We start from the raw sequence: 50,970 nt of genomic DNA on the forward strand, positions 1-50,970 counted from the left end.
CTATTCTGATTCTTTGGACATCCAGAAGTATATATTCTAATTTTACCAGGATTCTCTTGGATAAGACAATTATGTAATTTGTGTAATATCTTAGTTTTTTTCCACGGAACTACTCGCAATTACTTCTCAGGGCTTTCCTATGCAGCATTATAATTTGAACACTACCATGATCAATGGATTTCCCAAAAAATCTAAACATTTCTTTATCCTAAAGAAGAAATGTGTTCGTTAATAAATTTGCAACCATCTATAATAGTGCATTTATTCCTTCCATATGACGTCCCAAATGCAATCAAATGTTGTGTGTGATTGCCAGTATTCAGGCGGCAAAACGGACTTTTTTGAACGACTGTAGCTCCTAAATGATGCACCAACGAGAAAAATGTTACTGAGAAAAGTTTTTTATATATATACGTTTCCTTGGTCCGTGGGCGCCATTAGAATGCACCCTGTATACAGAAGAGAAATAGAAGAGCTCGTGGATAAGACAATTATGTAATTTGTGTAATATCTTAGTTTTTTTCACGAAACTACTCGCAAGTCCTTTTCAGTGCTTTCCTATGCAGCATTATAATTTGAACACTACCATGATCAATGGATTTCCCAAAAATTCTAAACATTTCTTTATCCTAAAGAAGAAATGTGTTCGTTAATAAATTTGCAACCATCTATAATAGTGCATTTATTCCTTCCATACGACGTCACAAATGCAATCAAATGTTGTGTGTGGTTGCCAGCATTCAGGTGGCAAAACGGACTTTTTTGAACGACTGTAGCGCCGAAATGATGCACCAACGAGAAAAATGTTACCATAAACACAATTCCATTTCTTTTGGATAAGATCATGTGGGGATCACCTGTTTCCCAAACAGAATGACTACCAAGATTTTCGTAATGGATAAAGGCTTGAATATTGTTAGCCCCAGTAAGCCCCACCCCAAGTGGACGGACGAAACTACGCCTATGGAAGGGATACTAACAAAGAAAATCCATTCACAGGCAGGAATTCGAATCGGTAACCTATGGCGTGATAGTTCAGAAAACATTTTGTTTTTCAAGTTTCAAAACATGTATTTCAATTTTACTCATTACAATTATGATCTATATCAGAAATTACTTGAATTTATAGATATAAAAATAAGAAAAACTTCGGCTCTGTAATCAAAACTGATAGGCAACAATTAAAATTACGTCTTCTTAAGAAAAATGTAATGTCCTTTCGGAAGTTTTCAAATAATATAAAATAAGTTTTGAAAAAAATAAGTAAAAATTAACCTCATAGAAGAGAAAGAAAGAAAAATAAGTTAACTGACAACATTCAATGACACTTTTTCATACAAGAATCACACACAAAATCTGCAGGATCTTCATAGCCACAACACTCTGAATGAGCCCATATGCCACACACCCTTCACCGATACCACATTTCATTATTCCTTCCGAAATCTTCACAATAGAAACACGTCACATGCTCACCACCTGAACCGTCTTCAGGCAAATCATCATCGCTGTCGTCATCACAAAGTGCTACTACTCCCAGATCTTCATCCGACGATGACACAAGTGATTCTTCATGAATTTTCTGGCTACGCAGTTTTGTTCTCCTAACCTTCGTTTGAGTTTCTTTTTTTCTTTTCTGCACATGCTTGATACCTCCTTTCTTCTGAAGCCTCTTAATTTATTCTCCTTTTTTTCCTCTAATAACTTCTTGATAGGTGTTCTAGTGATGATTTCAGAATGTTGTTTCCTTGGTCTACTTTTTTTGCTTCTTCATGGACGATGGAGGTTGAAGGACTAGGTGAAATATTTTCGAATGGACAAGCTACATCTCCTGAACTTCGACCTGCTGGTGGTGTCGAGGGAGACTCCTTGTGTTGATTTGGTGAAAACTGGTAGGTTCACATATATCTTCAAGAGATCTTGCTACGTTGTCCTCCTGAACATTAGAAGTGCATGGCTGGGAGGGTTCAGCTTCGTTGTTCAGCATTGGATTCAGCGTGGAAGACAAAATCTTCATCTGAGAAGACATTCAGATCCAGAGGGTAAATTCCTGCCGTTAGGAAGCCAGACACCGTTTTTGAAACAGTTGCTACCCTGCCATATGCTTTGTTTAGAAGATATGAAAAGTTCTCTGATTTGATTATTTTCAACTTCTGTCTTTTCATGAATGAGTCACATTCTTGATTGTATGCTTTTTTTAGAAGCCCATACAAGGTGACATCTAATGGCTGGCTGTAGACGGTGGGACGTGTGGGAGGGGGGGGATGGAAACCATGATGATCCCATTGTTCTTGCATTAATTATAAGCTTCTAGATTTACATGCGAGAAATGGTTGTCTAAGACAAGGAGGCAAGGTCTTTCTGGTGTTGGTCGTACAATCGCAGTAAAGTGATCCAGCCACTTCAAGAAATATTCCTCAGTAGACCAACCGTTCGATGAGCAAGTGTATAAAGTTCCAGGAGGGCCATCCCTTTGCAGTACAGAGGGCATACGCTGACGAGGATAAATAATCATTGGAGGAATGTAGGTCCCTGCTGCACTCATTGCACATATTACGGTTATATTTTCCCCCCTTTCCCAGCTTGTGACTGACCCAGCCCGCTTCTGGTCCTTCGGTGCGATGATGTTTCCAGGTTCTTGGACTGTGTCCATACCAGTCTCGTTTACGTTGTATATCATTGTTGCAGGAATCTGGTACATTTGCATAACTTGTTCAATATTGTCGTAAAATCTACCAACCTCTTCTTTGTTGAAACTTTTTATCCTGCTCATACTGACCGCCTCGGGTATACTAATTGATAGTGACAGATTCCTCTTTAGGAAACCCTGAAATCAATATCTACCTGCCATTTTTGTATCCTTTGAAAAGTTGTGGTTGATGCTATTTTCTTCAGCGTCTCATAAGCTGCACAACGTACATCATGTGGTGTTAGCCCATAGAACATATTTGCCAACGTTTTGATGTAAGTAGCCATTCTCATTTCTTCTTCTCGTGTGAAGACTGGAATATTTCCCAATCGAGGAGCAGAAATCTAATTTTTTTTCAACCTCTGCTGAATTGTGCTGAAGGGAATTTTAAAAGATTTTGCCACTGACCTTATACTCTTGCCCCCATCAATTATTTGCTTGATAGCTGCTTCAAGATCTTCAGCGGTCCATGATGCTCTATCTGTCTTCCGTTTGCAGTTAAAGACCATCTGAAACAAAATAAAAAAATAATAAATAAAAGAAAGAGGTGGCAAAAATATCTAAGTTAAAAAAAAAACATATTGTTATTATATATTGTGGTTAATTTCTAACCTACAGTATTATCCTATTTTCAATAACTAAGGGGGTTAACATGATTTTCGAAAAATAATTCGATTTTGATTTTTCGTAGGCCTACTTGAAGACATTGCCTGTGTTAATAAAAATTGAATTATTTTGAAAATTAATTTTCTTTAAACAAAAATGTTTACACAGAGTTTTACATGATTCCTAAATATTTGGTCAAACCAGCTTAGAAACAGTAGACACTAGCCTACAGCCATCATACCAAATATTACACTTTCTGGTTGTTGCAGGGAATTACGGTCACATGCAGGGAATGCCGGTCAGTGTAATTGGGATTCCCTGCACTGACGCCATTACAAAACAAAAATCGAGGTCATGACAACTATTAATATTTTCTCAAACTAATACCTCCACATCGTAGAGCACTTAGTAGGTATTGACACCTAAAATAATTAGAACAAAGTAATAATAATAAGGTATGCTTACTGTTGTAAATGTGATGTCTAAAGTTTACAACAAAAATACTCGAAAACGAAAATCCCCTCTAACTGCGTCGAGCATTCGCATACAACTGAACCAATGGCGAGGGTGTTTCTCCAATCCCTCGAGAAGATAGCAGCACTAGTTGGGAGTCTCCACTGTCCTTTCCAGCTGAGAAAACAGGGTGACTGCGATTCCAAACTGACCGTGATTACCTGTCTTTCCCCTACGCATAATATTGTATGATTGTAGTAAGTACGGGGTCGGATTTTCTTGTAATTACATACTTTATCCTTTGTACGTAGACAAGTAAAAATGTCAAATATCAGTGAATTACGACATTAGGAACGATGCACGTAAATTTTATTTAACATATTTTGACATAGTTTGACGTATATTACATATTTTCCGTTTATAGTACATACCTTTACACAAAATACGGTATTTGTCCTATTTCTCTACATTTCCTGGGTTGTGTACATATATTTGTAGGAGAAATATTCAATGCAGTGGCGGCGAGTAGGAGGGAAGGGGGGTGGTTGCCCCCACCAGTTCTTGCCACTTTTGCCCCCGCACTATACTAAATCTAATCTACGAAGTGAAATGTACTGTCTTTGCCCCCCCCCCCATAGTTTTGGAACTTTGCTCCCCCCGGCTTTGGAACCCAATCGCCGCCACTGATTTAATGTATAATTTTTGTCCAAAATTTTGGTAGTTTTTATCTCATTGTGACACACTCGTCACCTTACTTACCCTTGATCTTCTGCGAGCCATGTAAATGACACCGGAAATCAATGGTCTGTGTCTGCGTACCTTGTGCTCCGCTAATCCATATTTATCGAATTCCGGATTCGATTATTTTGCGTCGCTCAATCTTGGACTTCAAGACTCAAACTCGTATCTTCAATCATTTGAATGTGGCATCAAGTGGTCTCCGGTTGTTTTAGCGAGCATTGTTGTGTTTATAGTTACATTAGAATGTTGTAACAAGGCATACACAAAAATGTTGATGTGGAAATGTAATGTGTGTTTAATTCATTTAAATATATACTGAGTTTTTTTTAATAACATGTTATTTTTTTCACTTTACAAAATATGGTAACCCTGACAAGAAAGCAAGAACAAACCAAACTCTTTTTGGATGGGGAACACTGTTCGCTCTCCTTTTTTTTAAAAAAAAAAGTAATAATATAAAATAAAATATTCGTAACTTCGGACCTAACTTTCGGGGCGGAATCGAACTTGGAGCTTAACTTTGGCGAGTCAGAATCAAAGAGTTTCCAAACCCATGAAAATAGATAGCCGCGGTAGATCAGTTCTTAGGGCGTCTGACTACCATGCAAGAGATCCGAGTTCGGGGCATAACCGGGATTTTTCTCACCTGTTCAAGCAGCTCCTGCGTTCACCCAGCGTCGTTTGAAGTGGGTACTTGGACGAAACTCTGGGGGTTAAAGGCGAGCAGAGGCGTGGTGCTGTTCACATCACCTCTACCTTCGACCGTGATTAAGAAAGTGTGTGGTCCTAAATCCACACACCCTATACGCCATCATGGCGTGCTGCAAAGCGCATAAAAAACCCATAAAAACCACAAATGACTGTTTTGATAAAAAATTGTTACATTTCGAAAATCATAAAAATTACTCGTAACTTTGCTCCTCAGGTTCCAGGAGGTTAACAAAAGCACCATTAACTTGTAAATTCTCATAAACCTGAATTTCTTGGTGGTGGGGAGGGATAGTGCCCTCCCTTGCTCCCTCCAAGTTACACCTATGATAACAGCACAACTCCAGAAACAATATAACGATAAATGGAGACCTCTGAAAGACATGAAGATTTTCTGTCATCGTGTAACGGACAATATGATTGGATTGGATGATTTTGCTAATTATTACAAGCTTTTACTCTCATGAGGATCATTGAAACAGAAAAGAGACTTTAATTGCTGTGAGCTACCATTGTTTTTCATGTGGAAAGATTGTCATTTTTCTAACCAGTACTTTGCTACTTCAAATTTTTCGATCCAGTATGCGTGTATCGCAGAAAGCTCATACACATTTCTGTAGTGATTGTTTTACTATGAACTATAGTGGCTGTTTTTCCAAAATGTCATTATTCGCAGAGATTTAACTCACATTGTAGGACAACACAGGTGAACTCACCAAAGGACGTATCTAAATATTTTCTCGCTTTTGAAACTTTTAGTTAATTATGTTCAACTAACATAAACACATTTATATTTTCAGTGGGTGTGGCGTTGAAAATACAGAATCCCAACCAATAGCCTGCAAGATCTTCAAAATTTTCATTTTCGCTCTCCTATAAAGTTAAGAAATCTGAAATATGCCTATTGGTTATTCCAGTGACGATATTCACATAATTCAAGGATCTTTTATACATGTTTCGCAGTCCAAGCTTTACTTAAACATCTTTTCGAAACTGGTACGACAACAGATAATACTGTTTTACGTTTTACAAGCATAATTTGCTGCGCTCATGTATGTTTCTGCTTACCACAATGCTTGTCGAATTGCCAATTTCAGTTGATAATTCACAACCATCAGCAGCGAGCTATTATTGTGCAACTCTTGAATGTCTAACTGGAAACTCAAGAAATTTCGTACATGTTTAGCTTCAATACGAACAAATAATTTGAATCTGAGGTTTATGGAAAGTGTGTGACCACCGAGGCTGAGAAAAAAAAAATCAGACGAGGTGTTTATACCTCGACAAGTTGTAAATTTCGATTCTGTGTAACGTTAATGTTCCAACAACAGAGAGTAACTAATTTGAACCTGCCGACATATAACATTGGGTTTTGAAATTCTTCTTCTCTTGGGACGAAGCAACGTGAGTCGATAGTTCGTTGAGAAGTCAAGTCAGTCATTGATCGTGTTAAATAGGTTAAGTGCATTTTATATAATATATTTTTTATTTTTATATATATTTTACCAAAAGGTACTTATAAAGTAATTAGATATTTATGAACATAAACATTTTGAGCCTGAGAAATCACTTAATGGAAATATTTCCTAATGTTTCTATTATTTTCTTCTAAACTTGAGATGATCTCAGTTTTCCCCCATCTTCCTTTTCCCTCACATCCGTAGAAGCTTCATAAATTACAATAGGCTTTTCGGTAATTTACATTTTTTTAAATTGCACCACTTTACCTCCCCTTTCTTCCCTCCGCAACTTGAAAAAGTTTTCTCTACTAGAAATACGAAATATGTATGTATTTGTAGTATCTAATTTAATAAATACAGAAATATTTGCTTGGAGAAACATGCTTGAAAATGGAACTACAGCCCTTTACATTGAAGTGGTACCACTCTGGCATTATACTTGATCTCAACTATATCTGAAAAGATATAATATGACATCTAATATTAAAACAAAGAACATAACCATTTTTATACTACTCATTAACATGAGTCCCCCGACCCCCTATACCCCCCCAGAAGGACTGTAAAAATTTTCTACAACTTGAAACATCTTCCTTGGAGCACTTTAAAGAATTTTACATGATTCCGTGCTAATACGTTTCTAATAGAATGTGAAAAAAATGTCAAAAACATCTCATCTCAAATTCTATAATTGAGCGTCCACCATTTTCATGACGTCACAAAATACAAAATCTACCAAAAATCAGATAAGTATCAACTTTAAGTTTGTACCCAATCAATGCAGAATCAAATGGCATAGGTGAAATTTAATGTTTCCGAACCGAACCGAAGCGCCCCCACCCCACACACACATGGGTCTAGGACTAATTCAGGAGTAATGAATTGCAACTAACCGCGGTTGATTGAAAATAAGTCTCCTACAAGCAGGGCTCCTCGAAATGGTCCGAAGCGAACAGGAACTCTTCAACCTTCACCTTCCTTCAAGAATAGCAACAGAACGTTCCTTTTCGTTTATCGGTTTAGATCTTTTCCTTTTCCCGCCTGAACTAAACTCTTCTTTAATATAAGCAGTCATATTAGCGTTCCCTCTACGTGAATATGTGTTGTTTTCGCATGAGGGCGTGGGGGGGGGGTCCCCGATGGCATAGTGGCATCGTCGTCGCTTGGTAATGAAGTGGTCCCGGGCTCGATACCCGGTTTAGGCACATAGTGGTTCGGATCACACTTTAAACTGTATGTCCAGTCCCGATTAGCCTTGCTGTGCATAAAGTGGACTTAAAAAACAAACGCAATCAATCAATCAATCGCATGGCGGCTTAGAGTATGATGGGGTCTATGTTTCCTTCCCGTCGTTGTTCTTGTTCTTACATTTTTATTTGTTAATTATTATTATTTGTCATGTCATTTGATGTGTATTATACAGTGTGTCATTTCGCTAGTCAGATTAAAAATATACAATACCACATTAAGCAAAGTAAAGTATTTCGTTTCGTGTAAATTTCCATTTCCAGCCCTGCCTACAAGGCCAGAAATCTACTTTTGACGAGCCCTCAGAACACCTTTTTTTATACACACACAACGACATCACAGATAGGCCATGAATCAAGAGATAGTATCGCCGTAACATTTGAAAATGTATGTTAAATAGATCGAAAACTGGCTTAGAGTGAAGGCAGTATGTGTAGATGAAGTGTCAAGACATACACTTGCCCATGAAATGCTGATATTGTGTTGTGATCCATAACCTACCACTGATGACGTCGTACGTGCCTACGCTAAGAGCGTTTATCTAGGCCATCTACTTCACTCTAGCGTCTCGTGCACATGTACAGTCAACGGCAATAATAATGGAAAACCTAGATCCTGAAATAGTGGCTTTGCTGCAAAGCGTTATGCTTGTTGCCCAATTGTACGGCGATCGGCCGACTTCAGTAGCAACTTTTTAGTAGGAAGTTTTGCTATCACCGTAGAGTTAGGCAGCACACATAACGCACTGAGAGGAAGCCACAATTTCTGGATCTAGGTGTCGCATTTTTAATGCTGTTGGCTGTACATGTCCGCTTAATGTAAGGAGTCTTCTGATACGGTGGAGTACTTAAAGGTGATGTTTTATTTCTAAATTAAATTTCTCATGTTGTACTAAAATACCTGAGGGTATTATGAACATCGTGTGCTTCAACTGCAATGCAATCGTGCACCTCTCCTAAATTAAATATTAAATACGCCACTAATTTGATAATTAATTTACTTAAGTCGATGACAGGAGAGAGAGAGAGAGAGAGAGAGAGAGAAAGAAAGAAAACTGTCCTCTATCTCTCTTCTTCTTCCAATATCTGACTTCCTCTATCTGTTCTCTTTCTTCTTGGCTCTTTTCTCCTCCTCTTTTTGTTCCGTCTCTCTTTTTCTTTCTACCCGATCTTTCCTTTCTTCTCTTATTTCATAAATTCCTCCCTCTCTCTCTTTCCCTCTTTCATACGGCAGGTATTGGTGGGTGTTTCTAGTTCCCCTTCATTATTCTCCTCTTTTCTTCATAACAAGAGAAGGAGAACATGTCCAGTGGCGCCACCTTATGTAGGAATGTGGCGCTCAAACCCACCCAAATTTGCTTGTTATTATATTTTATTTTAGAAATAGAGTCACCACGCTTAAGCAGACAAAATGTTACGTCACTATAAACTTAAAGAATTCTCACAACTTACTTACAGGCTGAGTGTTATCAAAATATTCCATAATAATTTGTTACATCTTCAATATGATACTTTTCAGCGCCCTACATTTTGCATCATTTTCCCGCACTAGGTATTCAAATAGCAATTATCTTCGAAATACGCACTTGTGACTACAATAAGCAAAAACAGTCACTATAAAATTCATATATTCCTTTCAGAAATGGGCTTAACATGTTTTAAAACATAAAAGCCTACATTTTCTGGCCCAAAGAACAGATTACATTTTAGTGCAAATCATCAGCCTACTAATAATGACATATCATTGCATGTGTCATACGCCCATCTAATATTTTTCTAATGTCGGCTTCACTGAGCAGGTCCTAGGCAAAATGAAGGAGAGGAAAATAGAGAAGTAGAAAATATAAAGACTACTTTATTCTATTCCAAAAAAAAAAAAAGAGTGCCAAAGTTAGAGGGGGGAAGAGAAAAGAGATACTGACAGAATGTCGCAAATAACACAATCTGCTATCAATCATCAACAGAAACAACATTTCAAAGTTCTAAAAGTAGTACTTTTTCAGATATCTACAGAATGAGCATCAACACTGTCATCATTGTTGCTCTAATTGCCGCTGTGATGTCCTGCCTGCATTTTAGCGAAGCAACTCCCGCCGGCCCCAAGCAACCCAGTGATGCCAACTGTGACGGCAAGCTTCATCCCCAAGAAGATTATGAGGTATCTATCTTAGTGGTATTATTATATGTATTAACATTATACAAACATGTAATTCACAAAAGCAATATCAACAGTAAAATAAAATACAAAAGCATGCTGTACTGTAGCCAATAAAATACTGGTGTAGCCTTTACGTTTAAATGTAATCATTAAAATACGCTTTTCATATGTTTTTTTTAATGTATATTTCAATTTCATATTATGTCTCTTTTATGCCAATGATGGGTATATCACTATAGTCTTCAGTATTTTGCTGCCAATGGCATTCTTTTGTAGAAGTTAAATGATTTCATCCATGCATTTAATAGCAACATAATCAATCCATACTTAATTGAAATATAGTCAGTCTCCTCCTAACGAAACAGCGTAGCCTATACGTTGTGACCATTTTAAAACTACAGTACTGGATACGGTTCCTCCCAAAATTTTGAAAAAAATCGAAATTTTCAAATGAAAAATGAAATTGGTAAATGCAAACTCCCTTCAAAATGACCTCCGATTATCATTTCTGTCTTTGAACAATTTTTAAAACAAAGGTTCAAAAAGTAATTGCAATATGTTTAATAGTTTATCTAGGAAGAAGATATGTGATGTTCACTTTTGCAATCCCGGCCATCTCCGAAATAAAATCCGACCTGCGCTAGTGATTGTGAACATCTTTCAGATTGTAAGCTTTTCTTCTAATGAATAATGATAACGATGATAGTAATACTGATGAAAAGCATTATTTCTCATTGACCCCAGAATCCTTCAATGGTTTTCATCCATCTAAAGTTACTAAATCTCAATATTGTCTTGACTTATTTATCTTCTGATAAATGTTTTCTTTCTTTTTATTTTGCTTACAGATTATGGATGATGCGATGTCCGACACCATTGGAGCTATGATTGCAGGAATACCTAACGGTTTGGGCGGATTGATAGAGGTATGATTTTAGTGTAGCCGCTGTGTTTTAGGCAGTAAGGTGCTATAGCTCTTTCTTTCTTGCTCTGGTTCGGATTTAAGATTATTTGTTTTTAATTGGGATTAAAAATACCCTTCCGTTTAACCGATGAAAGATAGCTATGAACCTGTATACTGGACCCCATAGGTACGTGGTACATCACGTATTTTAATTAATTACTAGAATATAAAATTCACTGGATAGGATTTGATGACAGTTTATTTAACAAAATTTAAATATGGTATTCGAACAATAATATTATACAAGGTAACCAAAAACTTTCTTGCCGTTCTAGAGCAGTGATAAACGAAGAGCAATACAGTAGACGGTACGTATCTTTAGGTTTCGAAGTAATCTTCATCAGCATCCAACACCTTATGCCAACGCTCCTGCAGCTGCACAATACCCTGGTGATAAAACTCGGCGGGCTTGGATGCAAAGAAGTCCGTGAGTGCGTTCCGCAAGTCTCCCTCATTTGCGAAGGATCTCCCACTTAGGTGGTTGTCGAGGGAATGAAACAGGTGGTAATCTGTTGGTGCAAGGTCCGGTGAATATGGTGGATGGCACAGTGTCTCCCTGCCAAGTTGCTGAAGGGTCTCCCGGGTCCTCTTTGCCACATATGGCTTGGCATTGTCGTTCAGCAACAGCACACCCTTGCGATTTATCAATGTCGGCTCCTTCTGCCGCAATGCACGGTGCACCCTTTGCAACTGCTGAGAGTAGATGTCAGCAGTGATGGTCTGATCAGGTGGAAGGAGCTCGTAATGCACCACTTGCCGACAATTCCACCATACAGAGATCATAACCTTTGGTGGGTGCAGAAGTGGTCTTGAGGTGTGAGGAACAGGGTCACGTGGCAACATCCAATATCTGGTACGCTTGGGAGTGTCATAGAGGACACACTTTTCGTCACCAGTGAGCAAGCAATCAAATATGGGAGTGTTCAGGTGCCGAGTAAGCAAGGACAAACAGGCTGTCACTCGTTGTTCCTTGTTGGCTGCCGACAATGTGTGGGGTACCCACTTGCTTAACTTGTATGACTTCCTTATCCCATGCAGGTGCAGTCTGACTGTTTCAGCGGAAACAAGGAACCTTTCTGCAAGTTCATCACACGATAGACCACTGTCCTCCTCGATGGCTGCTTTCAGGGCCTCGTCATCCAACACATGTGGTCGTCCACTGGGAGGTTCATCCGAAAGGCTCACATCTCCCGAACGGAATTTCTGGAACCAATGCCTGGCAGTGCGTTCGTTCACGGCATTCTCCCTAAATGCCTGGCAAATGCGGCGACTTGATGCATACCTCCATTTCTCTTCGACACTGGACGAGCTATGACAGCTGTGTGTGCGCAACGTGCCTGTATTACTGACAGACGATGGTCAGACTAACTCCCGATTGCTTGGCAGGCACGTGCGTCATTTCGTTTCATCTCTGTGAGAGCATGATTAATGGGACGTCAAAAATGGCAATAACTTTTTTGGTTACATTGTATTTATATAAACTGTCATTAATCATTATGACCTCAACGATAACATTAATACATATATAACAAGATAATTTCTAATAGTTATCCTTAACTAAAAATTGACTATCTCTCCTTTTGCTGACTATTTCATTGGTATCATTATTCATCCATGTTGTATCTGATTGTCTAAAAGAATATTTCTATGTTAAATTTCCCCCCTTTTTCCTACTTGTCTATAATGACGATCACTCGGTCAAGATCAACAAGCAAATTAATATAATACTACAAACAACTCTACAAAATTAAATTAAATAATATTAAACTAATTCTCTACGAAATAAAAGAAATTAAACAATCACCACTACATGCGTCTAAGTACCCTGTTGACCTATCCCATCACGTCGAGTGCCCTGTTGGATTATGATTTTGAACGTGTGCCAGCTGGAAGTGGAATGTCTTGGTTCAGGATTCTTACATCCAACCGGCAAACTGAATGACGTAACCTCTGATCAGTGCCATCTATTGGCTTTTACCTTAACCATACCTTTCTTTCATTCGGAGGGAGAGAAACCAAAATCTTACACAGGCCATAAACTGCCCTCCCCCATTACTTGAACATTACCTGTGGAGTATTTTGACATTATATATATATATATATATATATATATATACATATATATATATATATATATACAACAATATAGATCCTTACAATATGCAAAGTTACACAGTAAGATAATATAGTTGCTTCTCACAAGTATCCTTCAATTTCCTTAGGATTCTTTTTTCATTAGATGTTGATTGTCGACATTTTGTATCATTGAGGAATACCTGTTAATACAAAACAAGCAACAGTATCTCAACTCACATTTTACAACACATATTGAAGAATATATATATGATGATTATGAACATGAAATCACACTATTGTTTAAAAACTGACTCACATCCTGGACACTCTATACAGTTTTATCTGATCAATATGACAACGTTTTTCAATAGATGGATTTTCAACCTTCTCTAACAATACAGAAACTGGGGTTAAAAACTTCTTGATTGCATATGGACCTTGATTGCATATGGACCTTCATACAACATACTAAATGACCTTGTAATACCATCCAGCAATGTTGCTCTGGGATGAGTCCTTACAACTACATTGCTTTGATACGTCACATTACTGTATTTTTTCTTGTAATTTCTTTCACGTTTATGCCACTCACTTTTCATTTTTTCTAGTGCACGAGACCATTTTATTTGATTACCTTGGGTCAATCAGTCAATTGCCAATTTTGCAACAATGGATCAAAAAGTTTCCTTCCTAAGAAGAGTTCTGCAGGGGTACAATCTATTGATTGATGATTAGTATTATTGAAACAATACTGTAAATAATACAAATATTTTGACCAGGTCGATTGGTTGGTGTAACAAAAACATCTTATAGCTTGTTTCAGATTTCTAATCATTCTTTCACACAAGTTTGCTTTTGGATTCCATGGACTAATTGTAATATATTTGCAACCAATACCATACAGAAATTCACTGAATAACTCAGAAGTATAATAACTAGCGTTATCTGAACAAAATTGAGAAAAATGTCCAAAATTTGAACAATATCTTTGCAAATGTTGAATTATTATTTTCGACGAAACTTGTCGTAATGTTTGATACCAAACATATCTACTAGCATTATCTACTACTACTAATACATACTTGAAGCCATTTGAATTTGGCAAAGGTCCCAAAATACCCGCTCTCTGTAAGTGATGCTTAATGATTTCTTATAACAAAACACCCATTGGAGTTTTATTTCTTTCCTTAGCTAATTGACACAATTTACAACTTGTTACTCTATCATTTACAACATTGACCATATTTTCCCAAGTAAAATTTCATTGAAGTTTCCTCAAAGTTTTGGACCAATTTGAATGTCCTCCACCTATAGCATTGGTGTGATAATATTGAATTAACGGTTCAATTAAGTGTTTGGGAACTAGTACTTTGAATGGCTGTCCTTTATTTCTAGTTTTCTTGTAAACAATTCCAATACGCACACAATGATTAGGAACTTGTTCATTGGCCTTGATTTGTTCTTTATGACATTTATCTCATCATCATTATCTTGCCCAGACAAAATGGAATTTAACAATGTAGGAAAACCCCATAAATTTAAAAAAAACGAATCAATTTCAGATTTATCTAAAACATCTGTATCGTACTGAGAATTATCATACATTCTTGAAAGAAAATCTGCGATTAAATTACTGGATGATGGAATATGATGTAAATCAAAACTAAATGAAGAAATAAATTCAACCCACCTTGCAAATTTACTATATTTCTTCGCTCTCTTCAACATGTAAAATAAGGCCATATTATCTACTCTAATGGTAAATCTTTTACACTGCAAAAAATATTTGAACTTCTCTAATGCTTGAACTAGACTGGTTAATTCTAGTTCATATATTGTTTTATTACGTTCTGTTTCCTTTAATCTTCTTGAAAAGAAATATACTGGCTTTAGTTTACCTGAATCATCCTCTCGCATTAGACAAGCACCATAAGCCTTCAATGAACTGTCACATTGAAGAACGAATTTTTTTGAAAAATCAGGGAGAGCAAGGAATACATGCTCAAGAAATTTACCTTTTATTTCTTGAAAGGCATTTTCATGAAATTCAGTCCAAGGAAATTTATTCTTCGGACTCTTAAGTTCATTTAATGGTCCTATTATTTGAGCATATTCTGGGATAAATTAATTATAATAATTAAGTACGCCTAAAATTCGCATTAATGATCTACGACTTTTAGGTCAAGGAAGACATTGAATGGCTTTGATTCTTTCAGAATCAATGTGCATTTGCTTGTCTTCTTATAACCAAGAAATTTTATAACACAATACGTATGTGTTCAAGATGTTTATTTTCATTTTTTGAAACACTGACTATATCATCACAAAAATATTCAACAATTTTACCCCGTAAATCTCCTAACATTATTTGCATCATGCGCGCTAGACGAGCACTCCCAATTGAGATTCCAAAGGGTACGGATTTGAGTTTATAACTTGCTGTTGATGTTGAGAATGAAGTACAATCTCTAAAAGCTTCACTTAATCGTACCTGATGGTACACCTTTCTAACATCTATAACACAATACACTGACCCTTTGGAAAGGTTACTTAACGACTCTTGTATTAAATTTGCTGGGAAACAATCAAAAATTACCTTTTCATTTAGTTTTTGGTAATTAACAACAAGCCTTTTACTATTATTCTTCCCTCGTACGACGAAACATGGAGCTGAATAAGAAGATTGCGATTTCTCAATAAGATCAAGATCTAAAAGTTCTTTCACACAATCATCTACTTCTTTTCGTTTTTCGCGTGACTGTACATAAGGTTGTTCGCGCACTGGTATTTTGTCTTCCAGATGAATCGTGTATTCAAATTCATTAAATACACCAACTTTGTCAGAAAATACTTCAGCATATGAATTTAATAACATACCTAGTTCTTCCGTGTATTCATGCGATGTTCCTGGACATTGTTGCTGTTCTCGTTCATGTAGACAGACAGACGGATTAATCAGGAATCGACGTATCTTCTGCCGCAATCATGTTGTAGCTACCAGCTTTTGCTCTGGAACGCCAAGGTTGCCTTCGGATGTTACTTCCTTGCGAAACTCTGTTCCTGCCACCAGACCAGCTTTGCGGATTTCTCGATTGCCAATGTGACCTTGAACTTGAAACATCACAAACATTAGTTTCTTTACATTTACGTGTTTTTCTGAAATGAATGGCTCATATTAATAACACTGTCCGAAATCCACTTCATTTGCACCTTTTCACGAGAATACGGAAATGTAATAGTTTTGTCATGAAAATTTAATAGAAATTGTCTATCCTTAATGAACTGAACTCCTGTGATAAAGTCAATAGGTAAGTCTTCACACACAAAAGCACTAATGGGCCATGACATGTTACACAGTTTCAAACTCAAGTCAACTACTTTGTTCAATTTTAAGCTACGTCCTGCACCCAATGTTATTGTCACTTCTTGAAATCTCTCTTTTACATTACAGCCTTGTCGCAGTTCATTATACAAACGTTTGTTAATCAAATTGTAAGTACTTCCTGTATCTAAACATGCAGTGACGCGCTTATTATTGATTTCACTATCAGCAAACACTGCAATTACATCTTGATTATTGCCATCAGTTCTTTTCACTACTGGTAAAGCTGAGTTCAAAGTTTGATTGTAATTACGCCAAACATTTTCTTTCCTTGATTCATTGAGTCTTGACGAAACTGGTTTCGTGCAAAATGACACTTTACTGGGAAACTGAACATTTTGAACTTTCTTCTGTTTTTCTTGTCCAAAAAAATCACGTTTTACATACTGATGCCATTGCATCTTTTCTAATGTTAACTTAAGTTTACTTAACGAATCTGGAATTTCAGTAAACAAGAATTTTTCACTAACGTTAGGAACCAATATGTCTACTAATAATCTAACAAATTCCGGTTCACTCCAGTTGACGCGCAACAGTTGGGCAGCACATTTCCTGCCCTTCAAAAATTGAAGTGCATCCTCATCTTTTTTTTGTTTATAAAGTACGAATTCTTGGAGCAATTCATTCCTACCTAATGATGTTATATATCTATCTAACATGTACTCAACCATGTTACCCCACGTTTTTCCATCATTAATTAATTGTAACCAAATTTCTATCAATTAAATATTAACTTTCGGCATTACTGCAATCAGTACAAAGGCTGTCGCAGAGAAGGTGAGACAGATTTTTCCTGGCTTGGCAACACTGCCTATGGTTTCAGCACTAGTCGCGTCATGTAGGATGACTCATTCTGTTTCCGTAGCAAGTTGTCACATGTTGCGAAACCACGTTAGTGAGCAGCTGTGTTGATTTACGTGGAACGTGTTTCGTTTACCCCTCCAGGTTTTTGTGTATAACATTGCTTTTCGCGATGAGTATTCAAGATGAACAGCGAAATGCCATAAAATTTTGTTGGCGTTTAGGGAAAAGTGCTGCGGAAACATATGCAATGTTTCAACAGGCATATGCCGATCAAGACAGACTGAGTATAGCCACAGTGTACCGATGGCACAAGTTGTTCGAAGATGGGCGCGAATCAGGCACTTTGCTTCCGCATCCTGGACAAAGACCGTCCGTGATTAACGAGACGCTAGTGAATACTGTTGCAGCAATTATTCGTGATGATAGGCATATGTCTGTGAGAGAGCTAAGTGCATATAGCATACAGCATACAGCCCGGACCTTGCACCCTGCGATCTTTGGCTATTTCCACTTTTAAAGGCCGCTTTACGTGGTCCTCATTTCATGAAGAACAAAGAAGTGATCACCGCAGCGCAGGAGCGTATGGACGCTTGCTTAGCTGTAAATGGTGCCTATTTTGAAAAAGATGTTCGTCTACTCGATATGGCTGATTCTGAATAAAAATTTTGTGGTTTGTAATTTTTTGTTTCATTTTAATGATTCTTGGAGGAGTCCATGTACATGCTTGTCTATTAACTGCTACGCAGTCACGACTTTTTGACATATTGCGCTCATTTTGGTCTCAATCGGCAGCTAATAAACCAAATTTTCACCCTAGTACATTTGCTAGCCAATTTAGGTCGCTGTTTTCCTATACAGAAATTAGTCTCACCTTCTCTGCGACACCCTTTGTATATTACGCAATGGAAATAGATTCAAGTCAATGATTTGTTGTAATTTAAAGAGAAATTCAAAAATTGATCTGGCGTTTAGATTATGCATTAGTGGAAGATGTATTATCATATTATTGATTGTGTCATGAGCTATTTTATTTGACACCTTTTGCAATGCATTTCCTTCAAATACACATGGCATATTTCTTAATGCATTACTTTCACGATTAACATTCAAAAGCGTACTACTCACATTATCCTGCCCAAGATTATCCTTATTGTAACATTCTACTTGTTCTATTCTACCACTATCTAAACAAGTGAAATCTAATGGATCTTCCCCTATTGCAAATGGTCTTTGAAATGTGACGACGTTTGAGGTCGTATCCCGGGTTGCCAATCAGGAGTCCCTATCTGACTTAGCGTAACAAATGGATTACTTCTCTGAAATTTTGACATTAGCCCTATTCCAGTGCTACCAATTATAAGAATAAAAATTACTTGACATAGTTCTATCGAACCACGCTCTGTCTTTTATAGCCCTTTCTTTTTTGCTCTGGTTCGGATTTAAGATTATTTGTTTTTAATTGTGATTAAAAATACCCTTCCGTTTAACCGATGAAATATAGCTATGAACTTGCATACTAGACCCCCATAGGTACGTGGTATACCTTACATCAAGTATTTTAATTAATTACTAGAATATAAAATTCACTGGATAGGATTGGATGACAGTTTATTTAACAAAATTTAAGGTAAAAATTGACTATCCTTCGAACACCTAGAATTTCTTCGTTTCCTCAATTTTTGACATTCGTACTTACCTTTCTGCTTCGCGGAACATTCCTTAACATGTATTGACGTTTTTTTGATCAAAGTAATTTCAATTTTTCACATTACAAATACTTCTTTCTCGTAATCTTTTCGCTCGCCTCAGACACAATATGGCGTGTAAACCTTCCTACATAATAGCGCGTCGTGCTCGTCTTTTGTCGATTTTCATTCGTTATGCAGTGTTTCAACCTTCGGAACCCAAGAATTACCCGTGAACAAAGCTCAACTGATGCATTTTTTTTTTAAAAAAAAATCGCATTTTTTTACGAAGGAAGTTGTAATGTTTCGTGGCGCTACCCGTGAATGGTTTTTGGGGCTATCCATCCCGGAATCGGTGGGAAATTTAAAGTAAAAAATTATTTTAGTTTGAAATTTTTGAGTCCAAATTTCCCACCGATTCCGGGCTCCGCCCCTGGGGTAATTGACCTACCGCCCCCCACCGCTAACGCAGCCCCGCCTCCGCTCCGCTCCGGCTCCCCGGCTTTCTCTATAGAGTTCCTGTTAAAGGCATGTTCGAAATTGGCCGGAGTCTCACCACGCATCCACGACACGTCATGTTTCTAACTTTCGTTGCAAACACAGACGGATAGAAACACTGGATACCGAATGAACATGAACAAAACACAATCAAGACGCGTAATGATGTACGAAGGTGTAAGCGCCAAAGGCTATTCTCCGTCGGAGCATGAATTTTGAACAAAGAACATGAATTTCCGCTATGAAACATTCCCACATCACACAAAACACCTTCCCGATGTTAGACAATGCTACAGGAACTTATTACGGTAAGTAGTTTCTTCTGTAAAAATGAAGAAATCTGTATGAACTATAGTAAACTAGTACCAAATTTAAATATGGTATTCGAACAATAATATTATACAGTATTTATATAAACTGTCATTAATCATTATGACCTCAACGATAACATTAATATATATATATATATATATATATATATATATATAACAAGATAATTTTCAATAGTTATCCTTAAGGCTCCTTCATACCGCGACGAAAACGCGCAGTGTAGACGTTCCGTTTTGAACAGATTTTTCAGTTACGACCAAAGATATGACCTCGGGGTTTGTTTTCTATCCTTCAGAAAATATGGCTGCGTAATTCCTACAAAGCCGAAATTTTGAAAAAGACCCTGCTTAATAAGTAAATTGGACATAAAAATGGGGAAAACTGTAATTTTAACATGCAATTATCTCGTTAACCACACAAGCTTATGGAAAACTGTTTTGTTGGGGTCATGCAATGTTCATTGTACTTGACATTAACATCATCACTGTAGAAGTCAGTTTTCCTATTTTGAGACTGTTTGAGGAAAACGAAACCCTTGCAATACGTAAAAGTGTCCCTGCACTGTGGCGACACCTCGCGCAGATAGTTAGAAGCGTTCTAAACCCCACCCACAGTAGAACGCGGAGGGATACAACAAAATAGCTCGTGAAGACAAAACACGATCCCAAGAGACAGGGAAGTGTGCATGCGTCAACTGGACGTGTTCAATTGCAAAATATGGGTGACGGCAGCAAGTGTGTTTGGCGTAAGATGTGGGCTCCGAGAAAATCGTCTGCTGCAGAAACAACAATGAAGTTTCAAGCGCTACAAAATCGCCGGCAAAATAACTACACAGACGTTCACGTATTGTGGAAGGGTTCAGAATGAAATATAAATAATACCTATCCGTTTACTACATCATCAAATGGGGAAGTATTTATAGCTTTCCATTAGACGTTTACATTGTACGTACTTAAACCAGTAACGTTATTTTGAGTATTTCAATTAAATCTGTCTCCTTGGCAAATATTACGCTATAATACGTAGAACAAGTTTGCTGGGGGTCCGGACCCCCCCGAAAGGATTATGAAGTATTAAAATTAAATAATGTAAATATACTCCTTTAGCAATTTTTGCATATTCGATGGATAATTTCCTCTGATCGCGTATTGGAAGGGAAGGATTATAGCTATAAATATAATACGGCTTTGAAGTATAGCACCCGAAATACTTATCACGTACTACTATTATTACTCTGAATATATTGGAAGGCAGTGATTACGATTGAGATCATACGGCTTTGAAAGACAAAGTATTTATTTAGGGTGTCTGGACCCCCTCCCCCAAATTAAAAGATTACCAAGTAATAAAATAATAACAGTACTCGTTTAGCATTAGTGAATTTATTTGAAGGCAAGGATTATATTGGGATCGTACGGCTTTGAATGATATTACAAATAAGGTTTATGCATACTATAACTCATAACTATATGTATACAATATTAATCTGAAACTTCACTGTATCTAACATTTATTTCGTTATGCAATAGTATTCAATTCTTCTTCTATTTGACATTAATTTAATTGCCAGGCACTTGTTCTTATGTAAATGTTTCTACAGAATGAATATACACTATTTGCCTCTTTACCTACTCACTTAATAAAAATATATTAATTTATATATTGAAATTAGTATTACTTTAATTCAATTAAAATATTATTATTATTACTATTACTATTATTAATATTATTATTATTATTCGTAGACATTTCGTTCATATCCCCCCCGAAACATTTCTGGATACGCCACTGATTGTGCACAATTTTCTTAGTTCCACTTCGAAACGGTTTATTACGAGGTGTAAGAGCTATCACGAACACAACACAGCGAGGGGAAAAAACTACACAAACAAACGCACACAGATGAAATATCACAGCATTGTTTACAGCTTGTTTCTACCTGCTTCCCTTCTCGCGTTTGGAATAGTCCATCCAGATGGTTTTGTCTCCCGTGGCCAGACTGTAACTGCTACTGAAGTGTCGTGTGTGTTTCAACTTTTAGTGGAGTTTGCAACATGAAACCGAATATAATTGTGGAGGGCATTAAACGAAGTTTGGAGTTGTACGGTGTGAAGTTCGCTACTCTTGTGGCTGATGGATATTCAAGCATGTATGCAAAAAATCTAGAAGCCAGACCTTACACCGATGTCATAGTGGAAAAAATTGAGTGTACTAATCACTTACTGCGAAACTATTGTAAGAAACTGAGACTCATAAGCACTAATAGTAAACTGAAGTATGTTCACCTGAGAAATCGAATCGGATGCAGCATTCTGAGATTAGGAGGAGGAGTGACAAAGGCCGTGAAACATCGTATTAGTCAGGACGGTTTGACACCTGCTTGTCGACATACAGATTTGCATTGCTGTTCATGAATTTTTAAGAAGCTCATTGTTTGTGTCCGTGTATTATTTTTTGTAGCCCAGTAATTTTTTACCTGTTTGTCAGAATGTTTTTCTTTTCTTGTTATTTGTACTTCAAATAAGCAAAAATTGGAATAGTATACAGGGTGGGCCAGACTCAATTGGGCAGTTTTCGAACATTAGTAACCAATAAATCCAACAGCACACGGAAAAATTGGAAAGTACATTTTGTTGTCGATAGATGGCTGCATCATACGGTATGCTGTGAACGAGGTTGATCGCGGGATTGGCCGTCGAGGGTCTGTGGAGTGGCCAGCCCGATCACCCGACATAAAACCCAGCATACTTTTTCCTTTGGGGTTACCTCAAACACAAGTTGTACGCTAATCCCGTTGACAGTGAGCAACATATGCGTGAGGTGATTGGTCAGGAGTAAGGCGTGTGAAAATGTTGCTTTGCGTCTACAAGCCTGTGTTGACTTAGATGGTGCCCAGGTCGACCACTAACTTGAAAATCAATGACTTATGTGTGTGATTCCATTTTTGTAACAATTTTGTAGCCATTGGAAATGTTGACATTTGTCAATAAAAATAAAATAAAGAAAAAATAATAAAAAAATCTAATCAAAAACTGCATAATTGAGTCTGGCCCACCCGGTATATATACATAAGAAACTGTTACTTAAGCAAGAAAAATAAATGCACCTCGAGAAAAACCAGTCAACTCCGTTCCCTGCGGTGTAGATGGCAATGTCTGTTCTCATCATCCCATACATTACTCTTCACCACAAAATAAACTTTATGTGCAGAAAATAATACAGAAAGACTACTAATTCAGTAACGCACAACTTTGCTCTTCCAGTGTGAGCGTTGTTCGTTGTAAGAGCAAAGTTGTAAAACTACAATTTTAGCATACGTGTAGTTAATTGTACATGATCAGAATTATATGTGTATATCTTATGGAACACTGTCCATTCAATGAACCTGTTGTGATCACTGACTGGGCAAACTGAAGAAATGTAATTCGTGCTCTGTTTTAAACTAATTAGTGTCACATCCAGCGAAAATATAAACAGTTCATATTAGTAGATTACTATTGTTAATAAATGTTATAATAAAAACAATGTTTTGCCGGCCCCCGTGGCGGAGTGGTTAGCACATCACGCTACGACGCCAGGGGTCCCGGGTTGGAATCCTGGCCTGGGCATGGTTGTATGTGAGTGTTCATTCTTCAATTTCATCATATCATCACTCATCACCAAATTCGCAAATTAGCCAAACGTGGTACAAAAGGGGAAGTAAAATAAAGCAAATCAATCAATCAATCAAAAACAATGTATTGTTATTATTACTATAAATACTAAAATCTAAACACACTTGAAACACCTCGCGACAAAATTCTGCGTAAGCCAATTATAGTTACAAAAATTGTAATTTATATTTAGGAACTGTAGGTACAAAATAGGAACAGTTTTCGGTTTTCCTTTCATTGCTCTTTATGGAAGATTAAAAAGAGAAAGAGAGAGAGAGAAAGTACCTTTTCCCCTCCCTGCCTCTCCCACATAATGATATATCCAAGATTCAATACATGAAAGCGCGGCTGTGATTACTATCTTCCATTTCATAAATGTTTGAGAATCGTTTGTCATCAAATTACGGTTTTACTATCCATGAAAAATTCGTCACGTGTTAAAAGAACGATAATTCATGTTTGTTTTCTTCGCTCGCCTGCGTGCCAGATGGTCAACTGCTTCACAACAAACAAATTTTCGTCCTTCCTCCCTTGCAAGCGATTGTGTTTGTTTCCCCTCAGGTACCCACCCCACCCCAACTGCTCTCCCGTCAGCCGTGAACAGTAAACATCAAATGCCTAAGCCAAGCGTCAAGTCAACCTTGCAGCAGGGTTTCGCATATGTAGATCCAAACGTGCGCGCAAGAATATAGTTCCACTGAGACGGGTTCTATTCCGACACAACAGCATACTTGCAAGAAAACAGTTATTTAATTTGTAATATACAGACAAAATAGTACATCCATTAGCAGGTATGGACTTAATTGGTTGCAATCACTGTGCAGACGAACTTAGAACCACAGATTCGCCAACTGCAATGTGTATTGCGTTGAAGAGACACTGAAACTTTAGAGCGAGTCGAACGAGACTGAATGCGTTGCAGAGCGCGTGGAATTGGTGATACCAGTGTTGCACATCCCACTATTTAACCCTATGTTTATTGTAGAGCGGCGAGAATGGCTGAATCTCCTGTTCAGCGCGTGGTTTTACCCGAATGTTATTTTGGGCTTCATCCAAAGGGAAATGCTCTTCAAAGTCAAGCAAGTTGTTTTAAATGCATAATCCTCCTTGCGGCAACAAGATCAAAGTAAAACAGGGCGTGAGGTGATTTGCCGTCAATGTGCACACGAATTGTATCACGGGTGTTGAATGATTTGCAGTTTAAGTTTAGCAAGGGGAAACGATTGTTTGTTGTTTGATGACAAAAGAATCTCCGCGGTATTAAAATATATCGCAGTGAGAAGAAACATGTTTATTATTTGGACGAGAAGTCCTTCAACTCGGTGGGTGGGAGAAGGGGGAATAAAACATGGAAGGATACCACCATGCAAAACCACCGCCAGGGCTGAAGAAACCGACGATGAGGGGAAGGGGGAGGCTTATTGTTTCACCCACTGGCGGCAATGAAAGCTTTGTTGAAGGCGCATATTTACTGTTCCGCGCAAAGAAAGGGAAGGGTGACTATCAGCAAGAAATGGACAGACCAAGATTTGAATCCTGGTTTAGTGAAATGATTCATAAATTGAAACCAGAGTAATAGCGACAGATAATGCACCTGATTGTATATATCACCAATAACAAATCATGCTTTTTTGTTGGTATAACTTGAATTGCGTGTGTCTTACAGGAACGGATGTATTGCGGACGAAGCAACCACGTTTTTCATAAATGTATTTCTTTCTAAACCAAAAACAATAATTTGTCATTAAATTCAAGAGGGGCCTATTGTTGTTTACTTTTATCTCCGTTTATTTTTCGTTTTGCGTGCTCGAAATATACACACATGCTCTCATGTTTAGAAGTTATTTCGCTCTTATATTAATGACACATTTATTAAATTATATATAAGCAGAAAGTACTTTTAAAATTTTATGTTTCAGGAGGCAAAGAGAAGCAAAAATACATTCCGCTTGACATGCATGCGGGTTTTGATGTGTTGTGCGGTTGGCAACACTGTGGATTTTCTCAGTGTCTACGATGTAAGCAGCTCGGTGGTTGAGGCAAGACTGGCACGGAAGATTCTGAGCTCAGTTCTCGCGCGGATTGATACATAAAACCTGCTGCAAGGTTAGCCTGACGCGCGGCTTACCTTCAACGATCTCATATGAAGATCTGTTTCCATGTGTAGGTAATCTTTTATACTTTTTTAAAATCATTTCGCTGTTTCTTTAACATAACTTGTGTAGGTTCGTTAGGGACTATTTACTGTGTCGGAGCTCTACGAGGCAGTAGAAGCTGAGACCCAAGAAAACTGTGAAGACTGCCAATCTCGTGACGTACTCTGTTCCTTTTTTTCCTTCTTCCTCAGATTCGACTTTCGTCAAATGTATAAAGGAGCCTTAACTAATAATTTTCTCTTCTTTTGCTGACTATTTAATTGGTATCATTATTCATCCATGTTGTATCTCATTGTCTAAAAGAATATTTCTATGTTAAATTTCCCCCCTTTTTCCTACTTGTCTATAATGACGATCACTCGGTCAAGATCAACAAGCAAATTAATATAATACTACAAACAACTCTACAAAATTAAATAAAATAATATTAAACTAATTCTCTACGAAATAAAATAAATTAAACCATCACCACCACATGCGTCTAAGTACCCTGTTGACCTCTCCCATCACGTCGAGTGCCCTGTTGGATTATGATTTTGAACGTGTGCCAGCTAGACGTGTAGTGTCTCGGTTCAGGATTCTTACATCCAACCGGCAAACTGAATGACGTAACCTCTGATCAGTGCCATCTATTGGCTTTTACCTTAACCATACCTTTCTTTCATTCGGAGGGAGAGAAACCAAAATCTTACACAGGCCATAGTGCCTGACTGCAACACAGGAGATCTAGGTTCGAGGTTGGTGAATCTGAAGCGGGGAACAGAAGTAGACAACAAAGTTTGTTGATTTGCTGTTCTATCCTCCCCACTACGGGTCCCATTTTAAACTGTCGGTCCGTAGTATAAAAGATCTAAAATACGACCGTGATTGTTATAAGTTTGTTATTTTGTGAAGGCATCTGTAAGATACTCATAGCTGGGGCTGGCACGCCTGCCTCGCACACGGGACGCTGGGAGACAGTTACACAAGATGGCGCCACCCTTACAGGAGTGCTCCAAGATGGAGCAGCGAAGTGTCGGGAGATTTTTGTTGAGTGAGGGGTGAAACCGATAGAAATTCATCGCCGCATGACAGTTCAGTGCGGTGACAACTGTATGAGTCGATCACAAGTCCGACTGGGCTGAGAAGTTCAAACAGGGTTAACCAGTGCTGAAGATTCTCCGCGTCCAAGTCGCTCTGTCACTGCAGTCACGGAAAGCAACATTGCTCAAGTGGAGGACTTGATACGGGAGAACCGGCTTATTACTGTCAGTGAAATAAGTGTAGAATCAGCCCACCATATCAGTCATGACATACTGAGGTCCAGGGAAGTGTGTGCGAGGTGTGTTCCGAAACGTTTGACACCGGAAATGAGGGAAACGTGCTGATGTGTGCAGGAAGCTCTTGAACCATTATGAGGCTGACGGTGAGGCATTTCTTCATCGTATTGTCACTGAAGATGAAAGTTGGGTTTATTTCTATGAACCAGAACGTAAGAGGACAACAATAGAATGGCGACATCCTTCGTCTGCAGACCGAAGAAGATGCGTGCTCACGGAGTGCCGAAAAGGTCATGTTAACTTTGTTTTAGGACCACAAGGGGTCAATTCTTGAACATTACGTGCCCAGAGGTCATAATGTAAACACTACCACTTACTCCAACCTTTTGCGGGAAAAACTGCAACCAGCCATTCTGCAGAGACGACGTGGTCTGGTGTCCACTGATGTGCTTTTGCTCCATGAAAATGCGAGACCTCACACTGCCATCGAGGACCTAAAGTATGAGTACTTACCCCACCCTCCATATTCGCCCGATCTCGGACCTTCCGATTTCCACACCTTTGGCCCACTGAAAGATGCACTAAGCGAGGTTCCAGAATGACGACGAAGTCCAGTCAGCGGTGCGTGAGTGGTTACGCACGCGTCCAAAATATTATGTTCCTGTGGAATCAGTTTCCGTATCAAGCACTGGCTTAGGTGCATTGAAGTAAGGCGGGACTATGGTGAAACATAGTACTGTAGTTCTTTTCGTGCTTGTAATAAATATTTGTTACAACATATATCCTGTTATATATTGAATGAGCTTTGTGTATATATACGCCCGACCCTGTGGCCGAGTGGTTAGCACATCGCGCCGCGACGCCAAGGGTCCCGGGTTCGAATCCCGTTCGGGCTTGGTTGTTTGTGAATGTCCATTCATCAATTTCATCATTTCATCAATTATCCTCATCTTCGCAAATTAGCCAAGAGGCACAAAATAAACTTAATCAATCAATCAATCAAAAAAGCTTTGTATATAATTAAAAGGCGCCCCATAATTTTCGGGACTAGGACGAGAGAACAGGAACCGCACACGCAATGACACTCTTGCGTGTATATTCTTCAAAATGCAATCCTTGTGCTTCAATAAACTGTATGCAACGCTCATGCAGCTTGTGAAAACAATTCTGGAAGTCTTTGACGGGAATAGTATTGAGATACTCGGTCGAAGCTCTTTGAACGTCCGCAACAGCATCAAGCTGGACTGGATCCCTGTCAGCTGCAATTTCAATTTCGGGAAAAGGAAGTAGTCAGGAGGAGAGAGATCAGGAGAATAGGGAGGATGATGAAGCAGAAAATCCTCTTGGAGGCTAAAAATTGATGGACAACCAAAGACGGGTTACTTGGGGCATTGCCAATCAAACGTGACCATATGCCCTGTTGACGGCATTGTGGGCGTATCCGTCAAATTCGTGCCAACAAACTCTTCACAATCTCAAGGCAGAACTCCCTGGTGACCGTTTGTCCATCGGGAACAATTTCTCTACGAATGATACCCATGGAGTCGAAGAACATCTTAGCATCGTCTTCATACGGGACTTCTGCAGGCGAACTTTCTTGGGTTTTGGGGACCCTAGCCTCTTTCACACCGAACTTTAGTACTTTTTTAACGGCTCATATTAGAAAAACCAAGTTTCGTCACCGGCGATGCAGGGCTAGACTCATGGGGGCCCCGGGGCAGGCTACTTAAGTGGGTCCCCGAGTTACTAGTGGCTGGATCTACAAATACAAAAACTGCTTAATTTTAGCATATGGGGTTGTAAACTAATATAATTCTCTTGATTATGATTAAAGAGATGTTTATTTTGTTGGGAACCAATAAAATAGATAATGTCGAATACAATACATTCTTCACTCATTAACAAGTTAACATTGATTCATTACAATGTTTACAATAGTGATTAAATTAATTTTCATTTACAACTTTAGTCTTAAGACTTAAATGATTTCTATCTTAATTTCCTGTCTGCAATAGCATCGATTACTTTGTTAAGACTGATTCTTTTTGCTCTGTCATTTTCAATGAAATTAAAGCCAGACTGCTATGGCGTTTCCGACTCATAGTACTGTATAAATAGGTTGTTATAATTATTTTCAATTTAGAAAACGATGTCTCTGCCCTAGGCTCAACTTGACGGGGACAAGGGAAGGCATTTAACCGCAAAAAGTTTCAGATTTATAAAACTTATAGTTAATAGTACTTTTGTGAACCTCCTGGAACCTGAGGAGAAAGTTACGAGTAATTTTTATCGTTTTGCAAATGTAACAGTTAATTATCAAAATAGTGCTGGATGATATTTTTATGGACTTCAAAACTTTTTGATTATGGCACCCCCCACGAGTACGTACGTACACACGAGTGACCTAACACGCCACTATAATCTGCCTCCAGCGAATCAGTCTACCAAAATCCATTAGTCTTCCTGCCATTCGGGGGCCCGTTATCTCGACCCCGGGGCCTCTCCTCGGCTGCCCCAACCTAGTTACGCACCTGATGCGACGATACTTTTCAGGAAATTGGAATCCTTTTCCGCAGCTGTAATCAGGTCTCGTCAATGTTGAACCCTTTGGTTTTTTTTGCTCATTTCCGACTTGGTGATCTAGGGCGGTGTCGCATGTGTTACTGTAACTTTTAAGAGGATCGTTCCCCAACGTTCAAATTTACAAGTAAGAGAGAGAAAACATCAGGGTATTTGGAGAAGGGGTGTTTTCCCAAATCATGCAATATGTACTACATCAGTTCGGAAAATTATGGGGCACACTGTGTATATTCATATGCACATGTAAATTAATTAATATTGCATTATTAGTATGTACACGAATGGATAAAATACGGTATACGAATAGAGATAATATACAACACGAATTCATTATATCTCTCTTCTGTAGCTAAGATCGCCAAAATTTGTATAAAAAACAACTGTCTTGGCAAGGAAATTAATGTCAAGAAGAAAGAATTGAATATCTATTCAATTACAAAAAAGCATTTTAGTTTCAGATAACGAAAAGTTAATATTTGTGAATATTATTAGTACAAGTAGTAGTGCGTATTAATCTTGTTTGGTACTGTCATTCGAAGTTGTATGATACAAATCTAATCGTGGCCTTCGCCTAAGTTCGGTGGAAATAGAGCAAATGCTGAACAAGTATAATTTCATTATTTAATTTTAGTACTTGGTAAATCATCCGCGGGGGTTCAGATCCCCTGAATTTCCCATAAATAACCGACCTTCATTGAAAGGTTCAAGGAACAAGACATCTTCTATCTACCCGTCCAAAATAGCGAGAAATATTCAATTTCGGGTCTAAACTCTTGTCGCTAGGAGAATAATGCTTGCCAGTCTCTCATCAATGGACATCCTGGGAATAAAAGCTTCTGGAGCATTGTGCTGATCACATCTACACTATTGCTGAGATCGTAAATTTATAGAATTCTACTTCCACGTCCGCATATGTGCCTTCACGTTACGGTGTAATGCACATGAGAGCCTTAACCTTCGAAACAAAAGTAACAATGTAATTAGTGACACGTTAAAATGAATATTATCAGTGGGCTGCCCAGGGAGATTTAGGGAAATTACTAAAGAAGAAGTCAATCGTTACCAGTTACCATTTCTTCCAAAAGGTGTTCATTGTCATTACGGTTACTTTAGAACGAAACGTTATGTGTTCGTGCACTTTGAAATTAACGCGTTCATTTGTCTTACCACATAAACATATGAACTGTACATACAGGCAGGGGTAGAAAAATACAGGGTGCCCAGTAGTCGCCATGGCGCATGAAAGTTTTCATTTGCCGTCCGAATTTTCAAATTCAGTTCTATTTTTTTTAAATTTTGAGTTCCCATGTGGAAATCTCCATTACTTTTTTTTTAAATAACGAGTACATATATATGTTTTTAAAATTGTATATGTGTTTTCTGCAGCATTAAATCAGAATAAGAAAGATGCCATTATAAACTTGTGCACTGTTGTTAGCCGAATTTGAAAATATGCAGAGATATGGCGGAGACGACCATATATTAGAATGTATTGCATAACTATTCATGCTGTTACTGGTAGAACCTCCTTCAGGAGGGTACTTGGGTGCAAGAATTAATTACTTTTAATCAAATCTTGTATTAATTCATAAGTTATATGTTTTAAGATCACATTTTCGAATGTGTATCTTTATCTTAGATTTATGGCTTTCATAGCCCGTATTTGCAAATTCTGACTAATGAGAATAATGGACTGATCGGATACTCTCCCAATATCGGATACCCTCGTTTCTCGGATCTTGGGTGCTGCCATCTGTAGCAATTCACTGAACTATGTCCCTCGATTGCCGCCATTGCTCCATTGTGAGTGGGAACGCTGCACGAACGAGGAAAAAAGAAATTTTCGGTTTCTAAGTTTTTGGAAGCATTTCATCATCAAAGGTTTTCACATTGAAGGGAAGGAGAAACTATAGCTTACTTCTATTTCATAGAAAGATGGAACAATAGAGTATGTTGAAATGCTAGCCCTATTCGGGTAAATGTCTTTGTTTGATATTAAGGTTATATATCCTACGAGGTCGCGTTCGGCCTAATATCGGATAGGGAGGCCTGCTAAATATCAGATAATCGATATCCTTCAGTGGGCACATGAATTATGTGCTGCTAGTGACAATTGGGAGACATATGTATGTGATTTCTGTAAAGCATAACAAGTCATTCAATGTTCTTTTGTAGTAATCATACTTTTGTACTAAACATACTTTTGTACTAATCATACTTTTGTGATCCTTTTTATTTTTGAACATTTGCAAACCTCCAGCAAAATAAATAATAGGTTGCTTCTATCATGAGATGTAATTTTATATCACATATAATGTTAATATATATATTATACAGGGTGTCATTTTAATGGCGCCCACGGACCACAGATTCGTATAGAGGAGATCAAAACAAACAACTTTTCTCAGTAACATTTTTCTCGTTGGTGCGTCGATTCGACGCTATAGCCGTTCAAAAAATACCGTTTTGCCGCCTGGATGCTGGCAACCCAACCCAACATTTGATCGTATCTGTGACGTCATTTCCCGCGGCGAAACTGCGCACGGTAGGGTTGCAAGGAACACACAAATTACCTTAAAAAGGACAAACTACCAACCACATTATTAGCTGTAAAACGAAGCGAGAAACGCCTCCAGTAGACCGAACATCATAGCCTACCAGCCAGAAGATCAGCAGTCATCTCAGGGGAAGGGGGAAGTGAACCAAGTATATGAGAAATTGTAAAGAACTTATTCAAAATGAAGTGTCAATATCGGATTTTGTCTCAGCGTACATGTCAAATATCAACAACAATAAATTTTATTTGACTTACAACTTACATGTGGCTGTTTACGCCCATCTACATGTCAAATATTTGCAAATCTCGTTGCAAGGTTGATATTTACAGGTTTGAGTCCAGATCCCTTGAGGTACTTTTGTGCTGATAACGGAAGTATCCGAGGTTCACGATCTTACATTACGGCTAAAACACGTACAACCACAGTAACAATCTAATGATGAATCAGTAGCGAATATACTGTCCTGTTTACAGCTGCAAACTATTACATGTGTATCCGGTTCATAGATAAACACGGTCGTCGGAGAGCTTGTATTACTACTACTTATATCCCTGTATTTTCAACCATTCTTGCCGCTTGCCTCATAATGCCCTGAATATACATTATATTATGTGTTGCTTACCTTTGGAATTCTGAGTTCTTTCATTTCTATTTTGTCATCTGATCAGTGTGTCACAGACAACTAGTATCAGAAGGACGAAGTAGATAGACTAAGTTGTAGATGCCAACTTGGTAACTAGATTTGCAAATATTTGACATATAAGCTGAGACACTTGAATTCTATTTTCTTTCTACCATTTTTCGTATCGTTTGTTTACTTCCTGTTAGGTTACAGAACGTGTTTTCTCATTTTGTTGTACGGTACATAATGTGGCTGAATTAAGCTATGTCATTTTTCACAGAATATGCATATTCCTGACAACCCTGGAACGCATCGCTTCACGACGGGATATGACGTCACAAATGCAATCAAATGTTGTGTGTGGTTGCCAGCATTCAGGCGGCAAAACGGGCTTTTTTGAACGACTGTAGCGCCGAAACGATGCTGCAACGAGAAAAACGTTACTAAGAAAAGTGGTTTGTTTTGATGTCCTCTATACGTTTCCGTGGTCCGTGGGCGCCATTAAAATGACACCCTGTATAATGTTAAATTCCTATCCGATATTAGGCATACCCACTATCCGATATTCGGACGGCTTTTTTCCATTCCTCAAATTTGCATTGTTTTTAATTTTTGTACTGAACAACAAAGAATTGAACAATAAGGGAGATAAACACATAACAAGGCAAAAGGTAAGATTCCAATAGTTCATATTACCAAAAATTACGCATTTCTGTTCATTTTCGTGGGTTAATTATGGTGATTTAAAAAAGGATCCGATATTATGCAGGTTTACCCTACTAAGAAAAAAATACGTAGAAATTTTCAGCGAAAAATGCAGGACTAGAAGAACCCGGGTCTCTGGCATACATTGCCATTTCTAGTACCTATATCTCCTGTGTGTGCCTAATCTACAATAAGAAAAAGTTTTTTTCGCAAAATTGAGGATAACGGTTATTTGACAAATTTTAAAAACCTGAAAATTAAGAATTATGTTTTAAACCTTCCTGCCTGCACCATACTAAAATTTCATCACGCTCGGACAAGCCGTTTTTGATTTATAGAATTTGAAAATGAGCAAACTTTTGCAAATGTAAAATAAAAATTAAAATAAAAGGTCTTGTTATAATTGGTTAGCATAGATAAACGCAGAATTGAATAAGCTAAATTTTCATGTAAATTAGTAGGTCTACTGGTTAATTTGTAATTGGAGTCCAAATTCGAATATCTATAATTTTTTAATCCGACAGTAAGTCTTCTTGATTTGAGAGAGTTTGTCTGCAAAAAACATTTACTTTTAAATACAAATCTCTAATTTTGTTGGATTATTGTAATTCAAAAATGCGCTGGAACAAACAATTTTTCTGCATTTCTTGTGATAGAGCGTAGTGTTCCTTAGATAATCTGAATCGAAGCTTTACTATTTTCCGTTCCTTGTAAGAACGAAGTCACTGTAAACAACCCTATTGGTTGGTCGAATGACAGCTCTGCAAGAATCTTTGCGAGTTGGAATATAGTGCACGTGGAGAATCCATACCATTGAACGTAGCTGCCATGTTGAAATTATAGAGCCGTATATAATGTTTGATTGATTGATTTGCTTAATTTTACTTCGCTTTTTGGGCCAGTTTTGGCTAATTTGCGAAGAAAGGGATGAGTGATCACATGATGAAATTGATGAATGGACACTCACAAAGAGCACCCATGCCCAGGCCGGGATTCGAACCCGGGACCTCTGGCGTCGTAGCGCGATGTGCAAACCACTCCGACACGTAGGCCGGCCGCGCATTTTCTTTTTCCAGTCAACTTGTGAATGCGGTTTCATTTCTTGCTCTCTGATTGGCTGTTGGAAAGTTACGGTGCTGTGATTGTGAGAATATTTTGTTTGCGCTGTACGTTAGGTTAGGTTAGGTAAGGTAAGGTTAGATTAGATTACAAAGCAGCAAATTTGCGCTAAAATAGGAAATAACACATTCTCACAATCACAGCACCGTAACTTTCTAACTGCCAATCAGAGAGCAAGAAATGAAACCGCATTCATAGGTTGACTGGAAAAAGAAAATTCGCAGGCCGGCCCTTATATTATGAACTGTACAGCTAAGGTCTATATATATTCATGCGCAAAATAACAATACAACTAAAAATAAAATAACTATTTCTCAGAAGTTACGTGATGTTGTTTATATCAACTTCGTTCTTATAGTGAATCGAGAATAGTCAAATCTGCCATGAAGACAGTCTGGTTGATATGAACTAACGCCTTACACTATTTCAATTGAAGATGTATTTGATGTTTAAAGAAACACAATAGTAAATTTAGATTGAAAAGTTCTCTAACTTATAATTTGGCCCATAGATGGTAGCAGAGGATTATATTAAATATTTTTTCATCACAAAACTTTGTGAAAGTATGCAAACGTTCAAGTGCATGTAATAATCTTTTGTTTCTATTTGTGTAGTCTTAAGAAAATAATAAAATATAACCTAAGCATATTTTTTAAATGTAAATGTTTAGTACACTTTCAACTGCTCCAACTGTAAAAGTTGTTATTATATATGAAAGAGAAAGAACAGTAGCTTCCTTGTATGTACGTAGCTATTTCTTTCGGTTTCTGTAAGCCGAAGAACCATCAGGAATTTCAATAATTGTAAAGACATTTTATAAATACGAACTTGCGGTAAATATTCTGAAGAAAACAGTGCTAAAAATACACCACTATCAAATTTGCTTCCAATTTTGGTGAATTTTCCATTATGACCGCTTTGCATACCTATGCGCAACTTGCAATAACATTGTGGACAACATTCCTTGGTGTCACATGTAAAAAAAAATAGATTTTAGATTAATTATTACAGACAAAATTACCTTTCTTTAGAGATAAGTTTCATTGTTGTAGCACCAAACCTCAAAGGCTAATTTTCTCCATACAACTCTGAAAGGAGGTTCCTTTGGCGTCCTGTAGATGGTGCTATCCCGATTCTCATTTTGTGTTGTAAGTAGACAAAAGTCACGGATGAACTGTGTTATTTCATGGTTCAAGGTCATCTGGTCCCTCTTTCCTCTGGGCCCGGTTTGTTGGGCGATAAACCATTGCCTCCTATGATCCTTCCAGCCTCGGAGCTTTCGTCGTCACAAATACCTTTCTCTGTGCTGGCTGAAAAGTTTCGCCTTGCCTTGAATTTCGAATATACTAATTAAGAAAGAAGGATGCGCGGTGGTTCAGTCGTTGGGGCTTCAGACTACCACGCGGGAGACCCGGTTCGATTCCTTGAGTGGTCATATCGGGAAAAGTTTTCTATCGGTGTTCCTGCATAAGGGGTCTGTGACTCACCCACTTTCACATCAGGGGGTGCCTAAGGGAAGCCTTGGGTGAGTAAATTCGCCCGCTGATCACATCACTCCCATTATGTTCCGAGCTCGAGAATGACTGACGCCCTAACTGCATACTCTATGGTACGTACCTTCATGCAAACGAAACTATTTTTCCCCAGGGAGAATTATTTTCTAGCCGGACAAATAACATATTTTTTCTGACGATTACCCAGAGGGGGTAATAAATGTGTACTTCTATATTGTGCTTTATTTTGAGTTATTTGAAAAGGTAATAACATTTATTTTTACTTTTCACGTAAAAGCATAACGAACCAAGATACATTTTTCCCGACTCATTTTCCTCTCGTTGCCCTCGCTGGAGACATTAATGTGTCATTTTGTGTACAAATAAAATATTTTTGTTTTGTTATTTATCGCATAAATCAATCACTCTCTTACGTTTAAATTTTGTGTTATTTATTTATTTTTTGCTATTATGTGAGCTCCTCAGCATATCTATCTTCCCTTGTTTGTAGCTGGATTTGTAGCGAACAAAATTATAGAAATCATGCGTTGCTTCAAATGCAAGGCACAAATGTCTACCTTATCCTGTAGTTCGGCACGTATAGACCTAATTTATAAAAGTAAGAGAAAAATCGAATGATAATCTATCGTTCCGTTTTTTTGTTGATTCGTGGACCATTCGTCGAAAATGTTGTTCCTCTGTTACCCAGAGTGTTTTTAAAGCCAATCATGAAAGAACATTTTGTTCGCTACAAATCCAGCTAAAAGCAAGGAAAGATAGCTGCATTCCTACGAGCTCAAATAAAATCAGAAAATAAATATTACCGGTTTTCAGAAAGTGCAATGTCTTGTTTTGTTCCACGAAAAATGGTTATTTTGAAGGTGTAAGGGAACTTATCTTCAGATTCTTCATTCTAATTGCGTTGAAATTCATTGCTTCTTCAATGACAGTGTTTGAAGCACCGATATAATAAAGTCACAATCTTCTCAATCATGCTTTAAAAGCGTCTTGGTAGGAACAGACCGGTCGGATATCAACGCCATTTGGAGAGTAGCAGCAGAAATTGCAAGATCTTGCAATCACATACGAACTGACTGGTAACGTGGGGCTATGGAAATACACAGATGTTTCGTCAGAAGGCCACAAGATGGTGCTAAGTGTTTCTACTTCAAAAACGAAAGGACTGGGAAAAGAAAATGTTTGTTATTTTGAGGTAATAGGAAATAAATACAAAAAAAAAATCAAAGTAATAAATAGTATTTTGTAACTGTAATGCTATGGATCAGCACTGCTGGTCTTGCTGTCAGGAATGCACGTGCTTGTGATTCAATATTTTATTAACAGCTATAACATACAAAGCCTATCTAAAAAGAGTAAAAATAAGATTTTTAAGGTTTTCTAAGCTTCAGAATAAAATAAAACATAGCATAATATATATATAATTTTGAAGTGGGTCCAGAATAGGGATGATAGTTCATATCATATTCATAATTAATTATAATTTGTATGCGATTTCATTGCACAATGAATTTTTACTTTTGTAACATCTGAAGTTTCCTAAATATACGAGATAATTTTTTTTAACTTCTATCTTACAATTTTCTACCCCCCCCCCCCATATATCTACATTATGTGTTACGGATAGGTTGATAACAATGTAAATTGTTATAGACTCCTATCGACGGACGGGAACAGGAGCATATGGACACATGAGATGCACAAGTATTGCTGAGCAAATTGTCCATGAATATTTTCAATCATTTTTTCATACTATTTGTTTTTAAGAAATTGATTGTACGTAATAGAGGTTGTCATCAGCTTGTTGGCACATTGTTCTAAGGCTTGAAGCTCTCACTGCGTGAAACAAAGAGAATAAACATGGTAGTGGACAATTTGCTTCGTAATACTTATGCATCTTCTATATAAGGCTAGAATGAGAACGCGAGAGATGGTTAGATTGGTGGTACCCTCTAGTGGAGGAAGTCGTAAATTCACAATGGCTGTAGTGTTGCATAAGGTAAGTAATAAATTCGATATGCGTAGTAATTGAGTTTAAGAACCAAATACAGTGGGGTGCATAAGTATTTCCAAGCAAATTGTCGACTACCATGTTCATTCTCTTTCTTTTAAGCAACGAGAGCTTCAGAAGTTGAAACTACACGCCAAACCAACTGCGGACAACTTTCGCAGCCTAATACACGAGGGAAGCAAGAGAAAAATCAATTAATATAGTCGTGGACAAATTGTCAAGCAATACTTATGCCCCATTGTACAATATAGTGTGCCATTAAACACGCATGTTGTCATTAAGAATACAAAAAGGTACATTTAAGTGTTCAACATGAATATTTTTCTCCAAAGGAATTCTGAATTGGAACCTAGAACAAGCCTTACTATTTCACACAGTCCATCCCTAGATCATGGCGTTTCGATTTTCGTAATCTGATATTTACCAAAGTTGCACTTTGCTGATGTTACCAGTAGATTAATCACCTCAGGATCTGTAGACTGAGAGTACTTGAAACAGTGTTTAGTGAAGACATTGTACTTTTCAGGTACTATATATACTTCTTTCGCAGATGCCGATGGCTGTACTCAGAAGTCTTGTTGGATAAGATCTATCGATTCTGAGGACCTGGCAACTGTTGTCGCAACCCAATTTGGCATGGAGGCCTTCGATCGCATGCGCTTCTGTTTGGCATGTGTTCAAGAGGGCAACTTTGAGTTTTGATTAAATTGTTAATTCTTTCGTAATATATATATATATATATATATAAATTGTATTCTGACACATAACAATAAAGTTAATAGTTTATAATTTCAGACCTGGTGCTATAAATTAAATATTGATATGCGTACATGAGAACAGCGGTGGTGGAGTCGCTAGGGCGCCTGACTACACTACCCCCGCAACCCCTAAATGTGCTTTCATGGCACGGTGCTACATGCACAGGGAACTTTACATTTACCTTACTTTCGACGTGACCTTCGGCGGCATCTTGCGCTCTAGCTTGTGAGTTCCACACTTTTACCTATTGTAAATATATGTGTAATAAACCAATAAAGCACAGGTTCGTCACACTTGCATGCAAAACATTGAACAATATCCTCGTCATATTCGAGTCAACCTTTATGCCCAATGGATTCACATAACTACACTTCCTCAATAGCTATAAATTTAATTTGTTTTATCAACAAAGATTTATTTTAGAAAGGGAAAAAGAAGGAAATCATGTCTATTGTTCATGAAAACGCTCATAAAGCACCTGCCTGATGTAACATTTCATTTTTTTTGACTTGGGTGCTCACAACACCTTAGATATTTAATGTTTACTTGGCAGATTCAGCCCATAATTCTATCTCAATTGCATTAACACTGCACTGCAAAAATCTTTTAATTCTGTGCACGCAACAATTCCTATAGGTCTTTTCTACTCTTACGGCGAGCGGCCTATATGCTGGCAAGGGAAATGGCAGGGAACCGACCAATCCAGCGCGGTAAGAAACGAAGCAGCCTGCAGAACGAGGTGCGCGCTGCACCTCCCTTCCTCGACCTTGTAACACTCGGCGCCACCGCTGATGTCTGGTTGGTCTGCGGTGTATTCACCGCTCTCCACTGCTCTTGCCAGCATGAGGGCCGCCCGCCGTAAGAGTAGAAAATACCTAGAGCGTCTTCTAATCCACATGGCCCACTATCTCAATCTCACAGTTTTGTTTTCATATGGAATTATTCTTGTACAGGTCGCATACAAGCTACTGAAAATTACGTTCAATCCTGATTTGTACCTTTTGGGTGAAAATATTTATTTCTTGTTCGAATGCCAGGAGAAACTGTATGATCTGAAAAACCACGTAGGGTGACATGTTGGTGTTTCCAGCTGCATGCACTTCTATCCAGTGTTTCCATATGCGCCAACACGTATAAAGGAATGAAATAATTGGTTTGTGATAACCTCAAATAAAGCGATTTTTTTACGGCATCGTAAATTTCACGTATTTTCGTTGCAATCAACAACCCGTGGCGCAACAGCCCTTGAGGGCCAGGGCCTACCTACCGACTGCTGGTCTCATTTCCACCTACCGAGGCGCATCATACCCTTAGGGATGATTGATCTTAATGGAAATGTAGCTCACTCTATCATTCATCCTTGATGGTACAGCAACTAACTGCTCATTGTGAGCTCGATGGTAGGGAGCTAGAGGTACTAAAGGAATAAGATACAGTAACCAAGAACTAGAAATGGCAAACAGTTAACACTTGGATTTTAGAACCTTCGAACCTGAATCATACATGGTAAGGGTATGCTAATTACCTGTCTAAACTGAAGTCTGATGATGGAGTTCAGATGAAGTTATAGAACGAAGTGTAAGTCTGTACTACAGCGCCTTGAATAACATAGTGTGGAAAACGACCCAAGAAACTGGTTCCCCGAGACGATGACAAGTAGATGGCAGTGCGATCGACCCAGGTGCTAATTTTGTTATGAAAGTAATGTGGCTTAGTTAGTTTTTGGAATATATTGTGTAGATTTGTTTCTCTAGAAAGGCGGTAAGTGAATTGATGGAAACAGTTATATTTGTGGAGTGATTTGCAGTCACGAAACGACATTAATTTGGAAAGAAAAGTAAAATAAAATTAATAAATAAATAGCATGCGTAACACAAGAAGAAACATAGCAATGTGATTCCGGACGTCAGATCTTGGACTGTGTATTAGAGTTTATTTTTCTATGTTATTAGAATATAAATAGTATCCTGAGAGATATTTCATACCGAGGCGACAAACCACAAATGTCGCTTGGAAGCGAGCAGTCGGAAATCAATGCAGCCTTTCGAACTGTAGGGACAAAAGCTCTGACTGCACCGTTTCCTCAAGGAGATTTTACACCAAAGCGACACGCGACAAACGATACGAGGATTTCACACCAAAGCGACACGGGTCATTCGGTCCAAGGCAACTTTCACACCGAAGCGACACATGTTGCTTGGAAACGAGCAAATCAAGAGCAACATTTCACATCGTAGCGGCATGACGGGAAGCACAGGCCAGCGTTCGGTTGGTGAAATCCTTAAGCGATAAGTGTCGCGTGCCGCTTGTCGCTTTGGTGCGCAATCTCTCTAAAGCAAGACACTCATTGCATCGCGTATGCGCGAACAACAAACCACGGCAACATGTTGCAAGCTATTGAGGAAATGGCCCAGTTTGAGCGACGCAGAAGCGACACGTGTTGCTTATCGTGTCGCCTAGATCTGTAGTTGTAATGTGCGGTTTATCGTATCGCCTATCTGTTGTTCGCAAGCAACGCTTGCTAATAGACTGAAGGCACCATGTCGCTTGTCACTTAGTTGGGAACTCCCCCTGTAGCGCGTCTTTTCGGTCTCAGCACCCTTACTTTAAGGAGCTTTCCGACCGAAGTAACAAGTAGCACGCGAATACGCCATATGAACGTGTCGTTTGCTGTTTGGACCCTCATGTGGAATGAATGCTATTTTACAGTCTGGTAAGTGTGTGTCACTAGTGTGACAGTGTGAACATCCCGTGTCGCTTGTCCCATTGGTTTGAAAGTTGCCTTACAATTATGTCGATGGCACTAAGAAAGTTTTGTGGGGTTCCCCTTGTCGTTTCATGCAATCATCATTATCATCATCGCCGCGATTAGTTTAAAGCGGAAGAAAAGAGACAGTAAATATCAAAAATACAAATGCTTCAGTGTGTATATCTTTAAAAGAAATGATGATGATAATAATAACGAACCTAATTCATACACAAAAATTTAGTTGCCAAGAGCATTCCACGCGTATTTTTTCTCCCGTATTATTAACGAAAGTAAAGAGGACGTGGTTGACCGTCTAGAATGTTCGTTAATATCTTCGCGACCACTGTACCAAATATCATAGCAATTATCACATTCATAGAAATGCTTCATGTAAAAGAATCAGACGTTGCAGCGAAAACTCCATTTACTTCCATTATAAGCAGTCGAACACCAAGCACAGGGGTCAACACCAGCGCCTCTAGCGGATCATTTTGGAGTGGAACCATCCAGAGAGCGCAGAAGCATGCCGTTTTCCACACTACGTTATTCTAGGCGCTGTATCTGTACTGAAGGCTTGCTTCTCCAGCTAAGTCAGGAAGACTGAAGATCAAACCGAAGAGCGCTGTTCACAATTCCAAGCCAATCCAAAGAGTGTTCCTTCTACCCATTTTCCTCAATTCCTCTACAAGTGGAGACTTCCCCGGCACCGATTCGTCAGGTTTTGACTTCCTATATCTTAGCCAAATTACAAGCTGTTTACCTGTGAGCAGAACTCCAGGAAGTCTCTTTACACTTGATTCTGCATATTTGACATACCTAAGAAGAACAATTGGCTGGTAGAATAAGTGAACGACAGTTGTTCAGATTGTAGCTTTTAGAAAATGTACAGACTTACGCTTTGTTACGCAGGTGGAAGATCATTCAACGAGTTACGGGGTGACGTGTGGTCAGCACGACTAACCGCCCAGTCGTTGTTGTGAGTTTTTCCCCATGACTGGGATACTCTACGCATTCGTAGCTCCACAATTTCTTCACGATGGTGAGTTTCCACCGGTGCCATACACAGGCCGAAATCTCAGGAGAAAGGTTGTTACGCTTCCCCAAGAAGCCTCGAACCTGCCCGCGTCCCGTAGCCGGACCTCAAAGCATGACGCCCACTGAGACGCGGGAAACGCGGCAACAGAACGCAGCAGATCCGTTTCCGGCGTCTCAGTGCGCGACAACCTGTAAGATAACCTGCAGACTTCTGGAACGGAAATTCCTGTTTCTGTTCCGCGCTTTTCCCTGTAGCAGTAGTAGGTGTTACACCATTTGATTTCAACTGAAGCAGGCAACAGAAGTTCTGTTGCCGGATATTCCCGTGTTTCGCTACTGCGCCTCAGTGGGCGTCAAGTTTTAGATCGCACGGCCACGGTGCGGGCGGGTCTGATGTCATAGAGTAAATTCGGATATGAGTTGACAAGGTTGCGTGGGACACCCAAACCCCTGAAAACTGTGAGAAGTGAGTGATTTTTCAATTTTCTCGGTGTTTAGAGAAACTTTCATGGTGTGTGTGTGTGGGGGGGGGGGGGGGCGTAACGAAGTATTTTTGCCTCCGAGGCTTCCTTCAGGACGGGAATTTATGTCAGTGAATGCCATATGTCAGTGGGCATAGGGAGGGGCACAGAGTATAAACATATAAAATGTAACACTGGGATTATAATGTGTGGATTTTTTAGATATAAAAACGTAATATATATATTATTCAAATCAATACCATTAAAAGGGTTCGTTTTAGGTCCAATTTGGCCATTAAACTATGAGGGACTGGACTTTCAAGGTGGAATCCGAACCACTATGCAATGTACCTCACCAGGAATTGAACCCGAACCATTCGATTATAAGGTGATATCATTATTAGATATTTGTAAAATTGCGTCATTTCATTAACGATAATTACACAAAGGGATAAGTTTGAGAATCAATTTCCTCAGATGAGCCATGATTTGTTGTTTTTATTTTACTTCGCTTTTCTGTCACTTTTGGCTAATGTGGACTTCAGGCTAAACTGTCACAAACATTTTATCTAGAATGCTCCATCAGCTAAAGTTATTTACCTTGTAACCAACAAGTCCGGAATTTTAATTCTGGCGTCGACTTATTTGTCTAGTAAATCTAGTCCCAATTTGTATTAGACTTTGTTATGGAAGATTCTTGTTCGAGCATTTTGTGTTCGTTTTATGATGCTTAGTCATTCCTTTTGGGAGGGGTACGTGCCCCGTGCCAGCTTGAACCTCCAGATAAATCCGCCGATGTGACTTTGGATTAAATGCTAGAATATGAAAGCTTGAAATTCTAACGTGGTCCCTGCATTTTGCATAGAATATCAAGATATTTTTTCACGCCTTTTATCAAACCTTAAAACTAAAAGAAGTTAATTTCTCTTCTGGCTATCAAAATAATAAGTTTTGGCTTTTTCTAATTTGTTATGAACAATTCAATTTCCAAGGGTAGTTGTTGCAGACTCAGGGGGGAGGGGGTGGATTGATTGTCCGATTGCCTTATGATGTACCTTTCTTTGTTTATCTTGGAAGTACGAAACGTTTTCTTTTTACCAGTTAGTATTTAACATAACTCAAAAGAAATCACGCTTTTCCTTTGTTTATTATAATTATAATAATATTAACTATTTAGCCCAATATTAGGTTTACATGTTTGTCAACAGATGACGGGCTTGTTCCATTAAAGTATAATAATAATATTTTTGTAATACAAGTAATTAATTACGACTTATTATATTCTATTAATGCGACTGAATTCTTTTATTATTATTCATATATTGAAATTAAATTGATTTTCGGCTATAGTTTCTGAAATCTCTCAAACTTTCATGGATATCCGGTATTACAGAACTTTTGCCTTCAGTAAAAGTAGATTAAAATTCTTATACGTGTCAGGCCGTCAGTTTTTGAATGTACTAGTTCCATAGCTACCGTAACAAGCTTCAATAATGAACAATTACTGTTGAATGTTAAACATTGTTGTGCTTTAAATATAAAACTCTTATAGGTCACGTTAACGTACAAAATATCCTAGGATGTAAAATATGAATCTTCGAACTTAAAGAAAGTAAATATTGATATTAAACTTGATAAATCTATGGACTTATTATTTACTTTCATAATATAGCCATTTTCACTTTGTTGCTCATTACTTGTAACAGTTCATTTTGAATTACAGAACGTGGATAATAATTGTGAATCTCATTTTATTGTATACGTCTGAAATGTTCTTGTAGTAATTGGTCATATTTCGAAAGCACTTTTACAAAATCTGTGAAATTCCCTGATTTTTCTGTTGTTCTTTCTGTGGATAATGTTTCTCTATGTTCTCGAATCTCTCAGTTATGGGAAGCAAAAAATTGTGTTACGCTTATCAACCTTTCTAAGGGATCGAATCAGTGTTGTTGTTTGGTGTCCTGAATATCCCAAAATCAGACGGCTACCACCCGGTTTATTTAAAATACTAAATATTTGACGTTTTATTCAAATTATTACGTTTAACTAGAATTTAAAGCCAGAAAAAAGAGAATGTTTTAGTTTCGTCGCCCCTTCCATGTATTTTTTCACTTCTATTTATTACATTAAAACAAATAGCCTAAACACCGAAACCAAGGTCTCCTCCTGTAGTTGGGCCGAAATATTATTTATTATTTAAGAGTGGCTCTTTGTTATAAAAAGAGTTGAATTTGTGTAGACAAGAATTAATTGAAGTTACTGCTGCATAATATAATGAATATATTGGAAAATAATGTAGCAAATTTGAGCTAAGAAATTACTTCTGTTTTCATATCATTATGTAGGTATTAAATAAATGCATACCTACAATTAACGTATATTTTCAACAGTAATACTTAAAGTATTTAAAGATAGTAAATATTTAACATGGAAAATATTTTTATTGGGGGTGGAAAGTAGGAAGGCTAAGGTAAAAATTAGGGGGGCGCCAAATACCGGCCACACCCACGTAGAAATTTCATCTTGGGTCATCCCTGTATTTCTGCGCCAAATTTCCGCTTGATGGGAAAAATTTGAACTATTTTTTTTTCTTAGCATTCGTTACCCCGTGGTCTGCATAGGCCCTATGCCACGTTTTACCGCAATTCGAACGGTATCCAGAGGGCTCCGAGAAGGGGAAATTTAATTATGACCACCGGGTACAGTGGGATGCATAAGTATTACCTTACCATATGCCTACTGCAAACAAGTTAGGATCAGAAACGAATGTCAGTAAAAGAAAATACATTATTATTACACAAGAACCAGATAAATATAGAGAGAAAAAGGTAAAAATAAATTGGAAGGAATTTGAGAGAGTCAGCTTATTCCAGTACCTAGGTTTGACTATAAATGAACAAAACAAGAAAGGCAGTATGATAAAGGAAAGGATATGCATGGGCAATAGAGCTTATTACGCAAACATGCAGTTATTAAAGCAAATTAATAAACAGGAAACTTAAAATCATCATATTGTCCATCACCATGTTTATGCTCTTCGTTAAGAATTGAAAGAAAACTGTAAAGAAGCAGCTGCACTACCATATGTAAAACTCCAGTCCTTAGAAACGCGTAGGACGAAATTTTCCAAACTATTACTTGTGCATTTCACTGTACAAGATAGCAGGGAAAAGGAGGGAGAATTCTAACAAACCCCTACGTGTAAGCACAAGAAGTTTGGTGGAACATTTCTTCCTTTTGCAAGGTCGTTAAGTGTGGCTACCACGACTTCACACCGAAAAGCAAAGTGCAGGGTTAAACGAATCGAAAGAGTATCGCTTAAGCAGATACGGAAAGTGAAATATGATCTTAACTTATTAATTAACTGAGATTATCGAGGGCTGGCTAACAAGATTATCACCGGCCTGGGAAACGTTTCCTTGGGAAAGTCACACAGGAACGCCGAGCGATTCCAGTTTTCTCTTTCTGGGAATAAGTCAACACCTCGTGGGTTTATGTGGGCGTTTGTACATACACAAGAGCATTGTAGTTTCAACTTTCTCGGTTTTTCCTTTCGATGCATTGCGTTAATGCAAATTGATTCGAGGTGACCACATGTCTACAGGTGAGAGTTTCTCGGGACCAAACGTACATTTGAAATTTGTTTTCTGTTTCCACACATGTCCGCCTTCTTACGAATGAATTTTCAAGATTTTAACACGTTCAAATTCTTGTTTTAAACAAAATATTTTACAACAATTTTAACTTATTGAAAAAAGTTCATCAATAAGAAAAGATCTAGCATGGTTTTAGCCTACTGAAAGACTAATTCTTATTAAACAAGGCTTTAATTTGTTGGTAGGAAAATCAAGGAAGCCCGCACGATTTTTTCTCAAGGGAGGGGGGGGGGGCAGTTATGATCAAAGTGGGGCGAACATGGGTGATGCCATTCCCCCAGTTAAGAAAATTATCTTAAAACATCCCCCACCAGAATAATTTGCAAAGGCATCTGCAATTTCTCAATGTTGATTCATTCAACCGACACCCCACTGCCGCAAACATTTTTTCCAGATATCTCAGGGTACCCCTCTGCTGAGCCCTTGAGGATAATTCTAAATTAAACAACGGATTTAGCAAGGTCTTAAGAATTGGATGAATAATTCTTCTTTATAAATAAAGCATTTACCAATGGTTTTAACTTATTGAAAGGATAATTCTTAAAAGCAAAGAATTTAACGTATTGGAAGGATAAGTTTACATTATATACAAAGGATTTTGCAAGGTTTTAACACACTGAATTTCTTTCTTAATAAACAAAGCCTTAAAGAAAGTTTTTAACTTACATATTTACTAAATTTTAACTAAATTCTTGTATTCATTCTTTACTCACTTCTCTCCCTCTCTCTCTCTTTCTCTCCCTAAGGCAGGGGTGTCCATGGGGGGTGAGGGATTATGGCGCAGGCCGGGGAATTTTTTCCCTTCAAATAAGATAAAATTCAACATTTATATATTTTTCCAAAATATATGTAACAATTTTACACCTTAAATGCACCATATTTTAATCTAGGGTGTCTATAAAGTCACTTAACATTTCTGCATGAACAGGATTTAGGCTATGGTACAAAATACAATATGTACTGAAACATAATCACAGTAGGACACAAAATCAATATAACTCAATGTGACCACCCCTCAAGTCTAGGCACAAATGCCAACAATCCACCACAGCCCGAAACACCTTCTCCAACATAGCTGGTGTAATCTCAGCAACTGCGGCCGTAATCCGTTGTTTCAACTGGGCTATGCTGTGGATCCTCACCACGTACACCTTAGATTTGATAAACCCTCAAATGATAAAGTCTAAGGGGGTCAGATCGAGGGGGGGGCCAACTCCCCATTGCGAGACACGACCAATCCATCTACCGGTGAAAACTTCGTTTAGGTGATCACGAACGATGATGGTCATCCTGTTGTTGCATAGTAAAAAGCTTGGTGTGCCCCAATCCACCGTGCTATGAGCCAAAGTTGGTAGATGCTGGGATTGTGGATACTGAGTCGCGTGGTCGATGCGGCGGGACTACGTGTGATCGCGTCCTGTACATTTTCCACAATTTGTGGTGTTACGGCTGGCGTACCAGGACGTTCTTCATCCTCAACACTACCTATTCACTTGAATTTGTTGACCAGGTTCTTAATAGCCAGCCTGGTGGGGCCTGGTTTTCTGAATTTCCGAGTGAAGTCCGTCCGCACCTGTTCATACGTCATTCCAGGCAGACGAGCACAAACAACGGCTATTCTCTCTTCTATAGAGTACGTTTTATCAGATCACTTGGAAAAAAGAAAAGATTTGTCATTAGTTCATTGAAATATTAAGTGACTTTATAGACACACTGTATTAGATGAAGATAAAAAAGGATTTTAGGGTATTATCGAAAGGGGGGGGGGGGAGAAATATCCAACTCTTACATATTAGGCCTTAATTGACACGTGGGTTCTTGAGATGGGAGTCTGAATTAAACGTTGGGCGGACAGTATGTATGTCTTAGATTATGGCGAGTACTTTAGTTAAAGGGGTATTTAGCATTAAATTGAAGGGGATATTCAAATCTTGTGTATTGCTATTGTCTTAGACTGTTGCGGAAATTCTTGTGTGGAGACTGGGAATTAATTTTTTGGAGGAGGCAATATCCACTCTTCAATATAAACAGCAAGTCTAAAATTGGCATGGAAATTTTTGTGGTATTAAGTATTAAATTTTAACGGGGAGATAGGAAGCTCTTGAAAACGTGTTAAATCTTAAGATTGTCAAGGGATTTCTGTAGTGGAGAGAGAGAGAGAGCGAACATTACATTTTGGAGACTGTATTTAGCGATATGGTATCTACACGTTTTGTGGACACATGATATGATTTTGGAGGGAATGCTCCATTGACCTTGGGGCGTATGGGCACCCCTGCCCTAAGGCCATGCTATCGATGAGGATGAATTGTGAATTAATAAGATAGATGAAGGAAAAGTCTAGGCCTTACTCACTAGTGCACGCAGGATTCTTTTTCGAAATTGGCTGGGTATTACATAGCTTCGATCTGGGAGGAAAGGGAGGGGGGATTCACAAAGAAATATTTCGTAAATATCATTTTTAACTTTCGTTTCAAAATTTGTTCATGTACACAAAAATGGTAATAGCGGGTCATTTCAAAGGAAGTTTGCATTTACCACTTTGGTTTATCTTTCCTAGTTCTTTACTGTTTTTATATGAACAATTTTTGATTTTCTCAAAATTTCGAGGAGGGGATGCCCCATCACACCTTACCCAAGATTGAAATCTAAGACCCATGATGCGTTCGTTGACTTCGCAACGAAGACTGTCAAGCCACCTTTATGCCTACATAAGTATTTAGATACTTGAGATAAGAATTTTATGAATTTCTGTTAAAGTTCATTAAACCCGCCATATTTGTATACACACGTTGAATGCAGAGCGAACAGCGGTACTGTGACATTGTAACTGGGTCGGAAAGGAGGAATATAAAGAGGAAGGAGGCTTCGTCGGTTGCGTTCGCGCAGTGGGAAACCTCTTGTCATCTGATTGGTGAGTAACAGTGCAGTGCAATCATAGAATAATACATAGATTGTGGTTCTGTGAAAGGGAGGGTGCCTTTCCCCCCGATACTTTTGTCTAATAAAGGGGTCCCGTGATTCCTGGAGTCGTATCATATACGACACAGTGTTGGGCAGTAAAAATATTTGTTATTTTTGTTAACTGTTACAGGAAGTCAAGGATACCCGATGCTTTGTTTTTATGTGAGGTGATGAGAGTGTAATGAGTAATGTAAAAGCTATTTCGTCCTCTTAAACGTGCTTATCTAGAATTGACAAGGGTTCACATTTATTGCAAAATGTGTTAATTGCATTAACACTCTTTTTGTATTTGTTTTTTTTTAGTGCTTATGACTGGCTGAAATTGAATTGTGACTTTCACTACGGAAGAATTTCTGTGTAATAAGTGCCCATTAAAATTGTCATTGAGCAACTAAAGTTGACCTAGCGTAGTGTGATGTCACTACTCATCACAGGAGTACATGGAGTAAATCCTCCTCTCAATACTTGCTTCCACATACCATACTCTGTCCCGATTATCTCTGGAGGAAGGCCGCGCAAGGGAAGGGGGGAATCGAGTCGGCAGAGCGAAGCAGGACACGTTGCTGCGAAGGCTGGTAACTGCAGTCGCCCCCTTCCCTCCACGCAATCCCGTTCCTCTCACGTGTTCATTGGTGGAGCCGGCTCGCGTCACTACTTGCATAGTAAGAAGCAATAATGTAATGAGTTTTGACCTGAATAATTCTAGTATAACCTCATATTATTATAGTTCTTTTCTACTCTTACGGCGAGCGCTCTACATGCGAAGCAGGAAATGTGCCGCAGACCAACAATTCAATGGTGCCGAGAGATACGACGTGGCGGGAAGAAGTACTAAGTAAACCTCGGTCTACAGGCTGCTGCGTCTCTTATTGCGCTGGATTGGTCGGTTCCCCGCTCCTCACTCTCCTTGCCAGCAAGTAGAGCGCCCGCCCTAAGAGTAGAAAAGAGCTATAACTGAGGCCGAAGGGGAGGCTTATTACTGTTTTGTTTTAGTTCCCTTGCTCCAGAGATAATCGGAACAGAGTATAGTTGCTGGCTTCTCCGATGACATTGTGGTAACGTGATCGCCTTGTCATCAAGAGGTCTAGGGTTCGATACTCCGAGTAGGCACGTTGTGGTTCGGATTCCATTTTATACTGTAGGTTCAATTTCGATTAGCCTTTCTGTGCAAATACTTGACTTAAACTCAGAACCCATTCTACTAGCAATAATTAACAATATTCTAGAATATAAATTGTACTCTTAATATTATTATCCCTATTGTGTGGTATTATTAGTCCAATGGTTAACGCTCTTGGCTTGGTAAGAGCGATCACATGTTCGTTGCTCGGCGAAGGACAAGATGTTGGTCATCTAATTGGGAAGCTACTT

The 50,970-nt window shown here is 38.3% G+C and overlaps 1 long non-coding RNA gene across 3 annotated transcripts; it reads left to right on the top strand.

Annotated features, from left to right (window-relative positions):
- The first annotated feature begins 6,474 nt into the window (after window positions 1-6,474).
- LOC145996920 (uncharacterized) lies at window positions 6,475-38,769 on the top strand. Of its 3 annotated transcripts, none has more exons than XR_014442830.1 (4): window positions 6,475-6,601; window positions 9,908-10,062; window positions 10,911-10,988; window positions 38,502-38,769. It is a non-coding gene; the product is annotated as an uncharacterized LOC145996920 (long non-coding RNA). The 3 variants fall into 3 exon arrangements; XR_014442829.1 differs by having other exon boundaries at window positions 6,510-6,654; XR_014442831.1 differs by having other exon boundaries at window positions 6,510-6,654; window positions 38,526-38,769.
- The last annotated feature ends 12,201 nt before the right edge of the window (window positions 38,770-50,970 follow it).

Source organism: Lepisma saccharinum, chromosome 13, assembly GCF_977018435.1.
Source record: "Lepisma saccharinum chromosome 13, izLepSacc3.1, whole genome shotgun sequence".
In the NCBI taxonomy this organism is placed as follows: domain Eukaryota; kingdom Metazoa; phylum Arthropoda; class Insecta; order Zygentoma; family Lepismatidae; genus Lepisma; species Lepisma saccharinum.